At 37.2% G+C, this 72,089-nt stretch overlaps 1 protein-coding gene across 2 annotated transcripts; it reads left to right on the forward strand.

Annotated features, from left to right (window-relative positions):
• The first annotated feature begins 29,024 nt into the window (after positions 1-29,024).
• INSIG2 (insulin induced gene 2) lies at positions 29,025-57,563 on the forward strand. Of its 2 annotated transcripts, none has more exons than XM_072613300.1 (6): positions 29,025-29,133; positions 35,639-35,976; positions 46,475-46,599; positions 50,526-50,692; positions 50,864-50,963; positions 51,893-57,563. In XM_072613300.1, the coding sequence occupies exons 2-6, from the start codon at positions 35,733-35,735 to the stop codon at positions 51,932-51,934; spliced, it is 678 nt and encodes a 225-aa protein (XP_072469401.1). In that variant the 5' UTR covers positions 29,025-29,133; positions 35,639-35,732; the 3' UTR covers positions 51,935-57,563. The 2 variants fall into 2 exon arrangements, with proteins under 2 accessions (XP_072469401.1, XP_072469402.1); XM_072613301.1 differs by lacking the exon at positions 29,025-29,133 and adding an exon at positions 29,428-29,497.
• Positions 57,564-72,089: the final 14,526 nt, after the last annotated feature.

The following is a 72,089-nucleotide window of genomic DNA, read 5'->3' on the forward strand; positions in this document are numbered from 1 at the left end:
TCCTGGTAGTAGGTGCTAAGAAGAAATCTGGACAAGGTATACCAGGAATTGAAGAATATAGCAGGAGGCAGTAGACACAGGTATAAGTAAGCAATCAACCAACATCAAGGCCTTAGACATAGAAGACGAAGCTCACATCCTAGGTACGAAAGGAGTGACTTGGTTACAATGAGTAAGCAGAGTGGCAAAAGTGTAGTTGTAAATTATGTTGCATGTTAGAAAGCACACTGAATGAGACAAGAACTGGATTTGAGTTCTGGTTTTGCCATCTACCAGCTAAATCTACCTCCTTAAGCCTCAGTTTCCACATATATGAAATTGGATATTGAACTAGATTATCTCTAAGGTCCCTTTAAAGGTTTAACATTTGATCAATCAGCCAAACATTTCTTAAGTGCAGACTATATACCAGACTTTATGTTAGACTCTGGAGATACAGATAGATAAGTAAGACACTCCCTGCCCTGAAGAAGCTCACATTCAACTGGGGCAATGCATGTTACCAGAGAAGTAAATATAGGATATATACAAGAAAGTACAAAGTTATTTCAGGAGCAAAGTACTAATTGGTGGAATTGGGAAGGAATTTGTAAAAAAAGAAAAAAAAAAAAGGTGGTCCTTGAATTAAGCCTCATAGAAAGCCAGGCATTCCAAGAGGGAACCAGAGGCTCTACTATTTACTAGAATGGAATTAGAACAAAATCTGATAGAGTGATTGGCTACTGAATCCCTTGGATATTAAATAGACAGTTCCTAATATCCCTTCAGCCTAAAAGCCTAATGGGATGGACAGCCTTGGATGGGTCAAAGCCTTCTGGTGGAATAAAGTGATCAGAGTTGTCATAGCTGCTGAAACCTCAGGACATCTAACAAATAATAAATCATCCTTTGGGGGAAGTGAGTGGGAGTTTAAACCTAAGAGAAGTTTCAAAACAAGGTTACTTACTAAATCAATCAATAAGCATTCATTAAGTATTTACTATGTGCCAGGCACTGTGTCAAGCACTGAGGATACAAGAAAGGCAAAAACAGAGCATCTTCCCTCAAAGAACTTATATGCTAATAGAGGGGACAACATACAAACAACTATGTTAGTTTGGGTTAGGGTTAAAAAAAAGTACAAATATATACAGTAATGAGGGGAAATCTCAGAGGGAAGACAGGAGGCAGAAGTGAGGAAGGAGAATGTTTCAGGCATAACTGCACAGTTTGTGAAAAGGGAATGAATGAGTTGAGTAATGGAGGGAGGGTCTTGTGGAAAGAACAGCAAGGAGGTCAGTGTTGCTAGATCATGGAGTACACAGAGGGCAGTAAAGTGTAACACTGGAAAGGGCCAGGTTTTGAAGGGCTTTAAAAGCCAAATAGGATTTTACATTTGATCCTTATTTAAAAAAAGCTTTGTGACCTGTATTATTATCACAGCCATCTTTATCCTTTCTGATCCCTATGTCTCTGAGGTACAGACTAGGAGAGAGAGAGAGGGTGACAAAGAGAATTTCAATGGGGTGATTGGGCTGATATTGTAAAGGGTCATAATGGGGCTAAACCTGTGCTTGACCATTTTGACCTTTGGAACCACCAGGATAAAGATAAGAATCACAGAATTTAAGATCTGGAGGAGAACCAAGAAATCCTGTAATCCAATTCTCTTGTTCTCTAAATGAGGAAACTTAAGATCCAGAGAGGTTCGCCCAAGGTCACTCAATTAGTTAGTGACTGAGCCAGCCGGAGTGTTCTTTTCACTTTCACAACCACAGGCCTCCCCACAAAGATATCCCCCCCTCACTAGAATTAAAGTCATTACAGTAATTGGTGAGTAAGTGCTTCACAATGGGTATTTGCTGGTGGTCCTTTAAGCTCAAACCAGGGTGCATCTCATTTTTTACTTCATCAGCACTGAAGGCAAGGACATAGCCCTGACTAATATTTCATGCTTAACTTTGGATTCCCTTGGTTTTATATTTCTGACTCTTCCCTCCGTTTCTTGTACTGCTTTATGATTTAATTTAATTTCAGCTTATAGCTGGCTTTGGTACCCAGAAGAGTGGTAATTTGTCCTTCAAATCATTCACCCAGGGGAGTCGGTGTTCTTAGAAAATGTGAGGGGAGAACCTATAAGCTTCTTCCCAGCAGAGGGATACATGACACACACTGATGCCTCACTCACTTGTTCATATTTCCACAATACCTTATCTCCCATGTTCAGCCCTGGTTACTATAATACCTTGTATTTCTACAGTGCTTTTCACATTAACAAATAAGGCAATTTGCAAAGTATTTACAAACTGACTAGTGAGTGATTATATACCTGCAAACCCCGCAATCATTCTGGACAAGCAACATTCCATTACATTAGGTTCTGTGGAGGAGGGTGTTTTCTAGCTGTTTGCACAGGGAACCTAAGGACTGTTCTTGGCTTTGTCACTCAGTTGCTCAGTGACTGGGGGGAGTTTACATAATCTGAGGTTGTACTTCTGGATGCAGAACTACTGTTTATACAGGACTGGGCGAGATGGTGTAGGTGTTATAGAACAGTTTTGTTCTCAAGGACCTCATTTATTTAGGGAGATAATAGAAACAGATACATTTCATTTAAGGTTGTATACTTAGAGGTTATGGGAGACATTCCTCAAAACAGGAAATTAAAGAATTGTTATTCCTGTATTACAAATAAGATAACTGAGTCCCCTCATGATTAAGTGACTTGTCCAAAGTTACACAATAGTTTCTAAGGTGGGACTTTTGTTTTTGTCAGTCAAAAGTCAACAAGCATTTATTCAGTGGGTGCCATGTACCAGGCACTGCGTTGGAGATTCACAGAAAGGCAAAAATATTCCCTGCTCTCAAGAAGCTCACTCTTACTGGTTGTGTGACCTTGGGAAAATCACTTAACCTCAATTGCCTTGCCTCCCTCCTTCCAAAAAAAAAAAAAAAGCTCACATTAGGAGAAAAAACATACCAATAGCTAGGTACATACAGCACATATACTGAGTAGTAGATGGATGGCAATCTCACAAGGGGAGGCATTAGCAGCTTGGAAAAGACCTCCTTCAAACACTGGCCTTTGAGCTGAGTCTTGAAGAAAGCCAAAGAATCTAGGAGGCAGAGGGGGGAGGGAAAGCATTCCAGGAATGCGGCATGGCCATTTCAAAGGCACAGAGATGGAGTACTGTGTTCAAGGAACAGCAAGTGGGCTGATGTAGCCTAGAGTGTATGGAGATAGGAAAAAAATAGGAAAAATCCAGGTGTTGGGGCCTATATCTATAATCCCTGCTACCTGGGGAGGTTGAGGATTGTGGGCTCAGGAATTCTGCACTGCAGTAGGGCCAAAAAGCTCACTGTGTATCTACACTAAGTCCAGAACAAATACTGTGAACCCTTACAGTGGAAGGCCACCAGGCTGCCTTCAGGAGAGATGGATGGGCCAGAAAACAGAGCAGGGTAAAGCTTCCACACAGATCATCATTGGAACTGGGCCTGTCAATGGCCACTTCAAGACCTGGAAAGACAAGGAAAATCAGTATCATTTTCAAAAAAGGAAAGGCAGGAAGGATTCAGTTAATGAAGAAATTTGAAAATCAAGTCCACTTTTTTTTTTTTATGAAATATCACATGAAATAATAAAAAAATAATCTAAGGCTATACATAACCAGTTGGTAGAGTAAATGTGATAAGCATCTCTAGCTCATCAAGCATGGGTGTTGCTTTAGGCTCTGTCTTGGGCCTATTTCTTTTTCTCAGGTTAGAGATTTCCAAACTAGAAGGAAGCACCAAGAAGTGTGTGTTTGTGCATGCCTCTGTGTGTGTGTGTGTGCGTGCGTGCGTGCGTGCGTGTGTGTGTGTGTGAATGTGTAGGTGCAGGTCAAGTCCATAAAGCAGTACCAAAAAGTACTGGATAACTAGATATCAATCACAGATGATATTTTTTACAATATAGCAATTAAATTTAAATCTAATTGTTTTAATTTTCTCTTTGTCTCTAGCTTTTTTTTTCAAGTGCAATAATACTGTATCTTGGTGATGAATAAATACATAGCCAGTTTGAAGACAAGATTCACTGGAATTGAAACTAGTACAAGAAAAGACCACAGAGAGAGCCTAAGTAGCAGAAAAATAGTAACACAAAGTATGAATCTCAAACCTAGAAATAAGATGCCCTCTATCACTGGGATTCATATATATACTAATAATGAAGAGGTAAGACCTCTTCTCTTTCCTGTGTTTGCTCTGTGTGACTGCTTTACCATGAAGCCTAATAAATTGGAAAAGAAAAAAATGAAATACTTTAATAAGACAAACAAATTTCAAATACATGTCTGTGACACAAAAAGTTTTGCTTGTGTCATATGTTTATTTATAGAACTACTTCAGTATAAAACATTGCCCAAGAGGAGAAACATTTATGCTAGGGGAAGCTATTATATGGTTGAAATAATCATAACAGCTGGCATTTATACAGAGCTTTAAGATTTGCAAGCACTTCTCATTCTAACCTCATGACCCTATGAAGTGGATGTAATTAGGATGCCCATTTTAAAGAGGAAGTGGAGGTACAGAGGGGTTAAATGACTTGCCCAGTATCACACAGCTAGTAAGTATCTGAGGTCAAATTTGAACTCATATCTTTCTGACTCTAGCCAGCACTTCATCTACTGTGCCACCTAGTACTCTGCAAACATTGAAGTGCTATATAAATGTTAGCTATTATTATGTGTAAGATATTTTGTTGACACTAATGTCAGGGAAAATTTTTTACTTTATAAGCCTATTGGTTGCAATGCCATGTCAAAGAAGTTTGTAATGTAATCAACAGACTTTTTTTAAAAAATGAAACAATGTGGGAGAAGTGTGTGGGATTATGCACTGCTGGAGCTCTGTGGATGCTTTGTTCTCAATTCTAGGAGGCAGATGCTATTATTATGCCTGTTTTACAGATGAGGAAACTGAAGCTGCAGGAAGTTAAGCGACCTGCCCAGGGTCACACAGCTTGTAAGTGTTGCAGGCTAGATTTGAACTCAGGGCTTTCTAACCCCAAGTCCAATGCTTTATCCATTGTGACGCCTAGTTACTTCACTACATCTTTAGCTTCATCCATTAGCAATTCAAAATAGGAATGAACTATAGTCTACAAACATTAGTTAAAATGAAGCCTATTGTGCAATTTTGACAAACTTCATGTTTTCCCAACAATCACTTTGTAAAAACAAGTATGAGTGAGAAACAACTTACAGTTTTCTAAGTTGTCACAAGTGCAACCAACTTATGAAAAATAATCCATTAAAGGGAAAGCTCTTTGCAAAATGGTGCAATGACAGAGGGATGGAACATAGAGTCTTTTCTCAGTCCTCATTCTCCTTAACCTTGCTGCAGCCTTTAACAATGTTGGTCATGCTCTTCTCCTTGACACCTTTTCTCTAGGCTTTTGGGATGCGACCCTCCTAGTTCTCCTCCTACCTATCTGACAACTCCTCAGTCTCTTCTGTGGGATTCTTATCTATTTCCATTCATATTCTCCAGAGGTCTATCATATCTAACTTATCTAAAGTTCTCACCTCCTTAACTTCTTTCTTATTTATTGTATGGTTAGACTGATCTAGTAAACTGAGGTCCCTACTAAAATAGTTTTGCTCTCTATTTCCTCCTATAGTCGACTCATTCCTGCACAAATTTGGATGCTCTGCAATTTGGTGCATATGTATTCAGTATTTGTATTAATTCATTATGGTCCCTTTTAGCATAATGTAGTTTTTGTAGTTTCTTGATTGTTACCCTGCCTTTTTATTTTTTTTACATCCTGAGCCATCGCCAGTCATCTTGACCTTTATCTTGCCACTGGATTTTGGTGATTTTGGAAGAGAAAGTGAGGTTAATGACTTTATGCAGCTCTGCCTCACTCATGTCCAATTCACTCGCAAGTCATGACATCATCCTCACGACGTCATCGGTCCTCTTCAAGAAGAAAGAATGAACAACAACTTCAGCTGAAAAATAACAGATTCTGCTCCAACCCTTTATTTTAACTCTATGTGAGTATTTCTATTTCAAGTGTGTCCTTGTAAACAACATATTCTTGGATTTTGGTTTCTAATTCATTCTGCTCTTTGCTTCTGTCTTACAAGTGAGTTCATCCCATTCAGATTCTCAGTTACGATTACTAACTGTGTATTTCTTTCTAGCCTAGTCTCTTCTATTTCTCTTTCTCTTTTTTTTTTTGCCTTGTCTCCTTCTCAAAGGTTTATTTTGCTTTAGACCACTGCTTCTCTTAATCTATACTCCCTGTTATCCTCTTCTTTCTCTTAGCTCCTTTCCCTCCCACTTCCCTGTTGGATAAGATGAATTTCTACACCCAACTGTGTGTATGTATAGATAGACATTTATACATACATATAGATATGCATTTATTTGAAGTACATATACATATATTATGTATGTACACACATACAAACACACACATACACACACATACACACACATATCCCTCTTTGAACCAGGTCAGATGAGTGAGCTTCAAGCACTGTCTGCCCCCTCCCTTTCTCCCCCCATTGTAAACATTCTTTACATATCTTTTTTATGTGAAATAATTTTCCTAATCTTCCTCTGCCTTCCCCTTCTCCCAGTACATTCCTTTTTCTCACCTTCCATTTTTCTTTTGAAATCATTTCAACATAATAGATTCATACCCACTTTCTCTGCCTAAGAAAATTTGTAACTGCTGTAATTATGAAAATGATCCTTAGGGTTACATGTATCATCTTCTCATATGGGAATATAAACAGTGTATCTTTGTTAAATCACATGATTATTCTTTCATGTTTATGTTTTTATGCTTCTCCTGAGATTTATATTTGAATGTCAGCTTTTCTATTCAGCTCTGCTCTTTTTAACAGAAATTCTTAAAAAATCCTCTATTTTATTAACTTTTTTTTCTCCTGTAGGATTATACTAAGTTTTAAGGGGTAGATTCTTCTTGATTTTAATCTTAGTCCCTTTACCTTCTGGAATATCACATTCCTTTACTCCTTTAAAGTGGTAGGTACTAAATCTTGTATGATTCTAACTTTGGTTCTACAGTGTTTGAATTATTTCTTTCTGGCTGCTTTCAGTATTTTCTCCTTGACCTGAGAGCTCTAGATTTTGGCTACAATATTCCTGGGAGTTTATATTTTGGGATTTCTTTTAGGAGGTAACTGGTGGATTCTTTCCATTTCTGCTTTGCCTTCTAGTTCTAAGATATCTGGACAGTTTTCCTTTGTAATATCTTGAAAGAGGATGTCTGAGTTTTTTTTTTTTATTGTGGCTTCAGTTAGTCTAGTAATTCTTAAATTATCTCTTCTCAATCTATTTTCCAAGTCAGTGTTTTTCCTATGAGATATTTTACATTTTCTTCTATTTTTTCTGTCTTTTTACTTTGTTTTATTGTTTCTTCATGTTTCATGGAGTCACTAGCTTCTACTTGAATGATTCTAATTTTTAAGGAGTTATTTTATTCTGCAAAGTGTTTCATTTCTTTTTATAATTTAGTCAATTCTGATTTTTAAGGAGTCATTTCCTTCAGTATTTTTTGTTCTTCTTTTACCAAGCTGTTAATTCTCTTCATAATTTTCTTGTATAACTCCCACTTATTTTCCCAATTTTCCTCTACTGCTCTTATTTAATTTTTAAATTTTTTTGCTTTTTTTTTTAAAGACATTTGTTAGTACTTCTAGGAATTCTTGTTGGGCTTGTGTCCAATCCGCATTTTTCTTTGAGCATTTGCTTATAGATGTTTTCAAGTCTTTATCTTCTTCTGAGTTTGTGTCTTGAACTTCCTTATCATCACAAAATATTTTTTTATGGTTAATTTCTTATCTGAGTATATTTTCCCCAAACTCTCTATTACTGTAGAACGCAACAACATCCTCCTGGGCTCCTAGGTTCATGACCTAAGAGTAATGTTGGATTCCTCACTATCTCTCACCTCCTATATCTAATACGTTGCAAGTCTATTTCACATTTATAATATTTCTCAAATAAAGCTCTGTTCTATACACCACCACCCTGATGTAGACTCTCACCTCTTCATGGCTGGTCTATCTGCCCCCTACTCAGTAAACTCTAATAACATCTTAGCACCTTCAGGATTGAATGTAAAATTTTCTGTTTGACATTCAAAGCTATTCTTTACCTGCTTCCCCACCTTTCCAGTCTTCTTATAACTTATTACCTCTCCTTCCTGTTCCCTTCCTCTTCCCCATGTACTTTTTAGTCCAGGGAAACTGACCTTCTCACTGTTCCTTGAACAAGATACTCCATCGTCTGAATCTGGGCATTTTCATCAACCTTCCTCCATACCAGGACTGTTCTCCCTCTTCATCTCTACCTCCAAGTTTTCCTGGTTTCCTTTGAGTCTCAGTTAAAATTTCACCTTCTAGAGAAAAACTTTCCCAATTTTTCATAATTCTAGTGCCTTCCTTCTGTTGTTTATTCCCAATCGAAGCTATATATAGCTTGTTTGTATGTGGTGATTTGCATATCTTTTGCCCTTCTTTGTATCTCTAGCACTTTGCACAGTGCCTAGAACATAGTAAATGGCTAATAAATACTTAATGACATACTAACTAACATCTATAGTCCCTTACCTCTGCAAAGAAGGTGGAGAGGTGAAGATATCACCATTTTAATATGAGTCATGCTTGACTCTTGCCTCTCCTCTTACATCCAAGGTGTTGCTAAGTTACATAGTTTCTACCTCTAGAGTGTCTCTCATATCTGTCCCTCTTTCTCCACTCTCCTGGCCATGACCCTAGTTTAAATGTCATACTTTGGATATTTCAATACTGCCAGGTCTACTGCAAGGTCTCAGTGCCTCCAATCTTTTCTTCTCTAATCCATCATTCACGTATGCTATGGTGACGGCATAGCTTACCGAGAGGAACAAGTCTTATGCCTGACCTGCAGGCTGCTCGTCCTCCTGTGGATCTCGCGAGTAAAAGAATGAGGCGGGAGAGCAGGTCATGAAGCAACTCTGATTTATTCAAGCAAGCACTCTGATTATATAGTCTCTGCCAGCTAGCCCAGTGAACCAAGGTAACACACACAAACAAACCCTAAGCTATAGTAATGAACACAAGCTGGAACTATAGTGCCAAAAACAAACCAGTGGTGGGGCCATCCCTTCCAGCGCCATCTTGTTCACCCTTCCCTGCACTGGACTCAGTTTACCTGATGCCCGTCAGTGTGGCGTCCCAGATGGTGCGGTGGTCAGCGCCCCTTACACACGTAACTGCCAAATTAATGTTCCTCAAACACATTTGACCATGTCATCCATCCCTGTCCAAAACCTTTCAGGTGCTTCTCATTGCCCCTAGGATAAAACATAAACTCTTCAGATTGGCATTTAAAACTCCTCATTGTCTGCTACCTACTTACCTTTACAGACTCATTTCATGTTACTGCTATTGGTCAAGAACAAGCCAAAATCTGAAAAAAAATTTTAGAAATAAGTTGTCATCCAGCAGAAGAGAAAGCCAAAATAGACAGCCCACTCCCCCTGAGTCTCTGTAAATTTAACATGATAGAGAATTCAAACAAAAAACAAGGAAACAATGACTGATTGGCCAGCACATAAGCGGTTTCCAAATAAGACAAGTTACTTGAGAAGTATAAGGAGGAAACTCCTTATGTTCTTTGCAGCAATCTCTAGCTCCTTGGAAGGTTTCTACATAAACATGGTCTGAACATCCTAGATTAAGCAATAAATCTGGTGTCTAAGCAACAAACAAGTCTGGTCTCTAAGCCACACGGGGCTAGGTTTGAACAATGCATGAACGCCTTGACATACTCTGTTTTCTAGGGAAACTGGCCTACTAACTAATTCCCTTAATTCAACATTCTTGGTTTTCTTAGTTATTAGTATGAGGCAGTTTACTCACTCCCCAAATCACTTTGTATTTATTTTGTATAATCCTCTATTTATCTGTGAAGTTCTTGTATCTTCAAAGTAAAAGATAAAATTTCTTGAAGATAAGAATTAGCTTACTTTTATATTTGTATTTCTAGAGTGTAGCAGTCACTACTGCATACTCAGCTTTTAATAAATGCTCTTTAAATGGACTGATTGATAGTAGAAATGTTTGCTCATTTTGAGAATGAATGGACTCCCTTCTTACCTCCACCTCTTAAAGTCTCCACTTTACTTCAATGCTTATTAACTCAGGTACCATCTCCTAGGAAAACTCTTTTTTCTGAACTCTGAGGTACTATATTACACCTATCAGATTGGCTAACATGACAAAACAGGAAAATGATAAATGCTGGAGAAGATGTGGGAAAACTGGAACACTAATATATTGTTGGTGGAGTTGTGAACTGATTCAACTATTCTGGAGAGAGCAATTTGGAACTATGTCCAAAGAGCTACAAAAATGTGCATGCCCTTTGCCCCAGCAATATCACTTCTAGGGCTATATCCCAAAGAGATCATAAAAATGGGAAAGGGTCCCATATGTACAAAAATATTTATAGCAGCACTCTTTGTGGTGGCCAACAACTGGAAATAGAGGGGATGCTTATCAATTGGGGAGTGGCCGAACAAATTGTGGTAATGTAATGAATAGTATTATGCTATAAGAAATGATGAACAGGAAGACTTCAGAGAGTCCTGGAAGGACTCATATGAACTGACGCTGAGTGAAAGGAGCAGAACCAGAAGAACTTTGTACACAGTAACAACCACAGTGCACGAGGAATTCTTCTGGTGGACTTAGTCCTTCACAGCAATGCAAGGACCTAAAAAATTCCCAGTGGACTCTTGAGACAAAATCTCTTCCACATCCAGAGAAAGAACTATGGAATTGAATCACAGAATGAAGCAGACTATTTTCTCTTGTGTTAAGTTTTGTTTTGTTTTCATGGTTTCTTGCATTCATTTTAATTCTTCTATGCAACATGACTAAGGTGAAAATGTATTTAGTAAGAATGTATGTATAGAGCCTGTATAAGATTGCACACCATCTCAGGGAGGGAGAGGGAGAAAATCTAAGATATATGGAAGTGATTATAGAAAACTGAAAACAAATAAATTAACAAAAAAAAAAAGATGGACAGTCCAATTGTTTACTGATAGTTATGTGATAGCCATTAAGAATCTCAAAGAATGGCCTCTAGTGTGTTGGGTAAATCTGAGAGAATTTATATAAGGCTACAAATAAATAGTCCAGAGAGGAGAAATAAAAAAAAATTGTGCATACCTTTGACCCAACAATACCACTTCGAGGGCTGTATCCCAAAGAAACCATAAAAATGGGAAAAGGACCCACATGTAAAATAATATATTTGTAGCAGCTCTTTTTTGGGGTAGGAAAGAATTGAAAATTGAGGGAATTCCCATCAGTTGAGGAATGGCTGAATAAGTTGTGGTATATAAATGTAATAGAATACTATTGTGCTATAAGAAATGATGAGCAGGCAGACCAGAAAAACTTGAAAAGACTTATATGAACTGATGCTGAGTGAAGTGAGCAGAACCACGAGAACATTGTATACAGTAACAGCCACATTGTGCAATGACTTTCACAGACTTATCTCTTCTTAATAATGCAAGGATCTAAGGCAGCTCCAAAAGACTCATAACAGAAAATGCTGTCCACATCCTGAAAAAGAATTATGGAGTCTCAATGCAGAATTGAAACATTATTTGTTCTCTCTTTTTTTATTTCTTCTTTTGCATTGATTCTAATTTTTCTTCACAATATGGCTAATATGAAAATAGATTTAATATGAATGTATATTTAGAGTCTATATAAAATTACACACTGTCATGGGGTGGGGGGAGGGAAGAAGTGGGGAGAAAATTTGTATCTCAAAATCTTATGGAAGTGAATGCTGAAAAATAAAAATAAATTTTTATATATGTATATATACACATATATATGTATGTATATATGTATGTGATATATGTATGATGTATGTATGTGTGTATGATGAGATATATAAAAACATGTATTCTTTTTCTGATCCTCTGAGTAGTTAATGTTCTCTTCCCTTCCAATGACAATACATTTACTTATTTGTATATGTGTTGTTTTATGAGTTGCCATGGTCAAAGAATTCATCATTAAATGGTCGACCTGTTGGTGATGAGCCTTTATGTACTTGGCAGAGCTGGTCCTCAAAAAAAATCTGTCATCTGCATCATATTCAGATTTTTTTTCTAGCATGGTAAAACTTGCTAGTGCTAAGGCTCACTTGACAGCTTTTGAGAATCCAGTGTCATCTCCACACCATGACGAAGAACCAGAGTAGGACTGTGTGGAGGGAAGATAAGAGTAAAGGATGTTGCCAGTGAAATGTATGATCACAAAACAAACAAACAAAAAAAAAAAAATCATGATCTGGTCATGTGACAAGGGCTACAGGTAAGGTGATGGACATCCTTAGTACTAGAAATAATTTTTGAAAACTGAAGAAAGCTCCCAGTGTACTGGATATTCCTGACATTGTTTGCTTATCTCCTCCTCTATACCCTGTGAACTTGGACATGAAAAAGAGTCACACTGAGTGGGCAAGCATGAATGACTTGCCTTTTAGAGGAAACGTTCAAATCAATGTGACCACATCCATTTGAGTATTTGAGAACTTATATTCTCTTCGTATAATGTAAGCTCTTGCAGGGAAGGAGCTTCTATCTTCTTGTCTTTGTGTCCCCAGTTTTTACTGCCATAATGCTTTACAAATAGATGATTCATGTTTAAATAAGCACTTGCTGAATTGAACAAGATGAAAACTTCTAATGATCTTTTTTTAAAAAATGGAAAATAATATGGTGTTTTTGAGACAGTGGCTTCAGTTCTAAAATGTTACTATCCCCATACCAAAAAACTTAGATTTGATTACCTATTTACTGAACAGTATATCATAGATATGATTCAAAATCTTTAGAGGAGAAGAAAAAGAGTTTATTAAAACCAAGGTGCTTAATTATCTCCTCTGAGTTTATCAAACATCTATAAGTGCGCCAGAGAAAACATTAAAGTACAAATGATTCTTCTCAGTTCTAGATTTTTTTTGAAAGTTGTTACTTTTAATTTCCAAATAAAATTTTCTAAAACTAGAACCTATTTCTGAAAAATCTAGTCTTTTATTTCTTTCTACCTTTATCTATACAAGTAATTACTGGTTTTGCTTTCATCAGTGTTATAGTCAAAGCTTCCTTATTTTCTATGAAATTATATTTATAAACTGTCCATGTGATTTGGGCTAGGCTTGACTTAGGCCAGTCCCTTGGAAATTTATGTTTGATATTTGAATGAAAGCTGATACTTGTAGATCATTCAACAGTTAGCAAAAGGAAATTTGCCTAGTGATAACCTAGGAAGGATATTCAACCAGCATATGCATTGAGGACACTGCAAGTTGATTCATCTGAGAGAACCTCCCTGCCTTTTAGTTGCCTACAGTGTTTTGAAGCACCAGAGAGCACCTGGGGCTTCTAGTAGCTGTTTCGTGCTCAGGCAACCAGGAAGTGCTGTCAGTACCCTGAGTCTTTAGATCCCTGAGCCAATCTAGTCTGAAGAATAGTTTCAGTACCTTTCAAGGAAAAGGTGGGGAAAAATATGGAGGTGAGAGATTAGGACAATGTTCTCACCACCTCATGTGGTTTGTAATTGCTACTGAAAACTTATTTGATATGTCCCTTTTTAGCAAGTCACTAACCTTAAATACATCTCATTTTCCAAAGCAGACATTTAAATTATCTCTTGGCTCCTGGAATACCATGTACCTGTTGGGCACTTAATAATTATTGGATGATGATGCTGGTGATGATGATGATGATGATGATAATGATGATGGTAACTATGTCATCAAGGACGACTGACACTCAGTTTGTATACAAGCACACTATTGCTGATTTTACTGGAGGAAATTGTCCTCAATTTATTATCAGGCCAAATACATTACCTCTCTATCCATCTGTATAGATATGTTGTTAACAAATAAAAGATTTCTCTAGTACTACAATCAATCTTTTCAAAGGAATAATATACATTCACTGAGAGAACTGGAATTCTAAAAGAAACAGCAATAGATGTTAGAATGGTAAATTACTTTAAAAAGGGCCAGAAGGACTACAAAAGTCACTTTTATCCACACATTCATCTCAAAGAGAGGTAAAAAAACATTCATATGTTTAAAGTACAAACAATAGTCTGGAGAAGGGATGCTAAAGAAACTACCTTAAGGAATTGTTACCTTTTTTGACCTCAACTTACATGTCCTTGTAACAATTAATACGTCTTAACCTCTATGTATATTTTTTTTTATCATTGCCCCTCTGACAAACAGTTTGTAATCATTTCCTCACCTGGTTTTATACTTTACTGACTTTTCTTCCAGTTGTATTTTGCATTTGCTTATTCAAAATGACTTTGTTTTTACTTTTTTAGTTGTTGCTGGTTGTCACCAAACTTTTCAGGAACTGTTTATTTGAAGTCATACCCTTTCCTTTTATATCCTCTTTTCTCTTCCTCTGCTTAATCGAAAACACATCCAACGATCAGATCACTGGGGATTAAATCAAGGTCTTCACTATGAGAGGTAGAATTCCATCCTTCTCTTTTTCTTCTAGAGTGGCAGAATCTGTGGCTCGTAGAAGCGCAGTTTTTGGTCTTTGTTCTTTAGTTATGTGGCCAAAAAGTGGTAGTAAAAGCCAGGTGAGTTTCTACTGAGACTGAGTCATGAAGGATGAATTGAGAGAGAGAGGATATGTTAAGTATATGGAACTTATACTTCTTAAATTTGTAGACATTAAGCTTGTAACATTAATGTTCTTTTAAAGATAGGTTTATTTTTTTTCAAATAGTTTTGCTAAGTGGCTAAGGAGGGATACTGTAAATCAATAAACAAACATTTATCAAGTGCTTACTGTGTGCCCGGTTCTGAGTTAGTTGCTGGGTTACAAAGAAAGGCAAAAATAGGGTCCCTCCCCTCAAAGAGCTTCCATTGTAATAAAAATGTATCTTGAATTACTGGACAGTCCTACTTCAGTTTCACAAACTATCTGGCTGACTCACATTTGGGATCCTTTTTTTCATGCTAATGAAGTATTATAAGGCAAGTCCATGATTCTTTGAAGCACTCACAATAAAAATAGGATCAGAGTCATAATTCCAGTGCAAATTCTTTGGTGGGGGGCAGGAGTGTTGGGAGGAGGAATACAAAACAGCCCCCTGAAGGGAAGGGAGGGAGAGAACAAGTGTTTATTAAGTCCTTACTACGTGCCAGGCACTGTGCTAACCACTTTACAAACATAATCACACTTGATCCTCACAGCAATCTTGTGAGATTGGTACTACTATGATCCTTATTTTGGAGTTGAAGAAACTGATGCAGCCAGAAGTTGCCTGGGGTCACATAGTTAATCAGTGTCTGAAGCCAGGTTTGAACTCAGGTCTTACTGACTCCACATCCAGCTCTCTATATCCCATATCACCTAGCAGCCTTGGGGGCAAAGTGTCAACCAATCACTCTAGTTAAGGCTCTTGATAGAGTTCTAGAAGGTAGAGTCTTTTTCTGTGGCAGTAAACTGCCATGTTTCTTGTTTACATACATTGGCTCAACCAATATTTACTGAATACCTAGCACTGGGCAAGGTTTTGTGCTAGGTACTTTGGAGAAAGTACATATGAAGACTATATAGTCATTGGTTTTGAAAAATTCATTTAGAATGGAAGAAAGTACATGCTTATATATTATGAAAAGCAGTATGTGACGTCATAAGAGAAGTATCAAGTGTTACGTGAGTTCAAAGGAAGGACCCTCTACCACTAGCACCTGTTCAAGGGGATCATAGAGATGTTTGCAAGGTAAGCTTAGGGTCAGAAATGTGCAAGATATATGGTGTCTGATATTTGTATTCCATGTATTTAAGGAAAGGAGCCTTGAATGCCTCCAAGAAAATGTGGGATTTTACCCAGTCTCTCAGTTCTAAATGTTCGTTGAGTTAAATTTTTTTTACTGTTGGTTAGCAACAATAGAGGCCCATCATGGGTAGACATAGGATGCAACATATTGTATTAATTAGCCCTAAATGGTAAAAGGCAATCTCAGTAAATGAACTAAGCTGAATTTGTACTCAGTGACATTTCCTTTCTAACAATTATCTTAATAGTATTCTTTGAGATGAAATTATACAGCAGTCAATCAACAAGCATTTATTAACTCTCTGCTCTGTGCTAGGCATTGTGCTCAATGTTCATAATGCAAAGACATAAGTAAGATAGTTTCTGCACTCAAGGAGTTTACATTATGTTGGGGTGATAGGTTTATTAAGTGCTTAAGTGTTCAGAGGACAAGATGTTCCCAGATATGTAAATACAGGAGATATATAAAATAAGTACACAGTGATTTAGATAAGGAATACTAACAACTGGAGGAAACAAGAAATGTCTTTTGAAGGAGGAGTGCCATAAGCTGAACTGCAAAAGGAGTTAGAGGCTCCAAAAAACAGAGGCAAGGAGAGCATTCCAGGTATTATGGTGTGCAAAGCCATGGAGGCAAGAGATAATAAGTCACATACAGCTAACAGCAAGTAGGTCAGTTGGGCTAGGATAGAGTATAGTTTGTGAGAGGCAATAATGTATAATCAACCTGGAAACTTACACAAGAGCCAGATTGTGAAGTGTTTTTAAGTCAAAAAAAGAACTTTAGTTTGTCCTAAAAGCAATAGGGAGCCATTGAAGCATGTTGAATAGGACAGTGATGAGGTCAGACGTGTTTTAGGAATATCATTTTGACAGCTTTTCTGGAGAATGGATTAGAGAGGGGTAAAGAATAGATGTAGGGAGACCATGTAGGAGGTATCTTGAGTGATAAAGACCTGGACTAGAGTGATTGTGGTGTGTATAGACAGAAAGAGATGACTTTTGAAGATGTCAAGGAGATAGTATTGACAAGACTTGACAACTGAATGGTTATAGGTGGTGAGAGTAAAGAATTGAGGATGCTTCAAAGGATATGAACAGGCAATTTTCGGAAGAAGAAATTAAAGATATCTATAATCATATGAAAAAATGCTCTAAATCACTTATTGATTAGAGAGATGCAAATCAAAACAACTCTGAGGTACCACATCACACCTATAAGATTGGCAAACATGACAGAACAAGAAAATGATAAATGCTGGAGAGGATGTGGGAGAGTTGGAACACTAATTCATTGTTGGTGGAGCTGCGAGCGCATCCAACCATTCTGGAGAGGAATTTGGAACTATGCCCAAAGGGCTACAAAAATGTGCATACCCTTTGACCCAGCAATATCGCTACTAGGACTGTATCCCCAAGAGATCATAAAAATGGGAAAGGGTCCCACATGTACAAAAATATTTATAGCAGCACTCTATGTAGTTGCCAAAAACTGGAAGTCAAGAGGATGTCCATCAATTGGGGAATGGCAGAATAAATTATGGTATATGAATGTAATGGAGTACTATTGTGCCATAAGAGATGAGGAACAAGAAGACTTCAGGGAGGCTTGGAAGGACTTATATGACCTGATGCTGAGTGAAAGAAGCAGAACCAGGAGAACTTTGTGCACAGCAACGACCACAGTGTGTGAGAGTTTTTTCTGGTAGACTTGGAATTTCGTAATAACGCAAGAACTTCTTAAAAAAAAAAATCCCAATGGTGGTTCTCAAGGCAAAATGCCTTCCACACTCAGAGAAAGAAATATGGAAGTCATTCGCAAAATGTAGCAGATCATGTTTGTGTATGTGTATGTTTTTGTGTATCATGTTTTGATTTGTTACATGATTTCTTTCATTTATTTTAGTCTGACTACATAGCATGACTATAGTGAAAATATACTCAGTAGGAAAGTATATGTAGAACCCATACAGAATTGTATGCAGTCGTGGGGAGGGAGGGGGGTAGTGGGGGGTAGGTGTGGGGGGGATAAAATTTCAATTGTATGGCAGTGATTGTTAAACATTAAAAAAAAAAAAAAAAAGAAAAAAGAATTGAGGATGGTCTGAGGTTATCTGGGTGGCCAGAAGAGTGGTGGATACTTGCTAAAAGTAGGGAAGTTGGGCAATGGAGTGGGTTTAGGGCAGGCGTGGGGAACCTGTGGCCTTGAGGCCACATGTGGCCTTCTAGGTCCTCAAGTGCAGTCCTTTGAGTAAATCCAAACTTCACAGGATTTGTTCTGTGTTCAGTCAAAGGGCTATATTTGAGGACCTAGAGGGCCACATGTGACCTTGAGGCCGAAGGTTCCCCAACCCTGGTTTAGGGGAAACACGGGGGAGTTAGGTTGCACAGTGGATACAGCACTGGGCCTGAAGTCAGTAAGACTCATCTTCCTGAGTTCAAATCTAGCCTCAGATACTTATTAGCTGTATGACCTTGGGTAAGTCCACTTAACCATGTTTGCCCAATTGCCTCATCTGTAAAATGAGCTGGAGAAGGAAATGAAATAGGAAATATCTTTGCCAAGAAAACCCCAAATGGGGTCATGAAGAGTCAGACACAAATAAAACTGCTGAACAAAGGCTACAATCACAATAACAAAATGGGGAAGATGAGTATGTTTTAAACATGCTCATTTTGAGGTACCTCTGAGTCATCCTAATGAAGACAATGCATATAGAAACAGAATTTGAACTTTCTGAGAGAGATGAGGGCTGAATGTACAGATTCAGGAATCATTTGCATAGAGATGATAATTGTATCTATGGAAACTGATGAGATTATTGAGAGAGGGAGTACAGAGAGAAAAAAAGAGAGGGTCGAGGTTAGAGGGAATGGGGCATAAAGATCTTCCAAGGAGACCAAGATATATGGAAAAGAACTGCAACTGAGTTATGTTACAAAAATCCAGGAAGAAGAGTGACTTGACATAATTTGTACTGTTCTATAGGTGCTTCTCTATTAGATTTCCTCTTTTCAACCCTTTTACTCTGTCATGAAACTTTAGACTTGACTGTGGCTTAACTAATGCAGGTTTAAAATAAAATCAGGCCAAAGTCAGCAGCTGCACAAAATATCTGAACACCTTACTGACTGTGTGGTATCTTATGGGAAATGAGTTGATAGGTTCATTTCAGTTCCAAAATAGCAACTATTTTACAAAACCATGTGTATTTGGAATTACTTTGGAAGTTTTGGCAAATGGGACTGAATGAAGATCCCAAGCAGAATACTCTGGGCACTTATAGTAACCAAATATATGAAGGCTATGCTGATTGTATAAATGCACAAAAAAAATTTAACTGAAGTATCTGTTAAACTTACATCATAGAAGTTTCCTTTCAAAGTTCTAAAAGATTTAAATGCTATTCCTTTGATCTATGCAGATTTTATAGTCTTGTTTCTTATCTGAATCTAGAATCTCATCAATGTTAGCACTTCCTCCAGTGGTCCAGATTTCAATCTATTCATGCTCTCTTAATTTGTCTGACTCTTTCCACATGCTACTGTAAGTCTTCCACAAAGCAGCTCTCCAGTATGCTCAGTACCTTAGGATCTCAACATTGACAGAGCAACAGAGAACATAGGTTGTCTGTTGGTTATCTCTTGGAAGATCTTACTTCTTTAAACCATTTCTCCTGTAAATCTTTGTTGACGATATATGGCAGCCTGCTCTGATCAAAGTAAACCTCTAATGCTGCTAGCCAAAATTTAACAAATTTGGTCCCATTCATCAAGCACTGAGATATACAGATAAGTCCATGTCTCTACACCTGCAGGAGCCTTGTGACTTAGCAGAGGGGATAATATGTATATAAAATCATAACATAAACTAGAATAATGTAAGTACATCGCACAAAGCTTATGCCCTCATAGGGGAGATAAACCAGGAATAGGAAATGCTACTTCATTCAATGAATATTCCAAGTTCATGAATCCTAGTCTAATACCCCCTCATTGTATAAATAAGGATTGGAAGCCTTGAGAAGTAAAGCTACACACACAGAAGCAAAAAAGCAGAGATGGAATTTAAAGCAGATCCTTTGACTTCATATTTAGGATTCCTACCTCGAAATCAATCTGCTGTTCTCTGTACCTGCCTCATTTGGACATATGATGGCATTTCATCCTTTCCCATTGTACTCAGTCTTTGAGAATCAAGGCCCAAATTTCCAAAAGAAAAGTAAAATGTTCCATTGGGAAACTATTAGTGGAATGTCTAGTATGTACAGGCTTCTGTGAAACACAGCTAACTACAAGATATACTTTGCCTCCAAAAAGCCTATAATCTAGTAAACGCACACACACACACACACACACACACACACACACACACACACACACACACACACACACACACACACCCCCAATATAAAAACAATAGCACCATAAACGTGGTTGATTCCTTTTTAGGTGAGAAAAATCTTAATAGACATTCTCAGCACTTGCCTTGATTTAACTCCAGAGAGAGAAAGGAAACTGTTCATTCCCTTTCCCCACTACTCTGCTCAGATTTTGGCATTAGAACCATGGCCAGGTAGCCAAAAGGAAGTGATACTTACCTATGACCTTACAAAACAGGGATAGTCCCAATTAAAAGAACTGCTCTTTTTGTGAACTATCCTCAGCTGTATACTCTCTGCTACCCATAAATCTTTTGACATGAAACTTGAACTGAATTTTGAAACTTGGGGTAAGTGCTATAATAATGTGCACAGAATGTGTCAAATGACAAGGGCATCATTTCCCAATAATAAAACTAAAGTCAAGAGACCTCCTGATATTACTGGATTTTCTGTCCAGTGCTGCAAAAGGATTTACTAATTTGATATTTAAGAACTTATGTGCAGCCATGGTTTAATGCTCCTACTTTTTTTAAAACCTTCTATTATAATTCATATTTACATAGTTCTTTAAGATTATTAAGGTGCTTTTTTCCTTACAATGTTATAAGGTAATGTTCAAGCATTATTATTCCCACTTTACAATAAAGAAACAAAGCCTCTATAAGGTTAAAGTGACTTAGCTAATGTTACATAGTATCAAAGTTGAGACTTAAAGCAAAGATTCCCAACTTTAAGTTGAGTGCTAATTTGCCAGTGTTTTTAGAAAATGAATTTATTTGAAGTCTAGTGTGGGGTGAATGCCCTTGAAGTCAGTGCAAGTGCTTGGTAAGGCATATATAAAAGCACCTTTCTGACCCTGGTCTGTGATCCACTTACTTTCTTCTCTGCATATATATTGTTGTTCTGCCTCTTAAAAATCATAAAGTCACAGTCAGGTACCATTATTGTAATAATTAAAGAAACCAGATGAAAGTATTTTTGATTCTCATTTTTTATGATGAATGGTGTTAAGGGATGGCTTCCTGCGGGAGCACAACTTCATTCCTTTTTCTTCATTTGCATCTACAAATATTTGCATGTTTTATATGTATATGTATGTGCATATATATATATTCATCTTTTAATCATCTATATTAATGAAAAGACGTAGGGACACAAGTACTTCAGTGATTTTTTATTTCATTTTAGATATCCCTTCAAGGATAGAGATCACTGCTACTCTAAAACTTAGCAGAAGGCCTTTGAAAGTTGTTGTGGCAAGACAACTGGATGATGAACCACTCCAAATGTAGTGAGACTTGTTTTTGGATATTACCAGGCACATATGCAAAGCCTTACCAATCTGATAGGACCTGTTAGAGTCTGTAATAACCTAAATTAGTGGATAATTCAAGTAATTTGCATTAGGTTTGGGGATGTATTTTATAGTTCTCTTGATCAGATTTCCTTTATACCAACATTTAAATTACTTAAGCTCATGTTTCATTCATTCAAAGATTTAGCTATCTATATATTACGTCTCACTCTTGCTACATGATTATATCACCTCTTTTTCTGGTCATTTAAGTCCTAGAGGGTTCCTTTGTGTGACTTCTTACCTGTAATTCACTACTAGTAATATGCTATAGCCTGTTGATACCTACCAATACATCTTTCCACTGCCTTTGGATAAGTCACCATTTTGATTCTTTAGAGAGCATGGTATTCTATGACTCATATCATTATAGCATCACTGGGATAACAGGTCTGAAAATATGGATTCTACGTAAGGAAACTGCTTGGGATCATTGATAACACTAGAACAAATTTCCAAATGCCACCTAACACATTCTCTTCCCAGCCAGTCTCAGCCCAACTCTTTCTCCCTTTGTAAGGCTTACTCAAGACATATATGGATGGATGGATGAACTCAATGGGATGCACATCAAACTATGTCATAATGTAGGCAATATGTACTCTTTATTACTTTTTTTCTCTGTGTGGATAGTTAGGTTGAATGATCACAGATTTCACTGATGAAGTCTTTATGATGAGATGAACATTATCTTTTAACACGAATCTCTAAAGATTTAGAGGAAGATTTCTGTTATGTTGGCTAGACCTTTTATGAAGGATTTAAAGAATGATATGGAAAAGAATTGCATAGGATACAAAGATAGGAATGGATGGTTATCTGTACATCCCTAAAGGTATTTAAATAATAAATACTTCATTCAAACAATTTATTAAGTGCCTATTGCATGCAAAGCACTGTGGTGGGCACTGGAGAAGATAAAAAGATTACAAGACAAGGATGGCCACACATCATCTGAGGGATGGTTCAGCAACATGCCAAATAGCTGGAAAAGTTCCACCCATATTAAAACCCAAATGTAGATAATTATAAGTTAAGCATACCTAAGAAAACATGTTCACAGGCATATTATTCTGTTAAACACTTCAAATTTTAGTGTTCTCTTTTACCCTAGTGCTACGTCAGAAAGTTTGCTTTTCTGCAGTTCAACGTGTGTGCGTGTGTGGTTTGTCCTTCGTTCTTGAAGAAAACCATGACATCAGGAAGATGATGCCATGACATGCAAGTGAATTGAATTTAAGTGAGGGAGGGCTGTGCAAAGTCGCCAGCCTCACTTTCTCCCCCTGCGCCATCTGGGTCTAGTGGTCAGATTGGGACAACTAGAGATGGCCCCACAATTCAGTGTACATTGTGAAGAACAATAGTAATTTCTCTATCATTCTACTGGTTTAAGGAAGGGAAATTTCCTGACCTTTTGAGGATATCCTACTGTTTCCTGTGCTATCTGATTTACAAGATGTTCCACTTAACAATGATGCTTTTCTAGGGAATTAGCAATAAAACAGGTGAAGTTCTAATTTAGAACCTTGGCTGTATGTTCAGAACAAAGAGTGTTTTAACTTTCAATAGCATTTCATTAGGTTAGGTTCTTCAGTTCAAGGTTTTAGGAAGCTAATTATCAAGCTATCATTAATTCATCTAACAATGTCTCACCTGTGTAGGGCAAGTGAACTACAGTCAATATTTACATTAAGTAAGTTATTTTGATTCATTTATTAGTTCCTTCTGTTGGGGGTGACCATCAAAATATAATGAAGATAAGAAAGCAAACACTTCATTGTCTTTTCCACCTCTGGTAGGCAGTCATTGAACCACAAGCATTTTTAGAGATGGAAAACACATAAATCAACAAGTATTTATTAATCATATTTAGCACAAAACTATGTGCCAGGCACTGTGATATGTGCTAGGGATACAAAGAAAGGCAAAAATTCAGTATGTGCCCTTAAAGAGCACACATTTTTTTAAAAAAAGTTTTTATAAATGAGATTGTCAGATGAAAAAATTAGGAGAAAAATAAGAGCTATGGAAGAAAGAATTGGAAAGGGAATTAACAGCTTGTCACAAAAGGTACAAAATTCTGTCCAAGCACTGCATTCCCTGAAAACTAGAATGGACCAAATCAAAGCCAATGATTCCATGAGACAACAAGAAATATTAAAACAAAGTCAAAAGGATGAAAAAATAGAAGATTTATAAAGTATATCATAGCAAAAACAACTGACCTTGACAACAGAGGAGGAAAAAATTAAGAATTGAAGCATCTGAATAATATGACTTTTAAAAAAGAGCCTAAAATCATATTTCAAAAAAAATCACAAAAGAAAATTACCCAGATTCCTTAGAACCAGAGGGCAAAGTAGAAACAGAAAAAATCTACCAGTCACTTTCTGAAAGACACCCTCAGATGAATCTCCAAGGAACGTTATAAGCAATATCCAGAGCTTCATGACCAAAGAAAACAAATACTACAAGCAGCCAGAATTCAAATACCAATGAGCCTCAGACAGGATCATATATGACTTAGCCTTCACTATAAAGTATTCGAAAACTAGGAATATTATGTTCTAGAAAGCCAAAGATGTAGGCTTACAGCCAAAAATAACTTATCCAGAAAAATTAAGTATAATACCACAGGAAGGACTTCCAATCATTCCTGATAAAAAGACCAGCAAAGCTGTGTATAAACTTTGAAGCTCAAACACAGTAGTTATAGGCAAATATGAATGATGACTGATTAAACAAGGATAAACTGCTTACATTCTAATACAGGGAGATGATGCATGTGTTCCCTCTGAGTCTTCTCATCAGGGATCATTAAGGCAGTCTAAATAGACATGTCCCAGGAGTGGTTCTGTTTTGTCCTGCTCTTAAGAGAAGAATGTAAAGAGGGAGGAATAGGGATATCCTTGGGGGACAGGAAGGGAAAGGAAGGTTAGGAGAAATGCTCTCACATAATTAGAGTGCACAAATAGACATCTATCAAGTCAAAAGGAGGTAGGGGGAAGCAAATGACACTTTAACCTTACTCTGAACTGGCTAAAGGAAGACTACACATCGATGTATACAGTTGGGTACAGAAATACATTTCATTCAATAAGGAATAGGAGGGAAAGGGGAGAAGCAGGGAGAGGAATAAGAAGGGTACATTAAGGAATGAATGGAGTTCTAAGCAAAATATTAACTTGAAGGATGTATAAAAATATTTATAGATCTTTCAAGGTGTCAATTTGAAGGGGGTGGACCCACAAATTAAGGAATAGATGAACAAGTTATAGTATATAACTTGATGGAATACTATTGTAACAGATGATAATGGGGATGACTTCAGAGAAAGTTGGGAAGACTTGTATGATCTGATACCAAATGAAGCAAATAGAACTATTTATATGACAGCAATACGGTAAAGGCAAATAACATTGAAAGAATTAGGAACTCTTATTATCATAGGGATCAACAATGATTCCTGAGGATGATGATGATGAAGGACTCAGAGTGTAGAATGAGACAATTTTATTTTATTTTGGACATGGCTAATATGGAAGTTTGTTTTGATTAACTGTACATATTTGTAATGGGAATTTTTAATTCCCAAGTTGCAGGGTGGGTAGAGTAGGAAGTTAAGAAAGCAGGTTTTTGCTGATTGAAAAAAAATCTAATATAATTAAAAAAATAAAATCAAAGATGTAAGGCAATTTGAGAGGGGAAGGCATTAGGGCTTGGGAGGGTTTGGGAGCTGTGGAAAGGCCTCCTTGAGCAGGTGGGATTTAAGCTGAATCTTGATTAAGAGGCAAAGGGCAGGGGCAAAGCATTCCAGGTATGGAAGATACCAAGTACAAAGGCAAGGAGAAGAGAGATGTAGTGTTTTTTCTAGCAGCAATTGCAAGGTCATTGTTGCTGAAATGTAGTGTGTATAGAGAAGTACATGAAGACTGAAAGGTAGAAAGGGGACAAATTATGAAGACCTTTAAATGCCAAAATAAGGAGTTTGATTTTGGAGGTAATAGGATGACACTGGAGTTCATGGCTGGGGGACAGGGAGGATGGAGGAGTTGACAGGGTCAAGTCTTCAATTTAGGAAAATCACCTTGGTGACTGAGTGGATGATGGACTGGAAAGGGAGAGAAGATGCAGGGCACTGGGTTAGAAGACTATTACATTAGTGCAGGTCAGAGGTGATAAGGACCTGGACAAGAGTTGCAGTTAGTTCCGTGAGTGAAGAGGAAGTCTTTAAGAGATGCTGTTAAAGTAGAAATGGCAATATTTGGCAACAGACTGTGTATTTGGGGAGACTGAGAATGAAGAGGTGACTGGGAGGATGGTGGTATCCTTGTCAATTACCAGGATGCTGGGAAGAGAGGGTTTGAGGGGAAAAATAAGTTCTGTTTTGGACCTGCTAAATTGTAGAGAAATATAATGATAGTTTAATGCAATTCCTTCATTTTATATAGATGGAGAAAACTGAGGTCCAAAGAAGTTAAATGATTTTTCTCGGGGTCATACAGTTGATCAGTGACAGAGCCAGGATTAAACTCTAGTCTTCCTAACACATAATCCAGGACTTGCCCTACTAAAATATGCCATAGATTACTTAGAATAGTCCTATTTTCCAAACAGTTAATTTGGTTTTGGAAATTAACTCAGTTGGGACTTTCTCATTTCCATGCCCCATCACCACAGAATGCAACAAATGAAATACAGGGTATAGGGAACATGGAGAAGTTATACTATCTACTGGTTTTCATTAAGATTTCCTGAAGGCCCTATTAAGATGTATGAAAGCCTTGACTAATGCAATGGGGGTAGAGAAGAAGAGGAAGGAATAACTGTCTTTATATGCACATTATATATTCTTAATGAGACTATTATTGAACATTTTATCATTTTCTTAGGATTACCACATCTGGCCTAATATATTCACACAGTTACTACTCATTAGGAGCTTATGATATAAAGGAGATAGTTACATAAGACTGTGTGTGTGTGTTCATCCTTCATTGCTGAAAAAGACCATGCCATCAGAGAAATAATGACATGACTTGCACTTGACTTTGAGGGAGGGCTGTGCAGGTCACCAGCCTCACTTCTCCTCCAGAGCCATCTGAATCCAGTGACCAGATATCCATCAGGATGACTAGAGATGACCCAGGATGATGTAATTGGGGTTAAGTGACTTGCCCAAGGTCACACAGCTAGTGAGTGTGAAATGTCTGAGGTGAGATTTGAACTCAGGTCCTCCTGACTCCTGCACTGATGCTCTATCCACTGTACCACCTACCTGCCTCTTACGTAAGACTACAAGAATGGAGAAAACAAGGGCCAACATAAGCATCCGTTAAGCCAGTTTGTTGGGTACTAACTTCTGACTTAGTCTTCCCCTTATCTTTCAGGAAAGATCGTCCTGATTAAACCTAACAATATGAAAATCCCTCCATGTCCCCCCTCTTTCTCCCTACTCCTCCTAATCAACTGATCAGAAATTGCACAGATTTCTAGCAAAAACGCAACTCTTCTGTGTCCAGCACAGATTACATCCTTCAAGTACATTCTAAAGGTAGTCACAATAAAAAGATAATGTGCTAAATTGCTAGGTAATTTATAAACCCCATAAAAGGAGCTTCTCTTGTATTTTTTGGGTGGTAGGAGTCAAGAGTTCCTCAGGATACTCTTTAGTCACTCTGTGACATCACAAAACTCACTTCAGACACACCAGGAGCTTGAACTTCTGAATAACTTAAGCACTGTTATGATAAAATAAATTTTAAAAATTAGATTCTGTGAAGCCTGGAGCTCTGCACTACGGATCAGGTAACAGTCATAGCACAGATTTAGAGCTGGAAGGTCTTTCAGATATCTAGTTTAACTGCTTCATTTTTACAGATGACTAAAGAGACACCCAAGATTTGCTCTTGAGGTAATAATAGTAAAGTCAGAATTCCAAACCAGAGTTCCAATCCAGCTTCAGTCACTTATTTGCTATGTGATCTTGGGCAAGTCACTTAATCTTTAACCCAGGTCAGCTTAATACAAATCCAACATTCTCTCTACTATACCATTCTGCACTGTCTTGTGCACTGTGGGGAATAATGAAAGATGTACAATATAATCCCTGCCCTTGAGGAGGTGATAGTAAAATTTACGAAAACAAAACAGGAAGGTTTGGAGAATACTTTCAAACATACTGCTAAAGGCAAAATAAAGGGAGGGAACATGGAAAGAAGGCTGGGAATCAGGAAACCAGGTTTCTCAAGTCTGTGTCACTAACAGGTTGTACGACCTTTGTCAAATCACTTAATCACTCAATATCCCCACGGGTAAATGAGGTGTGATGGAAATTGACCTCAAGGACAGCTTCAAGCTCTAATATTTTGTATCAAGATCTTCTCTTTGGTTTCTTCCCGGTAATTTTTATGGTCCGAGGGTGGTAGGAAATGAACAATGCGCTCAATTTCCCAACTTTCAAAAGGCAGCTTCTTAAAAAAACACACACAAAAAAATTAAAAAAAACTAGCCTGTGCGTAATAGAGGTTCAAGGTTTGCAAAGCAATTTGCACGTTATCTCATTTAATACCTTTTTTTGTCCTAGCAAGGGGCTCTCAGCAGAAGCTCATGTTCCAAGATCTCAGAGCCTATTCAGAATGGGTCAGTCCAGCTCTTGGGTCCCACTTTATTTGCATCCAGAATGCTTTGCAAACGTTGGGGTGGTTCAAGTCCAAGGGGTTTTCCTGGCAAAAGCACTGGAATGGTTGGCCATCTCCTTCTTTCCTTCTCCAGTGTTGTCCCCATTTTTACACATAAGGGGCTGAGGAAGTGGTCACACTACACCACCTAGTTGCCCCACTAGCAAACAGAAGGTGTCTAACAATTGTTTACTTGATTGAAAGAGGGCAGAACTTGGGCGTCACAAGCACATTGGTCAAAAATCAGGTCAGGCTACCCGCGTGACCTCGGGCAAGTCATTCCCTTCTCCGAGCCCACGTTCCGCATCTATGAAGGGAGGGGATAGGGTGCCAGGACTTGCCACTGCGGACCTAGGAGCTCCTGATCTCTGCGGCCCGGCCCTGAGTACGCGGCCAACTGTGCCCGGGACCGTCACCCCCGCGTCGGACCTCGGAGTGGGTCACGCTCCTGGCAGCCCCGCGAGCGTGTGCGTGTGTGTGCGCACGTCTCCCTCGCCCCCGCCCACGGAGAGCGGACCGTTTTCTCATACCATAGCCTGCCCAGTCACAGGAGTCCCAGCGCAGCCAACCCAGAGAGCTCGGCCAGCGACACCTCGGCGGAGACCGGAAGTCGTAGTGCCAGGACTCGCGGGCCTCCAGCTCTGAAGTCAGAACGCAAGCCCGCCGGAAGCCACCCTTCCCGAAACCTCCGCGGCTGCGCAGGCGCACGAGAGAGAAGGGGGAGGAGCTGAGGGGTACCCGGCGGGGGGGAGTGGCGGCCAGTGGTGGTGATGGTGGGGGGGGGGGCCCGTCCGGGAAAGATGGCGGAAGTTGGGGTGAGTTATGGGGGCGGGGAGGGGCGAGGGGGAGGCCCTGGCGGCGGCCCTGGGCGATGAAGGGACCAGCCTGAGGCTCTTGCCGCGGGACCCCCCTGGCGATGCGCCGGCTCGTAGGAGGCCCCGGCGGTTCCTGGGGCTTGACATTGGCGGGGAGCCCCGCGCCGTGGCGGCGGGGGATGTGGGCCGGCTCGCAGGGGCCTGGAGAGGAGTGGGGGAGGCGGGGATGAGGCTCAGGGTCCTGGCCGGGAGGAGGAAGGTGGGGGCCCGCGTCTGCCGGGGGGCGGGGGGAGTGGGGGGGGGGTCGCCTAGAGACGCGGCTGCAGGCAGGGGAAGGTCAGGCTGCTGTCACCGATGCGCACAGGTAGCCTCTGCCCGGGACGGGCCCGGGCATACTGCAGGCTGGAGAAGCCTCTGGGAGGTGGCGGCAGGACCTGCGGACGAATGCCTGGGGCGGGGGGGGGGCTGCAATGCGGGGCGCACAGACACCCAGGGCGACTCCCGCTGCGTCCTCTGAGTGGAATGGTGGTAACCGGGAGGGGGTTTGCGAGCCCTGGAAATTGACGCGCTTTGCTGGATACTGTGTTGGTTGCAACTGTCCAGGAAGTGTTGAAACTTAGTGCTGGGAAACAGTGTTTCCAGACAAGCCTTAGGAAACCGTAAAACGGTCTAGGTGGTTACTTTTTTTAAAGAACTATTTCTGAGATGTATTTCTTCTACGATGCTCCAAAAGGGAGGGGTGGTGTAGGAATTCCTGTAGATTCCCGAACCACTAAAGTTTGTTGAGGAAAAAGATTGATTCAGAATTTCAAAGGAAAATGTACTCTTTTTTTGTTTCTTTTTGAGCGATATAGGGCACGGAGTGATTAGATCATTTCATTCTTTTCGGTTTGGCTGATAAACCATTGGGCAAAAAAGCGTAGGAGAAGAAAGTGGTAGGAATCAGAGAAGGGAAAAATCAGATATTAACTCATTTCCTCTCCCTTCATTTTTTCCTTCATATGTTCTTTTCTTGTACATTTTTTTTCGGTAGCATTTTCTGTCAAAGTTGTTTACAGAGCAGTTCTAGAGTAAAGTGACTGGATCATGACTCATGTCTATTTGGAAAGGGGGAGATTTCCAAAATATGATAGTTGTAGCTTTTGTAGATATATTTTCATTGAACATAAAGGGTAAAATGTTTTCATTTGAAGAGAAATGCTTAAGTGCCATCTGAAAGCAAATTCCAAATGTTGACTGCATTTGTCATGGAAAAAGTCATGGAATGAGAGTGTTTTAGTTACTGGTTTCTAACTGTATCTTATTGTGTAGGTTTACATCTGAGAGGCTGTTACTAGATTTTAATGTGAAGTGGACAATAGTAAGGTTTTTTTCCCCCCTAGTTTTATGGTGCATATCTTTTTCCTTAGTGTGTTTAGGTTGAAATATTTAACCCTGCTTAGGTACCTTCTGAATTGAATTTGTTTTAATTTAGGAAGAGTTAACTTGCTTGGTTTAACAAATCTTGCTGAATTAGTCTAATGATAATGTTACTATTTTAGGAATACAGTTCTAATTAAGAAAACATTGCGGTGATTAACCCTATGAAAGAGAAGTGATGTAGTAATTTGACTTCGTTATTTTTATAGCTTCTCTGTCAGAAGGCCCTGTGTACACATAGTATAGGGTTTTCGGTAATCATTTGAACATGGAGAGTACTGTAGTTTGATAATTTGTGATCTGTATTACGGTCATTACGATACATCTGATTCTTAAAAAGTTATCTTAAAAGTTACCTGTTCTGCGACTTTGCAGTACCTATTTTCATGAGAAGGCTTCAGAACCTTCCTATTCCTGTGATGTAGATTACATCATAAATTATAGTGGTTGATTACTTTAAGAAGTTCTTAGAAATAATACAAGTGTCCCACGCTCTTAATAGAGTTGTCAGTTACTGCAAAACAATCATACATTAGCACTGAAAAGAACTAGTCCCCTCATTTGTATAACTCAAGAAATTTAGGCCCACAGAGGTTTTGACTTGACCAAGCTAATACATCTCCTGACTTCTAGTTCAGTTGGGTTTTTTTCCCTCCAAGGAGTATGTCATTACCACTGTTTAAGAAAAATTACTTTGAAAGGAAAGATGGTTAAAAAGCAAAACTTAAATTTGAAGTTACAACATTATGAATGCAGATTTCTCTATCATATCATATCTATTCTATATCTATTTCTTTTATACCCTAAGAAGCCTATCTTCTGTTGTAGAGTAGAAGAAAGAGACTTTACTTTTCATCTGGTTTAAGTGAGTTGCTAAGGACCCCCAGGAGGCAGTGGAAAGAATACTAAATCTGGAGTCAGAGGATCTGGGTTCAAATTCTTATGTTTACCTAGATGTCCTTGGGAATGTCATTTCATTTCCCTGCTCCACAGTTTTCTCACTTGTGGGGAAAAATCCTATGGATTCCAAAATTAACTACAATTCATAGTGGCTGCTTTGGAAGTAGAATCCAGATTCTAGGACATGAACAGTTACTACCTGTTTGATTTTTGGCAGATTGCTTAACCTGCAAACCTTAATTTCCTCATATATAAAATTAGAAGTTAGACAAAAAGGATACTGGAAGCCCTTCAAACTCAATTTCTGAGATTCTGTAGGCCACGTTTCATTATTCCATATATATCATACGTTTGTATACACCAATCATACTCTTAATCCACACTCAGTAACTAGACAGTGCACTTTGAATTCTTTTTTGTTGTTGTTTTTGTAAAAATAGTGTTGATGGGTCAGCATTGATACACCTAAACTCTTTTACCCAGTTCCCTTAGTGATCAATAGAGTTTGTTTTTGAGGCTGCTGGTCAGGCTTGATAGTGCATTCTTTGGCTGTCTAGCAGACTTTTTGTTTTGTTTTCTTTTTGCAGAGTTTGACCTGTGGTCTTCAGTTTCCTTATCTCTGAAGTGAGAGGTTTGGGTCCCTAAAATTTCCCTTCAAAATTATTCTGACCTTATTAATTATGGAACCTTTATTTTGCTACTCATAGAGGTGGTCTCATATAGTTTCCCTGACCTTTTTCAAGCTATTTTATGAAACAAATAGATTCTGTCAGTTATACAGATTATATAAATCAACTGGAGTTATAGAAATGTGGCAGGTAAGGCTTATGTAAACAGTAGCAATAGAATAGCATAAGTAAACAATTTTAGAAAGTTGCTAAGAGATTTAAAGGCTCCAAAGGAGTTCTTAATATGAGATTCATGATCTTGTGATAACTATATTTCAATATAATTGGCTTTACTTTATCCATTTAAATGCATTATTCTGAGAAGGGGTCCAAAAGTTTCACCAGTTTACCAAAGGGGTACCATGATGCAAAAAAAATTTAAGAACACCTAACTGGTGACTGCACGATTATAGATTAGAGCTGAAAGGGACCTTAGAGATTGTATAGTCCAACTCCTCTATTTAACAGATGAGGAAATTGAGGCAGAGTTAGGTTAAGTGAGTTGCCCAGGGTCACACTGATGAAGCTAGAATGCAACCCATGCCCTCTGACCACAATACTTTGTTGCTATCAAGCCTGCAATTACCTTAAAAATTTATCATTTATGCTGTTGTTTTCTTGAGAATTTATTAACATAGAACATTTTAGAGATATGCACACGGAAAATCAATGAAGTGTTAGATCACTTTGAGTTTCTCAGATAGTGTTCTCTTAGCTGGTTAGAGCAAAGGGCAAAAAACTTTGTGGTAGCAAAAAAAAAAAAGCTAGAGGATGCTGACAGTAACCCAAATATAAAGTATGCCTTAAATGTTTTTTTCAAGCTTTAGAATGTCAGTTTACCCTAAAAGGTAGAACACACACACACACACACACACACACACACACACACACACACACGCACGCGCACATATACATATATACCTGTCAACTACATTAGTTTAAACATAGATCATACTTCCCTCTTCAAATCTGGAGAGGATAAAACCTGAATGTAGTTTATAATTGGTGTCATTTTTCAGTATACATATGTATTTTTACCTTTCCAAGAGATTTCATTTTAGGAATACAGTATTTATCCAATACAGACTGTATTCAAATTAGTATAGTATTTTGAGGTCCATGCTATGACATATATATGTAGCTGAGATTGTTATATTCTAGTGCTTTTGGTAACTAACTCATTTGGAGCCACTATAAGATAAAACTTTTAAAATAAATTCTGATCCATAGAGATAATCCCCACCTTAATGACTATTTTACATATCATAAGCAAATATGTTTTAGCACTTGTTCAGTCAGCTCTAGAGTTCCATCTATGGAAACTCCCTTTGGATCCTCTTCCAGAGAGTGGTTCCAGCTCCTGCCCCATCTTAGTGCTGCAGCAGCTGAGGATTCATTCTTGGCATCCCTAGTTAGAGAGAAGCAAATTTCTCCATGAAATCAGTCTTCTAAATGATGACAACATTTATATAGTGTTACGAGGTTCACAAAATGCTTTTTATGCCACATTCTCATTTCCCATTTTATGATGAGAAAGATAGGCTCTGAGAAATGAAGTCACTTGCCCTGGTCACCTTGCTTGCTGATAAGTGTCAGAACAGGATTAGAATACAGTTCTGCCTCTTAAATTCATCATTCTTTACCCTCTAATAAACTACCTGTCATGATCTAGTTTATGTCTACTTTGAGCTATAAAACAGTATGGATTAACTAGCTGGTATTGCCATATAACCTCATATTTGTGAGTTTATATATGTGTCATACATATATATACACATATGTGTGTATGTATAACTATATACATTCAATATAGCATATACACATGATATAATATATAACATTTCTATGGGGAAGTATAATCAGACTTCCAAACTGCTAACTAAAAAATGAATTTTTAGAACAATCCTATTCATAAATTGGGACTGGGTATTGTCTTGCATGCATGCCTACACTCCTTGTAAAACTCAAGTACTGTATTTTTTCCAAAAGCAAGAAAGGCAGTATTATAACTTGAAAGTGCTGCATGTAGCCACATCGATACTGGTCTTTGAAAGGTAATTACGTCGTTCTCCTTTAGGAAAATGCTATGTGAGTTCTACAGAAGCTTCTCAGACAGCTTTTTGCACTGTATTTGAAAGTTAGTCCATTAGGTTCCTTCCAGATAACTGGTGAGAAAAACAAACAAACATCTTGCCCCCTCATACTGTTGAAAAGGCCTTTATTATAGTTCAATTTATAATGTGCCAATTTTGTTTCTTCTGTTGACACTACTCTAAAATGTGTTGCATATGCTTCATCTGTCCCACAAAATCACCTCTAGTGGTTGATAAACTTGAATAAAAAGAATTAGGGAAAACACTTTATGGTTTAATTTAGACAGTTCCTTTTTAAGATATTTAGGCTTAAACTTTCATTTTTGTTTGAATTTGTATTTTGTGGTAGGAATTGAAATCTGGCCAATCTCCGGATTTCTTCAGTTAAGGCCTGAAGAGGATAAAATTAAGCATTATTAGTTTGACATAACCCCAGATATCATTTGCTTGTGTATCTTAGTTATTTAAACATTGACTCATGCAAGAGAAGATGATTGAGTGAAAAGGTTTTATTCTTTTATAAATGGAAAAACTAACATCCTAGGATCTTATTCTAACGACCTTCTTGTATGTTCTTGGAATTCATGCTGACGAGGTGTATGTATCAGTAACTAAGATCAGCCTGCACTTCATAGAATTTATTTATGTTCTCTAAATCATATTAACTACTACAGAAAATCAAACAGTGCAATTTGAAGATAGACCTTTTTCTTTTATAGAAAAAAATTTTTTCTATGTCTTGACAAGTTGTTATATACTTGAGCAGATCAACTTGTATTATTACAAAAAGGAAATAAATAGCAGTCTCATTCTTAGAATGTACTAACTTCCTCACAACCAGCTATCTCCATAAGTTAAGGGGAAACAAAAGAATTAGAAATGATGAACTCTGGCCCAAAGGAATATATATTCTAGTAGAAGTTCAGCATATTCATTTCTCTCCATTGTTCATTCTAACCCTTTATCAAATTCTCCAGTGTTAAAATTTTCTCACTTGTTTTTTCCCAGTAAATAAGCTGTAACAATTTTTTTTAAAGTTAAATTTCATTTCAGGCAGCTGGGTGGTGCAGTGGATGGAGTGCTAGGGCTGGAGGCAGGAAGGCTCATCTTTCTGAGTTCAAATTTGGCCTCAGACAGTTAACTAGCTGTGTGATCCTGGGCCTCAGTTTCTCGTCTGTAAAATGAACTAATCCCAAATGGGATCATGAAGAGTCAGACACCACTGAAACAACTGAACAGTAATTTTTCATTATCATTTACATTGTGTCTTTTAAAATTAACTTTCTTCAGTAGATAACTATTATTTGTGTGAGTTGGCATCATTACTTTATGATTTAATCTCTAAAATAAGTAATTTAGAATTCAGCAAAAAGTTGAACAATTATTCATGCTGATTTTTCACCTTTATCTTTTTTTTTTTTGCAGGATTTTTGGTAGATTCTAATTTAGGACAAGATGAATACTAATGAAAAGTCTCTTAGCCACTGTGATTGTTAAAAGTTATTGAACTTATGAAGCTATGGCAGAGAGAGAGACAGCATCATCTGTTGCCCCAAAGTGTGGACCATATATTTCTTCTGTCACTAGTCGGAGTATGAACTTAATGATTCGTGGAGTAGTTCTGTTTTTGATTGGAGTGTTTCTTGCATTAGTATTAAATCTACTTCAGATTCAGAGAAATGTCACACTCTTTCCACCTGATGTGATTGCAAGCATCTTTTCTTCAGCATGGTGGATACCACCATGCTGTGGCACAGCTTCAGGTAAGGGTAGAAGTTATCTTTAATGCTTAGCATGGAATTAAAATAAATGAGAATGATGTGCTCTGACCAAATAGTATTTTCCCTTTGATTCTAGATTTGATGTCAGTTCTCCTAGTGTCCTAAGTAACTTAAGCTTTCAGTTTCACTTTTCCTTTAAAATGGATATTGTGGCTTATGAGTGTTAAGTTTATTTTGAAGATGCATGTCATTGTATAATTTTTTAATTTGCTTTTTGCATATGCTAATCTGGTCTTGCTGTTGCTTTTGAAGCAAAGCACGGTATTGAGATTTTAAAAATAAATTGAAAAGTTTTGTTCACATTTGAAGCCTTATTATATTATATTTAAAGTTTGTGCACAAAAGTGTCCCCCCCAAGCATATTGTTTCTAATAATTTTGGAATTAGTATAACTTGAAAGTAATAAATACTTGAATAAGTAAGGAAAGTAGATCCTGTCTTTCTTTTTATTAGGTAACTGCCTTTACTAACTGGCTTCTTTAACATGAGCTTATTTAATGTTGAGTTCTTATTTAGAATGGGTTTTGGGCTTTTAATTTAATCTTTTTGAGTTATTGCAGATTCTTATTGAATTGTACCTTCGGTAACTCTAGTAGAAGAGAATTTAGGAGAACATTGTCAGACTGTTTAAAAATGTCTGTTTAAATTCTCCTGGTACATTTAAAATAAACTGAAATCTTTCAACGCAATATGGAGACTAATATTTCATTCAAGGGAACCCAGTTATTAAAAGTGGCAGAAATATCTTATTATAAGATGGAATCAACTGTGTCGCAGACTTGTTACATAGATCCCAGGAACAATGTTCTGTTAAGATTCTAGTGCGTTACAAAATTTACTCTAAAGTGGAGCTCTCTTGAATGCTATTCCAAAGGATATAGTTGCTGAAGAACTAAGGCAGTGTTCAAGCAAGTCTCTGATGTATTTATAAGCCTCTATTATCTCTAAGCTTCCAGTCTAATATCTTTTTCCCTCCTCTTTAGGCTCAGTAGCTGTTAATGCTGTGTTACTGTCTATGTAGTCCCTACTTATATCTCCTTGTGTCTGATCATTACTTAGACATTTCTTAAATTTAGAGTTCTAAATTTTTGACCCTAATTCACTAAGGGAACAGATTGAATTCCAACCTGTTTTGTTTCTGTTTTCTAGTAGTGACTAGAAAGAACAAAGAATGTTGCTCAGGCCCAGAGAAGCAATTGCTGGCAGCTGTGGTTGCTTTGTTCTTTTCAGGATAAATCAAGGTTTAAGTTAAAGGAGTAGCCAGCTGCTTGCTTCTGCCTGTGGTTTGGAAGGGGAAGAGTGAATAAGTAGTCACTGCTTCTGTCCTACGGAGATCCGGGGCCAAGTTGGACCAGTAGTGGACTGTGGTTAGTGCCTCTGCAGTAAGCATAGGAGCATGTGTCCAGTGGAACTTTAAAAAAATGTATTTTGGTGCTTTTTTTTCTTATTTACACATGTCATTTCCTAATACCTCCTCCCATCCCCAAATGGAACCTTTCCTTCTAACAGAGATAAATAGCCAAGCCAAACAAACTGACTCATCAACCATGTCTGATAAGGTATGCAACATTCAGTTTCCAATGTACCCTATGGGGAAATGTTGGACCAGTAAGCTGAGGTAGTACTGACTTTCTAGTCCTTTTTCCCTTTAGCAAAGGTACGTAAGTCCTAAACCTAAAAAAAATGAGAAATTTATTTTAAAAAGAAATTTAAAAATTTTAAAAATCCCCTTTATTTCCAAATCTGTCTCTTCTTTATTTCTATTTAGGAGAGATATATCTAATTCCTTATCATAAGGAGTAAGAAAAAATAGTACAGCAAAGGAACCAGGATATCCAGTGTGTCACAGTCTATGCAGTATTCCACATGTATACTCCCCTACCTTTGCAGAAAAGGGAGGGGGATGTACTTTTTCATGTCTTCTGTGAAACTAAGTTTGATCATTTTAATTACACAACTTTCAGCAATTTTTAAAAAAGTTCCTTGAATTCACATTGTTGTTGTAAACATTGTTTTCTAGATTCTGCTTACTTGAGGGGTATTGTGGTATAATGGCAAGAGTGCTGGATTTGGAGTTAGAAAGCACTGTCTCTGACACAAGCTGTGTGACCCTGAGCAGGTCCCATAACTTTTCTAAACCTCAGTATCCCTGTGTATAAAATTAAGACTGTAATAGCATCTATATCACAAGATTGTTATGATAGTCAAATGAGGTAATGTATATAAAGAGCTTTGTAACCTTAAAATGCTGTATAAATGTTAGCTAGTATTAGTAATAGCTATTACTTCACTCTTATGTCCATTCATATAAATTCTGAAAATAAAATATTAAATGTGAACATTACCTTTCATTTGTTTTGCAATTTTTCCGCCCATTCCTTTGTCTACCCTTTTACAAACCAGTTGATATACGTAGCCTGTGATAGCTTCACCCTGGGGAAGGTTTTGCATTTCCAGGAAGTATCTGGGACAAAGAAGGGAACTAGAGTTAGGAAATCTAGATTCCAGTTAACTTTTTTCTTAAAAAAAAAAAAATATATATATATATATATTATACACACCCATATATTAATATATGTGTGTGCATATGTTTTATCTTTATGTGTATATGTGTGTATGTGTATGTATATATGTATATCTATTTCTCCCTGCGATCAGTAAAAGTTTGCCTTCTCTCTTACCTGCTTCTTCCTTCCCCACCTCGTTGAGAACAAAAGAAAAACAGCCCCTGTTATAAACAAGTATACTCAAGCAAAACAGATTTCTGAATTGGCAGTGTGTAAACAGAACGTGTCTCCTTCTGCATTCTGAGTCCTTCACCTGTCTCTGAGGAGGCGAATAGCAAGTTTCATCATTACTCTTCTGGAATCATGATTCGTCCTGATGCTTCTTAGAATTCCTAAAGTCTTTCAGAATTGATGGTCATGTCTTTGTATTAGTTCTTCTGATTCTGTACACTTCACTCTGCATTAGTTCACACAAGTCTTTCTGAGTTTCTCTGAAACCATCCTCTTTATCATTTTTAGTAATGCACTACTGTTCTAATACATTTGTATACCATAACTTGTCCATCCATTTTCCAATTTATGAATACTTCCTCAGGTTCTCCTTTGTGATCTTAGAAAAGAGGCATAAATATTTTTGTATGCCCTTAAGAGTTTTATTTTGCTTAGTATTAATCCTTTTTTTTAACCTACCCTCCCCTTATTTCCTCCCCTTCTTCCATTTCTCTCCCATTTCCCTGTTGAGTGAAATGTATTTCTATATCCAAACTATGTGAGTGAATATATTCTTCCCTCTGACCAGTTCAGATAAGAGTCAGATTGAAGTGTCCCTGCCGCCTCATTCCCCTTGCTTTTGCATGCTCTGATTATGTGAGCAAATTTTCTCTAACCTTCCTTTGCCTTTCCATCTTAGTCTATTCCTTTTCCCCTCTCTTTACATTCTCTTAAAAATATAGCAGAATTATTCTTAGGCCTTATTTAATTGAACTCCCTCTGTGACTCCTGATGATGAAAGATTTCAGAGGAACATAACTTCCCTTATATCAGTGTAATCAGTTTATTCATGTTTAGTCTCTTAAAGTTGTTCTGTTATATTTACATGTTATGTTTCTCTAAACTTCTTTGTTTGAATTTCAGTTTCTTTACAGGTCTTTCTTTATAGTCTTTTAATCAGAAATGCTTGGAAGTCCTCTGTTTCACTAAAGATCCATTTTTTTTCCCCTGTAAGATTATGCCCAGTTTAGTTGGGTAAATTATTCTTGGCTGAAAGATAGTATTCTTTGCCTTCTGGAATATAATTTTCCACGCTCTTTGCTCATTGATGGTGAAAACTGTTTAATTGTGTGTGATCCTGACTGTGTCTCTTCAGTACTTGAATTCTTACTTTCTGGCTGCTTGCAGTATTTTTTCTTTGACCTGAAAGCTCTGAATTTGGGCTATATAAAGTTACTGGGAGTTTTTATTTTGGGTTTCTTTCAGGAGGTGACTGGTGGATCTAAGACATCTGGGTAGTTTTCTTTTAGAATTTCTTTAAACATGATGTCTAGCCTCTCTCTCTTTTAATCTTGGAATAAAAGTAGTCTGTTGAATTAATTTCTTTCCTTAATCTGTCATCCAGGTTAGCTGTTCTTTCTTATGAGATACCTTAGATTTTCTTCTATTTTTTTTCAGTCTTTTGACTTTGTTTTAATATTTTTTGTTGTCTCCTGGAGTCATTGACTTTGAAATGGTCCATTCTGATTTTCAGGGAGCATCCTATTTGGCCAAGCTTTAGTACCTTTTATGCTAAGCTGTTCATTCCCTTTCTAATTCTTTCTTCTATAGCTCTCATCTCCCTTCACATTTTTTCCTTTAGCTATCTCATTTCATTGATTAATATTCTTCCAGGAATTCTATTTGAATTTTTGTGCAAGATGTGTTTTTCCCTGAGGCTTTGCTTGTAAATGTTTTGGAGTTACTCTTTTTGTCTAGGTTTGTATCTTGAGCATCCCTGTAATAGTTTTTGTTTGTTTGCTTCTTTTTCCAGCTTACTCCCTGACTTTAAACTTGATGTTAAGACCAGGTTCTATATGTTTCTGGAGGGAATGTCTGGGCTCTTGTTGCTGCTGCTGCTTTCTTGCGGTATTGAGTGTTGTGTTATTGCAGGCACTTAGGAACAAGTCAGGCTGGAAAACCTGCAAGCTTTCAGTGCTCCCCTAGTGGTCTGATTGCTGACTCACTGGATCTGAGCCATGGTGGACTGCTGTTGGGCTCAGCTCCTCCTACCAGCAGGATGGTAAGCTTTGCTAGTCATTGACAAAACTGCAGAGTTTGATCTGGGATCAGCTTGACTGTGTCGTCTCCTGGGGTCGGAGCCTCTGTTGCTGCTTGCTTTGGAACTTGTTCCTTCTTGGGATGCTGCCCAATGCCTCCTTTGTTCCACTCTCTTCCCTGGAATACCGCGTTTGGACCCTAGTCCCTTCCTTATTCCACCATAGATCTGTGATTTGAAACTGAGTCGTAAGCAACAAAATTACCAGAGGGCATCTCTTTCTGTCATGGTACCTAACTTTGGGTGTGGGACCTTCTCTTGCCCTGGTGCCCCTACCTGGGGACTACTGTGGTCCAGTACTCCTACCCGAACCCAGTTCCCATGTCTGTATTGTCTCCCTGGGAAAATGGCCCATTTTTTTTTTTAATTTCCCTATCAGGATTATATCTATTGTCTTTTCTAGGCTTCTTTGGTGGAGTTTAGGTGGGGAGAGCTTGGCTGTACTGTTTTCCACTACTCTGCTATCTTGGCTCTACCTCTGCTAGTTAACTGTTACACATTATTTTGGGTTAGTCCTTCCTCAAGAAATAAAGATGAAAATTTCAGAGATGAAAAATGTGTCAGTTATAGTATGAGACTGTTTTGGCTTTTCCCTTTTCCTTTTTTTCTGCTTTTTAGTGTCAGTCATTCCAAATTTGTCAGTTTGAATATGATGGCATAAGGTTTCAGGAAGAAAGGCCTAGTACAAGGGTGGTCTTTATATTTTAGACTGATCTGACCATGTCCCACCCCTGTTTAAAAACTTCATTGGCTCCCCACTGTCCTCAACAGGGTTTCTAAATATCTTTGATTATACATTCCTATCAGCAGAACATTTGAGCTACCCCACCTCCATGTATATCTGTTTTTATTTGTAAGTTATGTGAATTTGCTACTGTATTTATTTTACAAAACCAGAAGTTAAAGAAGAATGAGAGATAAAGGTGAAATAATATTTATGCCTAGAGTTATCAGTAGGGAGCCACTGGAGGGTATTGAGTGAGGAGAGGGACATAGCTGGACTAGTATTTCTTTATTGACAGTATATTCTAGCCAGTCTAGAGATGAGTAGTTTGTTGAACTTGACATGATATCACCTATATTTGCAAAAGCTTTCCTGCGTGCCTGGAATTCCTTCCTTCCTTATTTTTGTCTCATAAAAACCTTATCTTCATTCAAGGCCTAATTTGGTGCCACGTTCTCTGTAACACCTGCCCTCTTTTCCCAAGTTCTTGACATTTTCTTCCTCTTTGATTTTACTCATCTGTATATTTATCTTTCAGTAGAACCTGAGCTACTTGGGACTACCAGCTATTTCCTTTGTGTCTTTGAAACCCTAGGTTTTAGTACAGTAAGCACATAGTAGGTCTTTAATAAAGTTTTGCTGAATTAAATTGACTTTCATTTGCTGCATGTCATTACTCAAGGCAGTCAGTGGTAGAAGAAAAGATAAGGAAAACAAGATGACAAAAATATTTTTTTAAAAGAAATTTTTATTGATATCTTTGGTTTTAAAGGGAAAAAAAAAGAAAGGAAGAGAAAAAAAATCAGCACAATGGAACAGTCCATGCAAAAAATCTGGAAATATATGCGGTGCTCCGTATCCACGGAACTTCCCCCTCTTCAAAAGGATGGGGGGAGGTATCTTCTCATATCTCATCTTTAGGGTCATAATTATTCTCTAATTTTGTAGCATTCACTGGATTATTTTAATTCAATTCATTATTTGGTGATGGTTCTTTCCATTAACATTGTTGTAGTCATGGTTTATATTGTTTTTTTGGCCCTGCCTACTTTATTTTGTCTCTTCAAGATGTTCTTTCTTGGCTTTTCTGTATTTATCACATTCACCATTTCTTACAGCATAGTAACGTTGTTTTATATTCACATATCATAATTTGCTTAGCCATTCCTTAATCAGTGAACATCTACTTTGTTTACAATTCTTTGCTTCTATGGAAGGGAGGAAGGAAGAAAATGAACATTTATTAAGTACCTGGTGTGTACTAGGCACTGTGCTTAGAATTTGCAGATTTTATCTCATTTAATCCTCCTAACAACCCTGAGAGGTAGGTTCTGTTAGTAAACTAAGGCTGGCAGAAGTTAAGTGATTTGGCCAAGGTAACTCAAGCTAGGAGGTGTCTGAGGCTGGATTTGAACTCAGGGCTTCCTGATTCCAGGCTCAGTATTCTATTCACTGTGCCACCTAGCTGCTTCCAAAGTGCTGCTATAAATATTTGTGAGCTTTCTTCTTATCAATGAATGACTCCCTTGGGGATATATGCCTAGTAGTGGAATCTCTGAGTTAAAGGGTATGGATTAGTTACTTTATTTACATAATTTCAAATTGCTTTCCAAAATGATTGTACTCATTCATAGCTCTACCAACAATGCACTAGTGTGCCCTTCTTCTCATAGCCCTTTCAACAATCACTATTCCCATGCTTTGTCATTTTTGCCAGTCTACTGGGTTTGTGGTGAAACCTTAGACTTAATTTGATTTGCATTTCTTATTTTTAGTGATTTAGAGTTTTCTTATGGTTATTTTGATATGATTATCTTCTTTTGAGAATTGTTTGTTCATATACTTTGACCCCTTACCTGTAAGGGGGTGGTGAGGAAAATCTTCAGGGGGTGATAGTACTGTAAGAAAAATAGCCATAGTTTCTACAGTTTGCAAGTTTCCTACCCCAGTGAGAGGGATATCACTCTCAGCTTGCTTTTCTGTACCTAGTAAGTTGAATTTCTTGAGCCAGTGTCTTTTTCTTTCCAAGGACAACTTAAATTTAAAGAACACTTTAAGGTTTACTAAGTTCTTTCTTAAGAGAACCTTGGGAGATGGTAGAAGGACTCTTCCCATTCTACAATTGAGAAAACTGAGGCTTAAATGGGCTAAATGATTTGCCCTTGATTACATAATCAGTCATAATTTGAAGTCAGATTTCCCAACATTTTAATCCTGAGCTTTTTCTACAGGGCCCTATTTCCCATGAATTGCTTTGGTTTTTCAACCTTGATTTTGAACGCAGAAATGTATTTGAATTGGCTGTTTTCTTTCATTAAAGAACTGTAGACTCTCATGGTTCAGATACCTGGTTTTGGAGAAGTGAAGGTTTAATAATGTTATAAACTTCTGGTTTAATGAATTGGCAGAATACAGATGACTAGTAATGAATCCCATACAGATGGAGTGAGAATTTTTTTCCAGATAGGAGAAATATCTGCTAGAGCAACAACTAGCCTGACTTTAATTATGTGGTGATGAACAAAACATACTTCCATACTTCTTATTAAGTTATGAATTAAAGTGGCATGAGAGCAAGGGAAGCATAGACACTTCCACTGAGTTCTCAAACAGTTTAATAGTGGCAGCTCACAGTTTTGTAAATATCTGCTATCCAACTCTGCCATGCCTTTATTTAAAAGAAAGAAGACATGTAATGAGAAGTGACAAGTTACCTAGAATTCTCCTTCTCTCAGTGAACAACTGAGAGCCTTGCATACTCAATGGATTTGATTTTTATTGGCAAATCCCAAGGTTGGCAGAATGGCAGTCTAAATTCCTTTTTGTGTTTTTCCCCGCAGTTGTCTCTCACTTGGGAGTCTTTGTACCATGTGCATAAAAATATAGTCATTTTTACTTATTTGTACCTTTGCACAGACATGTCAGGACTTTCCATGCAATAATTCTTTACCTATGGCATCAGCTGCTGAGGAAAATTGACTTGGAATGCCTGATCTTAGTCAATTTCACTCAGGAACAAGAAGAAACCAAAAATAAGACAGGCAAAATAGTTTACTTAATAAATTCCTGAGAAAAGAATCAGCGTCCTATCAGTTGTGGTTGAATTACTGGGTAGGGTGGATCAATCCATCCTTTGTTGTCAAATTTATTGTATAGAACTTCTGAAATATTCATTCTCTGAGGATCTTTAATTTACTTTCAATAACATAATCTTTAACTTTAAAATTTACTATCAGATATTGAAATTCTTCTGCTGTTGAAGTTTAGGTGTGAAGCTCTATATATCACTTATATATACAATAGACACCCAGGTCAAGTTACAGCCCTCATTTCTCTGTGTTTAAAAAAAACTGAAAACCAACCAAACAAAAACCTTACCTTATTGCAGCTTCTTATCTCCAGATGGGAGGGTGGTCACACCATCTTGTTTCCAATGCTGCTTCAGTGGTCAACTAGCAGGTGATTTTGGTTATTAATGGATCCATTTTTTTCCCCTTTAAGATTGGATGCGTTATCTGTGAAACATATCTAACCAGGCAAGAGAGGAGCTTCTGAACCTCTGACTTTTAGACTTTGATGCAGTGTTTTAATGACAGATCATGGGTTGTATTGAAATTGTAACCATGTTTCTCCACTGACAGTTGTGTCTTTTATTACTAGAAAGGAAATATAATGACACTTTTTAGGAAGATCAGTAAATTGAAAATGTTTTTTCTATTTCCAGTTGAATTTGGTACATGGAAATACATTTGCTTCTTAGAACTTGCTGAAAAATTTTTAGTTTATTAGAGATTTTTCTTCAGATACTTGACAGACTCTACCATTTGGTTTAATATGTTGATGTTTGACTATGTTGATGTTTTGTATTGAGATTAGGGCAAATAAGTTCCAGATCTCAAGCAATATTTTCCATTTTTAAGTGCAACAGCACTTTAAAGCTTACAAAGGCTTTTGTACAATGGCCCTGTGAGGAAGGGAATTATAAATATTATCTATTCCCACTTTGTAGCCAGAGAAGCTGGCACAGAGGGGCTAAGAGACTTGCCTGAAAGTTCAGTGGGCTAGTTAGCAGCACAACCAAGTTTCTCATTCCAGATTTAGTGCTCTTTCTGCTACATTAAATTGCCTTATGGTTGGTTTGTTTGCTTGTTTGTAATGTTTACTGTGTCATTGCCTGCTTAGCATTGCTAGTTGTCTTTTCTAGACTAAGAAATGTTACTATGATTATGTATTTTGTCTTTTTATAGTCACTTTAATCAATCAGTAAATATTAATTATCCACTAGATACAAAGTGCTTTAAAATTTGAGCCATAAATTGAATTCTTAAGCCATGGTTTGTTTGCTTTTTAGTTTTTGTGTGTAATGAATTTTATATGCATATTTTTGAGACTTTATTGATGAAATGGAAGTACTGCCAGACCAGGTTGGTTGGGATGGTGCCTAAAAAGCTAGACTATAGATATTCTTCAGAGTCAAGAAATAAGTCATCAGCACATCATGTAAATATGATGGGTACCATCTCTTTTTACTTCACATAGGTAGTATTTGCTGCTATAGGTTCATTGCTAAGAGGGATCATTGTACAAACTGGTTGATTATCTTTTTAAAACTATTTTGGTGTCATACTAATTAGTAATAGAAAACTCAAATGAGTTTAGTTCAATTTTCTAAACTGAATTATAGCTTGAAAACTTGTTTATATTCTGCCAGTTATAATTTATTATTCTATACTAGTTAATAATGTTCACTTCAGTAGTATTGTCCTCATTTTTATTTTAGTCTTATAGTCAATTTAAAATTTTAGTGTTTGATGTTAATTTGATGAAAAGCCTTTAAAAAGCAGCTTTTAAAAGCTTGTGTTCGTTATAGTAACTCTTTTAGCTTAGGTATCTCCCAATGCTACATTGAAGATGGCTTAATTTTCTCTCCTTTTTCCACAGCTGTGATTGGGTTATTATACCCTTGCATTGACAGGCATCTGGGAGAGCCACATAAATTTAAAAGAGAGTGGTCCAGTGTAATGCGATGTGTAGCAGTCTTTGTTGGTATAAATCATGCCAGTGCTGTATCCTTTTCACTGTAATGAAATGCATAATAACAAAGCAGCTTCCTATGAACCAAAGGTTAAACAGCCCCTTTCAGTGTAACTGTTGTCAAAATTTGATATTCCCACTTATTCATAAAGAGAATTTGAAATGTATTGTTAAAACATCACACGAGTGGTTATGTAGTTATGTAGGTGAAGTGTTACCTTAAAATATGTAATTTTCAGATGTATCTTTTAAAATTGTTTTAGTATTTAGTTCTTTGGATTGAGTTTATTCCATCTAGTTTGTTAACTTCAGAAGTGAAATGGTATTCTTAAGAATTTCTTTTCTTTTTAAAATAATGATGTTTCTTTTATGTTTTATCCTTAAGAAATTCACAAAATTTGGGTACTTACCTTTTAAATTCTGTTTTTTTCTGCCTTGTCAAAATTTTAAAAAGCTTAAAGTATTTGAAAGGTAGACTGTTGTTTGTCTTAGTAAATGACACAGAGCACCAAAGAATAATCCTCCCACCCCCGAACAAGATAAGTAGATAGGTAGATAGGTAAGATCCTTAAACATGCATGCAGTCTTTGGGATCAGTAGTCTAGTTATTTTCAGTAATTTTGGGTATCATCTCAATACAAACTCTCTAAGAAGTTCGGGGTTTTAAAATGATTTCTTTTAATCACAGTTTTTGTTCTTGGCCTTTGAGTACCTTTCTTTCTGTGGAGTGGAAAATGAAGAGGGATGTGGAGGCATAATGAACAAAGGCTACTGTACTCTTAAATGCCTCTTTCCTTTTCATATTAACTGCTAATAGGTTATGTCAGGCCTGTCACCCATGCTTTGAGCTACTAGTTGACTTCCATCCCAGAAGTGGAGGCAGTATATTTTCATCAATTATTGTAATGTAGAGGGGGATTGGGGTAATCTTGACCTATCTACTCCCCCTCCCTTCTTATGCTTTTATCATGGGTCTCTTTTCAGTTTTTTTTTTTATTGTTTGACTCTCCTCACCTTTTTTATATAACTCTTCTCCCCATTCCTCCTCTCCTCCCCTGATTTACCTTGTGACTCATCCTTCTCCTTACCTAAACCATTGTTGGCACCCTGGCACATACTTGAGGGAGTTCAGGAGCTAAAGGAATCATTTTGTCCTGGACGGTGGACTCACAGGACCTGAGTTCAGATATTTCCTCTCTCCCTTTTCTCTCTCACCCGGGTGACCCTTGTGCAAGTTACAAGTCACATCCTCTTTACTCTTGTTTTCCTCATTGTTAAAATGAGGGGATTGGACAAATTAGCCTCTGAGGTCTCTTCCAACTGTAATTCTCTGAGCCTGTGTTTTCCTGGCTCTCAGTTTCCGACCCCAGAGACAAACAAACTAAACAACCTCATAAAAACTCTCTCCCTTTCATAGGATTCAACCTAGATGTGTTCTTGATTCCACTCTAGTAGAGGTATTAAGAGATGCCCTTTATTTTCTGTTTTAGATGTTATAAGCTGTAGTGTTTGAGGGTAGCAACCACAAGAACCTTGGAGTGGGAACACTGGAAAAGGCATTATGTTGTGACTTACAGCTTTAACAAGAGGTCAGCTGTGAAAGAGTAACTAGAGGCAGGGTAGGAAATAGTCTTTTTCGGTCCTTCCAACTTTAAAGAAATTAGAGTGCTTATGTTAAGGTGACATGTTATTTTGGGCGTCTTATAGATATCTAGACTATACAAATATATCCTTGTCCTAGGATATGAATGAATGAAAATCTTTGAGACAACATTGTGGGCCGTTATTATTCTGATTCCACACTGATAATTCTTTGAATTATATAGGCCTAAGAGGGACTTAAAAAGTAGAAGACCTTTGTTTGTTTGTTGTTCAGTCATTTCAGTTGTGTCCAACTTTTTATGACCCCATGTGGGGTTTTCTTGGCAAAAACACTGGAATGATTTGACATTTTCTTCTCCAACTCATTTTACAGATGAGGAAACTGAGGTAAACAGGGTCAAGTGACATGCCCAGGGTCACACAGCTAGTAAGTGTCTGAGATCCTATTTGAACTCATGTCTTCAGGATCCTCAGCCTGGTGCCCTGTCCACTTCACCTCCTAGCTGCCCTGCCAACCTTAGAGTTAGCATTTAATAAGTAGTCATTGTATGCAAAGCACTCTATTGATGATATAAAGAGAAAAAAGGAAATAATCTCTGCCTTAAAGGAACTCATGTTATACCGATGTCATTTAGGTCCAATTTCCTCATTTTTACTAATGAAAAAAGATCTACTTCGAATCTGAATGATCCTGCTTTATTTTAAACTAATTCTTCACTTCCCATCTTTAGCAGGAAAATTGCCAGAGGCTTCCTCCTTTCTGATCCTTTTATTTTTAAGTTTCTTTTCTTTTTTTCCTTATTGCCTTTATCCTGAAGCCTATAGCCATTGTTTGTGATGCGTGAGAGTGTGGTATTTAATCACTTGGACTTTCTAAAGGCATATTGCATTTCGAGACATACTGGGACATACTCCTCTGTTTCATGTTTGTTGTGATACTCACCAATAATGATATCCCAACCAAACTCCTTGAATGAGATCTGAAATAGATTCATCCTGTGCCAGATTTCATACTCTAGCAGTATGTTTACTGCTTACTAGAAATCAGAGAACACTATGAGCTTTATTTTGGACTGTTAAGTTTATTGCCAACTGAAGGATAAGAAAAGCTTTTCCAACAAGTACAGCTATAAACCAGGTTATAGTACAATCTAAACCTAGACAATGAATGACCACACTTAGTAACCTTGGAGAATTGTACCAGACTAATCCTTTGTTACTGAACTCTTCAGGCGAAGTGAGGTAGAAGAAGTGCAGGTTGCTGGGAGGAGAAGAGAAGCAATAGGATATGTTGAAAGGAAAAAGAGAGCTCCTTGTGGGATATTTTTAATACTGTCTACTGTGCCTGTCTTTCTGTGCAGTGAAGGCAGAACTAGATGGTCTCGAGAGAAACACTGGACATACCGCCCCCCCTACCCCCAGTCCCGGAGAGCTTCATATGTCTGAAGAGCCATAGTGTGGCCTTGTGGGACATAGATAATGCCCTTTTAATGACATCTGAAATTAATACCTTTAGTATAATCCTTTAGCAAAGAAATGAGAAAATTGAATTTGCAAAGCTCTATTTTGTAAAAAGAGATTTGGGGAAGAAAAGAGCCACACATTTGTGAATAGATGCTTAAGTAGGTGCTTGAAATAAAATATCACTTGAGCAAACTGTCCTATACCAAAAAGTCTCAGACACCAAAATAACGTGACAGGTTGCAAGATAATGCCCATTTCAAGGCTTTATCCACAACAAATTAAAACTAGAACAGTTGACATAATAGAAAGGCATACTGTGTCCTTGGTACTCTTGTTTCTGAACTGCATTATTATAAAATGTGTCTGTCAGTAAATCACATAGAAAATGTGGTACCCTGTTAAATAGCTGTCAACTCTTCTATTTTCAAATTCCCATATGATTCTCAAGTAATTCTAAACCAGTTTTCGGAAATAATCTCATGAGGACTTTTTTTAAGCCAAAAAAATAAAAAGACCAACCCTAAAGCCATATATTAATATTTAGTGCTGTGTTGAGAAGTTTTCAGATATATTTTTTAATAGAGGAAATCATGTATCATAGAATTAGACCTGATCTTGTAATTGAAGAAAGGATACACTATTTTAAAGATACCATGTTCTGTTTATTAAATTGTCCATGCTTCCTCAGTAAATATTAGTGATGGTAATGTTATTAACTGTTCTCACACACTACAGTGTTCTCTGTTGAACTGAAAAACAGTATGTTTGAAAATGAAGTTAATATTCCTTTCTCACCAGTAGCACCCAGTCTATTTTTTCTGTTGATTTAGAAAAATGACACTGTTTTGCTTTGGTTGGAAATTTTAAAATGAATCCTTAACAGTTACCCCAGAAAGTAGATTTTGACAACAACATACAGTTGTCTCTCACACTAGCTGCACTATCCATTGGTCTGTGGTGGACTTTTGATAGATCACGAAGTGGTTTTGGCCTTGGAGTAGGAATTGCTTTCTTGGCAACCTTGGTCACTCAACTGCTAGTCTATAATGGGGTTTATCAGTAAGTATTTGTCTTTTTGGTGGAATTTTATGATGAATGGAAAGAAAATAGATTTTAAATTTAAACATATTTAGAAATTGTTCATGATAGTTTTCTTGCTAAGTCAAATTTGTTCTGGTTGCAGTTTTCCTCTTTCTGTGTGCCACTAAAAAAGTATTTCTTTCATTCTAGATATACATCTCCAGATTTTCTTTATGTTCGTTCTTGGTTACCGTGTATATTTTTTGCTGGTGGCATAACGATGGGAAACATTGGTCGACAGCTGGCTATGGTAAGTCGAAGCTTATTTGTATAGTGGTTTTGTTAGTGGTGTGCTTTATTTCATGGTTACTTATCACATTAAAGAAATCTAGTTTGTGAAGAAAAAATTCTTAAAGATCTGTCTACTTTGGGAATACATTGAAATCAATTTGGAGCAGCTATGAGGTCGAAATGATATAAAAAAGACAAATGTCATTAAATGAGAAACTCAGAAGGATTTATGCTACCATCACATTACTTTCATTTTGAGTATAAAGTGTACCGTCTTCCAGGTACTGGCGCACTCAGAATGGTACTGTGTTAAAAACTTATTGGTAAATTTTGCCACATTTTTCTGTCATTTTCTTGGATTTAGGATATTAGTAATTTTTACAAAGCTGCTCCATTGAAACCATCTTTATTTGCTTTTGATCAGGTTAGATTAATTCCCTTGTCTTTAGTAATCATGACATCTAATTATCATGTCTAGTACTTTTTCTTATTGTCAATCAATTGTGCCGAACATATGCTTAAATTTTTAAGGGTATTTTCTTTACATAATAGTGTTTGATTTACAAAATAATTCTGAACGTGCTAGTACCCGGTGATTATTATCTTCAGACTACAAACTGTCTGTGTACTCAAGATAAGTAAGCACTCTAGTTCTTAAATTCATTTGCCCTTATTTGCATTCTTTCCTTTATGATCATACAAAAAGACCAAAAAACTTTTTGTTTCATACTGGTAATTCTGATCTTAAGTCATACATATTTATGCAGACAGATTGTACTTTCCTCCTTCCTTTTAAGTCTTTAACTAAGCTGTTCAATTATCTGTAGGTATTTGTCCATGTTCTTTTGCCATTTTCTAATAATTCTGCAAAGCAGTTTAGCTTCATAGTTATTTGGAAACCATTTTGTAAAAGAAAACTTCATTTGTTAACTTTTTAATTTTTTGCAGTATGAATGTAAAGTCACTGCAGAAAAATCTCATCAAGAATGAAGAAAGCAAAAATGTTTTGTACAGAAAAAAACCCAAGATTTAAAGAAGCCTGTAAATGATAAAGATACCAAGAAAACATTGGACTATAAAATTGCTAAGATGCAGTTTTTCCCTTCCGTGGTATATATTTCTGCAATCTGTGATTGCTACTTCTGTAAATCAATTACAAACCTTTGTGTATTTGATTTAAGTAACTGTAAAAAATGATGATGCACCACAAACAAGAATATTGGTTAATAGATGTTTTAAATTTTTTTTAACTTCTATTGTATCACAATGTTAACGTGCCAAAACATGCTATTATTGTCATACAGAAGATGAATATGTTATGAACATTTTAAAAATTACTGAAATGGCATAATATAAAGAGGAAAGCCAAGAACTCAATTGAACAGCTGTTATTTTCTCTTTTATTTTTTATTTTCTTGCTTATTATTTTTCTATGAACAGCAGTGTGAGTTATGGGTACCCTACTTTGTGGTTGGGATTCTATCTTAATGTGTAAACAAAAGCCTAGAGTATTTGAAATTTTTGTCTTTTCTGATAAAAATGAACTTTTCATGAAATGTTTTTAAATACATATCTACCTGCAATACTGGAGAGGATCCAAAGAATAAACACCTGTTTAGACAAATATTACTAGTATTGTATGTGAAGCCCGTGAGAGATTGTCAGCATTACTATTTTTCAGTCTGAGTTTAGGAGAGGATGGAGTAGGTAAAAATAACAGTCATGGAAGAGCAAAACTAGAATGAATGTGAATTTTGAAAAACAAAAATGGCTTTCTGCATCTACGCAACGTTTAAAGTGGCTTTTTAATGGTCACAAGGAATTTAGCACCTCTTAATTCTTTTGCACATTTAACAACCCCCAAATCTGTAGAAATGAAGGTTGTAATGTTATTTTGGGGGGTTCTGGTAATGTTAACAAACCTCCGTGGCTTGATTGACTTTTCATTGGAACCCTTGGATTTACAACCTTATTATATGCAATTGGGGGCATGTAATTTTTTTATGTATTAACATACCTAATAGTGAAGAGTTCCAGTCTATTGGTTAAATATGTATTGAGAGTTTTATGTATATTAAAGGTCTTGTTTAAAAGTTCTTTGCATTTTTACCTGCTTTTTAAGATTATAGTCACTTAAGAATAGTTTTAAGCATATTATTAATTTATTTCCAAATTTCATATTTGAAATTGATAATAATTTTTTGCTACATGGGGGAAATTATTTCAAAATAGTGTATGTATGTGTGTGTATATATGTGTATAGGTACACGTATACCCACATTCTCCTATGATATTAAGTAGATTTTTAAAAATAAAGTTTAGCTTAAAGAACTTGTTACCTGACTAAGATCTTTTATGCCAAATTTTAATCTGCTTTCACATTTTAAGACTGGTCATTATGAAATCCTAAAAATAGAATTCATACTGAACAAGTGGACCCAGCCTTTGTTACAGTAGCATGTGTAGGCTACTATAGATGATTATTCTGTCTTCAAGAAGCTGTTATTAATTTAGAATAAATAAATACATATTTTAGATACAATTTTGTAAGCACTATAAAATCTTTACTGGTAAGTTATAAGATCTCTGATGTACTTTAAAACTTGCTTTTAAAAGCAAAAAATGAATATTAAATATATAATTATTGTTTTTGTCTTTCTTTGTCTTAGTAAATAGTAATTGATTATACTGTGGATTAGCCTGATGGGCCAAGTAACCTATACAGTTTTGACTTGTAAAAAGAAATAATGAAGGGGAACTCAGTCTATTAATAGAAATTGATTATTATGATATGCATAGATATCAGGCTTTTAAAAATGTTTTGCAGATTATCTTAAAAACTAAAATGTAATGAAAATTTGGCATTAAGATCTTGTATAGGCACAGTTTATAATTAGTCCTGGAAGATTACATTGAGCATTTATTAAGTACCTGCCATATACAATATATAACCTGTTTTTTTTGGAAAAATAAGCCTATAGGTCCTGTTGAGAAATTGGCATCAAAAATTAAATCTCTTAACGCGCTTTGTTTATACAGGTGGCTTGACTTTTAGGTTGGGTAGTTTTCCGAACCATCATTTCAAGTTGGCAGAGATTCCCAACAACCTTTAAATATTTCATATCATAGTACTTTAGTGATATATTTTATCATTTTCTAATTCCAGAGCCTTTTGCATTTTTATAATCTTCAATTCCTTGTAGATGATTACTTTGTCAGTGTCAATTCTCTCAGTTAAATGCCAACATTAGTTCTTTCTCATTTCTCATAAATTAGTCTCTTGAGCATTTTATAATCATTTCCCTGTAACTTTCTTATGGATTTTATTTTTTTACTCAGAATGTGTATGATATTTTCTTGTCAAGAAAGCCAACACTAAGGGTAGTTGCTAGAGTATTGAAAAGACAGTAAACATGGAGATGGAAGATAACACAGGTAATTTCATGATGCAGTAAAATCTTATGACAATGCACATTTAAGGATCATATTTAAAATTTTTTTATGTTGAACTAACAGGAAAAAATTGTAAGATGTTAATTCTATCTAAGAAATAATTGGTTTCAATAATAGACACATTTTTGTTATCTTTTATATTTTTTTTAGTATCCTTAATTTTTAAGGAAATACAAATTAAGTTATAAGAAATGTTTCTCATGTTTTATTGTATTGGAATAAAGGGACAGGAACTTTGTGTTCTTCATCTTTGCATCTACCCTAACACCTTGCCATGTGCTTTGAGCCTAGTAGACATTTAGATGATGGATGGATAGAGGGATGGATGAATGAATGAATGGATTTTATTGTCATTTGGTTCTCTTCTCTATCTATGCTGTCATTCCTGAGTGTTTTTGCCTTACAGCGCTTGGTTTCAGCAAGCAGTACTAGATAAAACTCAGAGTTGGGAAGAGCTCACAGCCATCCTCTTGACTCCCAGCAGACTGCAGTGGAGGAGAGTGCACCCATGTCTACTATGACTGTGCTGAGAGACTTCTGCTGATAAGTGTTTACTTTAGTAAGAGAACAAAAATGGTCTTTTCTTCCTCTCTCTCTCCTACCCTACCTCAAACGCAAGATTGTTTGAATCTGATAAATTTTGACAGTTTTCTTCTAATTTCCACTTCACACATCTAGAGTCTCTTCATCTTTCAAGGAGGTCCTAAGTCTGTGATCTTGATAGGCAGGCATTTGAGATAACACTTCAGTTAGAATCCCTTTGAAAGGAGATAGCATTACAAGAATGGTTTTCTGTAAGGAAATTTTCCATGGTGCATCTTTGTTTTGTTGATCTAGTTACAAACAGTTCTCTGCAATGCATAATTCAGTTCTCCTTCCTTTACATAGTAATCATTTTCACTTTCAATAACTAGAACATCTTTGAGGGAGTATTCTAGGCTATTCCAAAGTCTTAGTTTTAATCCTTAATAGCTGAATGTGCTGAAATTTTTGAGACACCCTGTGTTTGCACTACATAATGGAAAAGGGAAGTTGTGGTTTTTTTCTTTGTTCAAGAAATTATTACTGGAGGATTATCTCTTTATGCTTCTTTTTGCAACCATTTTCTTTTTCCCCAATAGTCTTAGCAGAATACTAGGTGCCTAATAGAATTCCATAAATTGTTTTAACTGATAACTGTAGTTGTCCCAAGATCATAGAATTGAACTGGAAGATTTGGAGCTGGAAGGAACTTCAAAAGCCATCTAATCCAACCCCCTCATTTTGCAGATGAGAAAACAGGCCCAGAGAAAGTTGACTTATCCAAAGTCATGTAGGTGCTAAGAGCCAGAGCTCGTATTCCAATTCAGATCCTCTGACTCCAAATCCACACCCCTTTCTACTGAGATACATTCGTAGCACTTTTGAGCGCTCCATTACAAAATAGCCAGCCTTCAGCATTTCTGACTTAGAGTATGATGCCAAGTAACTCAGCACTTTACTACAGCAAGAATTTGGTTATCCTATTGAGTTCAGTACTGCAGCTGCCTTACCTTGGGGGGATTGTAACCTATCTGAGCTTCAGTTTTCATCTGTAAAAGAGAGATAATCTTTGAATTACTTATGTCTCACAGGGTGCTTGTAGGAATCAAATTTGTTATTTTGTATGTAGTGTGGTGGTACATTGGATAGAGTACTGAGTCTGGAGTCAGGAAGACCTGAGTTCAAATCCAGTCTCAGACACTAGCTTTATGACCCTGGGCAAGTCACTTAACTGCTCCCTGCCTCAGATTCCTCCACTGTAACATGGGAATAATAATAGCACCTACCTTCCAGAGTTGTGAGGATCGAATGAGATAATATTTGTAAAGCACTTATTAATATAGTGCCTGGCATGGAGTAGGCCTTTAATAGATTCTTGTTTCCTTCCTGTAGAGTACTATGTAAATGTGAGAGATTGTCATAAACCTTTTCATTGTGTGCAAATGGCATATTTGCTTCTGCAGCACATTCAAGAGAAAATACACTTTTCTGCCTCTCTTTCTGTCAGCTCTTAGGAAATCTGTGGAACCTGTCATCTTTCTTTGTGATTTACAAGATAGACTTTTCTGGGGTATGTCAACAGTTGTGAAGACAGTGTTGTCAAGCATCAGGTATGGCAGATCAGATTGATAATGATGTGGCTGTAAAAGACTTAGCTATTGATGGGCCTTTTGTCAAAACTGATTGCTACATGTGCACAATTTTTTGCCTTCAGTGTTTTTCACTGGTTGAGCATTTAGTGAAGAGTTTGTGGTGAAGGGTTTGTTTTCATTCTAAGCAGGAAGTCTAAACTTAGACCAATTAGGATCTCTTTGTTTCTGACTTTCCCTTCCTAGAGATTATTTTCAGTGCTTCGTGTCCTTCCCAAAGGTTTGGAGGCTTTGCAGTCAGTGCTTGTACAATAAGTGGTGTTGCTGTTTTAAAACAATTTCTCTTTTTATCTCAAAGTAGTAGATTCACATTGTGCGACTGTTCTCCTGTGAAGCTGATTTGCTCCCAAGACTCATCTTTCCCTTTAGGTATTTTTCCATGCAACTTATGCAGAAAAAATGGAATCATAGACTGAGTCATCATTATATGCAGTTGGGTAGACAGAGGGAAAAGAACAGTGTGGGCAGCAAAACTATTTATTTTAGGGGGAAAGCTTTAAAAACTATTCTTTAGAATTTGGTACTACAGAATGAAGCTCATTTTAATTGCTTTTATAGTGTTCACGTGGCGCCTTAAGAGCTTGTCTAAATGACTGTCCCACTGCAGTAGAACAATATACTCTTTTGAAACAAACCTTTTTGCTTCATACAAACCTAGAGATCAACAAAAGAGAATTTTTAAAGAGATAATAAGTGACACACTTATCACCTTGGCCTTGCTATGGATGTAACTGGAAGTATATTTGTGAACTTAAAAAACTCGGGTTTAAAATATAATTCAAAAATGTTTGTAAAAAGAACTACTAGTGGAGTTATCAGTATGTCCCTATCCTGAATGATGTCAGCAGTGTTCTTCCAACAGCGAAACTGAGATAAAATATGTTGACATAAATCTTCCTGGAATATATATGTTATTGATTATAACCAAATTTATTTTTTTTTGCTTCAGAGAAATCAATTTTTAGACTCAAATAAAGCACTTTGTTCAAAATGCAGATGATTGCATACTGTCATAAATGTTTTTTGTCAGTTAATTAAGCATCCTAGTATGTAATATTCTTTATTTCATTGTTTTCCATTTCATGATAAAAAATCCACCAAATAATAGAAAAATTAAGTATAATGTAATATATAATATAATATATGTATATTGTCATAATGTAAGGATGCTGAATTTGGGAAACATGACCTGGGATTGAGTCCCAGGATCTGTTATTTACCGCCTGGGTGACTGAGCAAGTCATTTAATGTCTGAGTCTTATTTTCTTCATTTATAAAGTATTGCTTTCAGTAGCTGTTGTATGCAAGGTATCATGTGTACTCTGGGCCTTCAAAGAAACAAATTGGAAACAGTTCTCTTGATCTTACCTTTTCTAGGAAGATACAAGAGATGTACAGATATATAAATAGGTCATTTGAGGAAGGAGAGACCATTGAGAAGTAGTGAGAGTACGGGTAGGGTTCAGGGAAGGCATTGAAGATTGTGAAAGGATGAGATGAGGAGGAAGGATGTTCCAGGCATGAGAAAAGCTTGAGACGGAATGCAGCCTTTGGAGAACCACGAGTTCAGTTTGGCTGGAAGGTAGAGTATGCAAAGAGTGTTTTAAGATGTCTATATTAAATACTATAAATATGAGAAGTCCACAGAGGTCAAATGTAAATGATTTATTCCTTACTTCACAGGATTGTTATGGGCAAAGGGCTTTGTAAATGGTACGATGCTATAAAAATGAGCTATTGTTTTAGTTTTCAGTCATTTGAGCACTTAGTAGTATGAGCACGTCTTTTAGTTCCGGGATTACAAAAACAGTCTTTGCCATTAAAGAATATTTTCATGTGGGAAGCATGTAAATGTTTTGGTGTCTTCTCTGGCCTCTTCAGGGTTCTGGGCATGCCTTTGAAGGTATGGGATCTCTTAATTCTATCAACTTGAGCTTCCATTCTAGGTGTGTTCCACCTACTATTAGCCACATTTAACTGGTTAACATCAGTTTGCTTTTACAGAGATAATTTATTTCCAAGAGATAACAAGAAATAAAGTATAAATGTTCCCTCCTCCCAGCACTCTCTTATGTATTCCCCTGCTTGGGGACAGTGGGCTCAGACTTGCTGTTTTTTCTACGTAGCATTAGTATCATCCGATTCCTAACTAAATGTGGCATAGCTGCTGAATGAATCCTTGTCTCCAAGGCTGTGGTACTGGAAATCACTCTTTGGGGCCTCAGAACTTGACTGACTAGTGGCAAAACTTTGGCATAGACTTGCCTTTGGGAACTTTTGAAAGTTGCAAGGTTGTAACCTTCACTCTCCTTTGCTTAAAATGGAGAACAAACTCAAGCAAAGAACCAAGGCCTTGTAATGTTAATTAGAGTTAAAGATCTTCCCCTGTTCATTAATAGGCCTGCCCTGGAGCCCATTAATGAGAGCTTGATTTGGGGAGGTTTGTTGAAGAAGATTCATGAGACTCTGGGTAGCCGTGGCCCTCACCCATCCCCCTTTGAAAACTCAGATGTTGATATTTCTCTCTCTGGTAACTACGTATGTATGTAATGGTCAGACAGTTGGGTCTGTCTATTGATCTGTGATGTATGTATTGTTTATGGTGAGACAGTTAGAAACTCTGCCCGTTGGTCTTTATTTCTCTGCTTCTATTTTCTCTGTTGGTGAATGTAATTAAAGAAGATTGTTGACCCCTCAAAAGTTGCTTTCCTTTTAGAAAAGCAGATCTAAGAACCTGTGCTAGAAGGCCATTCTGGATGTATCAGGATGCTTGCTACTACAGGCTGCCTAACACAGGAAGAACCCAAGGCCTCTCCCCTTATAGCATTGTCTTTCCAGGCTGGCAGAAGTCAAACCAGAGATAAGGCTAGCAACTTTTGAATGCCACTCTAGTTCCAATTATGCTGGCATAGCCAATCAAAGAGCTTACTGTTCACTTGCATTACACAACATCCCCACTCTCCCAGAAGCAGGCTTCCCAGCCTCTTTAATGTACAGAATTGTCTTAGCAGCACCCTGTGCATACTCATAAGGATTGAGCTTAAGGATAGACCCCCATTACAGAAACAGACACCTACAAGATATATACAGAGTAGATGGAAAGTAACCTCAAGGGGAGAGTCTCTGACAAAAGGTGATCCTTGGACTGAGTATTGAAGGAAGCTAGACATATTCTAAGATGTAGAACTGTGGAGAGCTTTCCAGGTATGGGAAGTAGCTGGAGTAAAAGTTAAGAGATGGCAGATGGTGTGTTGTGTACAAAGAATAGCAAATGATGCAGTAGAACTGGATGATAAGTTTCATAGAGGGGGTAAACTATAAGAAGATTGGTAGTATATGGGGTGCTCCTTACACATAGGTCCCCCAAAAGCTGCATCAGATTGGAAGCATGTTATGAGTCGCATCTGCTCAAAACCATGGCCCATGGTTTCTTTTGTTAGGTCACCCAGACACATGATTTCAAAGCAAAAAACAGCAAAATAAAGGGTTCCCTTTTATACTTGGGTTGCACTCAGAATTTATGGCACCACCAGTGGGAGAAGGATACATGGTACCAGGAGAACTCATTTCTGGGTGGCTTCCCAGCCAGATTGCCCCTTTACCTCCAACACTGTCATTTGCTTCCTCAGAGAACCACCTGTGCCCTCTGGTAACATCATTGGCCCAAGGGTTCTTTTCGCTCTTGAGCTGGAATCTTTGTTGGACTTCCTTCTGTTGGCCTCTATTGCTGTCTACTAGAATCACCTCTGAGCTACTCACTACTGCTCTTTGCTGGGCTTTCTAAGGTGTAACTGGTAATCTTTGTTGTACACCCCTTACCAGTACTCTAAATTGCTGTACAATCACAATTGTAAAATGCAATGTGATACTTTAACCACACATCCATTCTTCATGAAAAAGGGGCTGGCTTTTATTGAAAAATAGTCTGAAAGTATTCAAACTGTGACATTTTTATAGTACATGCAATGATTTTTCAGAATTAACACCCAACCATGACTTTCACTTTTTAAAGGAGCTACTAGCATGGATATTTTTTCTCAGGCTTGCATTATTATTTTTAATAAGTAAGATTAGGGGAACATCAAGATTTTTGTAAGTTATCTTAGTGTTTGTGTTATTCCACTCTCTTCTCTATTTTTGTAAGACTATCTTAATATAAGAATTTCTGGAAGGTACCTCTAGTAAAGGCCTATCTTGATGCCTTATCATGTCATGGAGGTGACCATGGGTTTTTGAAGAGCAAGTCAACTGAAGGCAAGTCCTGCCAAGCTCTGCTAGGTTCTACTAAACTGGAAAGAAATTTTCATCAAAAATCAGTGGTCGAAACTTTAGTTAATTTTTTTTGATAGACCCGACCCAGTGACAGATTACACACTTGTTGCCTAAGGACCAGCCTCACTATATTCAGAGAGTTTCACCACAGGATAATGCATTTTTAGACCATTCTTCAAGATCATTCTTCAAGTAATAGAGAAGTTAAGGGGGTGGGACTAGGTCACCTCTAAAAATAACACCAAACTCAAGTTCTAATCTCCATGGTGAAAAGGGTTGCAACAGGTGCACATGATAGGTGAGGTGGGAGCTATAGCACTGATGACTACTATAGAACATGCTGGGGTAGTCATAGGAACATAAGAAATAGGATTCTTTGAAAACCAATGCAGCCAAGCTCGGACAGAAACCCAAAAACTGGGGGAAAACATTTTACATTAAATTTCTCTGATAAAGGCATCATTTCTCAAATATACAGAAAACTGGGTCAAATTTATAAGAATATGAATCACTCTCCAGTTGATAAATGATCTAAGGATGTGAACGGTTTTCAGATGAAGGAATCAAAGCTATGTATATTTGTATGAAAAATGCTCTAAATATTGATTAGAGAAGTGTAAATTAAACCAACTCTTGAGTACCATCTCACACCTATTAGACTGGCTAATATGATAGGAAAGGACAATGATAAATGTTGGAGGAGATATGTGGAATTGGGACACTAAAGCACTCTTGGTGGATAAGTGAACTATTCCAACCATTCAGGAGAACAATTTGGAATTATGTCCAAAGGGCTATAACTGTGCATACCCTTTGACCCAGTAGTATCACTGCTACCAGGTCTTTGTCCCACAGAACTCCCCCCCCCCAAAAAAAAGGAAATGGATCTATGTGTGCAAAAATATGGCAGCTCTTTTTGTGGTGGCAAAGAATTGGAAATTGAGGGGATACCCGTCAATTGGGTAATGGCTTAACAAGTTGTGGTATGTGATTGTGCTGAAATACTATTGTGCTATAAGAAATGACAAGCTGGATGACTTCAGAAAAACTGGAAAGACATGAACTGACATAGAGTGAAATAGGCAGAACCAGGAGATCATTGTACATAGTAACAGCAACATTGCACAATGATCAACACAGTCATTCAAGATAATTCTGAAAAAGTTATGATCAAAAATGCTATCCAACTCCAGAGGAAGAACTGATGGAGTTTGAATGAAGATTGAAGCACTTTTTAAAAAAATTTATTTTTCTTGATTTTTTGGGGGGGAATCTAGGTTTGCTTTTTTTTTAAAACAACATGAATAAAATATGGAAATGTTTAACATGACTGTACGTGTATAATATATCAAATTGTTGACTTCTCAACGAGGGAGAATTTGGACCTCAAATTTAAAAAATTAATGTAAAAAGTTGATTTTACATGTAATTGGAAAAAATAAACATTAAGAAAGAAATGTGATTGTTTGAATAACCAGTGATACTGAGTTAATTCAGATTTCCATTTTTAGGTGTCAAGGGATAATGCGTGGGGGAAAAAAAGAGAGATGCCATTAGGTGCCCTTCCTCTCAAACTACCTTGCATTTAACTCTCTCTCTCTCTCTCTCTCTCTCTCTCTCTCTCTCTCTCTCTCTCTCTCTCTCTCTCTCTATATATATATATATATATATATATATATAATATAGACAGACAGATAGATAGATATACATATATTATCCTCTATATGCTTACAGATATTCTTGTTGTCCTTTAGAATGTAAGCTCTTTTAAAGTTAAGATTGCTTCATTTATTGTATTTATGTCCTCAGTACCTAACATAGTGCTTGTCCTATAGTAAGCACTTAATAAATTCTTGTTGATTAATTAATTGAGCAAATGAATGGTGGTTTGGTTTTGTTTTTTAAATTCGACCTCTGCATTAGGAAAAAACCAAACATTGACAATCATGTATATAATTTACTAGAAGCAAGGAGGTTCATGTAATAGTACAGATTGAATGTAATGAGAATAAAGGAGTAGAAAACAACAAATACTGAGGTATGAGCAAGAACAACTGATTTGATATGGGAGGGTGAGGGAGATGAATAATCAACAGATAATTCAAGATTTTGGTAACTGCATCAATCAAGGTGCCTTTAACAAAAACTTTGAGGAAGGGTCACGTTGGGGAAAAGATGAAGCATTTGGTTTAGGATATATCTCGTTTGAGATGAGCCCAATGGAGATGTCTAGTAGGCTGTTGAAATTATTTGATCTGAAATTCAGAAAAAAAGATTAGGGCAGGTGACATAGATTTGGATATGCTATAAAGGTATTTGTTAAATTAGTAGGAGTAGATTTTCATGAAAGAATATAGACAGAAGAGGGAGGGCCAAAGACAGAGCTGTGGGCTATGCCTTTATATTTGAGGGCAGAACAAAGAGAAGCCAAAGAAAAAGAGTAGTTCGTACAAATTAGAAGAGAACCAAGAGGAAGCCAAGAGAGAAGATGAGTTGGTCAATAGTGGCAAAGGCTGCACAGAGGACAAGGACAAATAAGACAAAATATAAAGAAATCTTGAGTGGTCCTTCTTTAAAATGGTGTCCTTTTCCAAAACCAGAAGAATTTAGCACTTGAACAACCAAGTTTGGAAGGTTGCTAGAAAAATACTAAAGAGCTTTTCAAAAAAATTTTTTTAATACTCTGTTTATTGAACTAAGGAATTTTGGGGATTGAATTTAGTAATTGAAGCTGTTTGGTCTGTTGGAAAAAAAATTAATACTTTGCGTTTTAGAAACAAATTGACCAGAAGCAATTTTTTTGTCAATTTAACATTCTAAATCCAAACATCTCTATCTTGGAAAAAGAAATGTCCAAATTGACACATTTCTCACATGGCTTCAGATATCTCCCTAACCCAAGACAATTTAAAGTGATATATGTATGTACATAATATAGGGGAGTACTTAGATGTGGTGCCTGCCTTGGCAGAGGTTATCATCTAGAAAGGGGCCTGCCACATATCCCTGTTCCTGGTAGGTACTGAACAAATATTTATTGAGCTAAATTGACATATACTATATCTGTAAAAAGATCACAGTATAAGGCAATTTATAAATTCCAAATTAACTACATAGACAATAAGTGCTATAAGAGTTTGAAAGAAGAGAGAATCCAAAAGGTTGGCATTTTGTGGAAGACTGAACAGGTGTGGAGGGGCTCTTGAACAAGACTGAGGAAACTAAAGGATTCAGATGAAGGAGTTACCTGGCAAAGGGAACAACTTGAACAAATGAACAGACTTGAGCCATAGACTTGGGTCAATGAATACTCCTCTGGCTGCAGCAGACAACACACAGGGCAACAGGGGGAGTTAAAGAAGAGAAAGTTATGTGGGGGATTTATTCATCTCTGGGAGTAAATGTTTCCCACAAAACCTACATAGTATCAGAGAATTAGGGTTGGAAGGGGCCTTAGAGACCATCTAGTCTAATTTTACAGATGAGGAAAATGAGGCACAAAGAATTCAAGTGATTTTGCCTAGAGTCGTTGTTTGTTCTCAAAGAGGACCATGACATCAGGGAGATAACGCTATGACTTGCAAGTGAACTGGAATTAACTGAGGGAGGGATAGGCAAAGTCACCAGCCTCACTTATTCTTCTGGAGCCACAGTTAATGAGTATCTGAGTCAGGATCTGAACTGAGGTTTTTCTGGCTTCAAGTCCAATATTCCACCCAGATCCGTCCTGATAACCCCACAGGTGGGCAGAATAGATAGTCAACTAAGGGGGCACTGAAGGTCTCATGTGACCTAAATGTTCCTTCCCTATCCCCCATTGACTTGCTATAGTCACAGAGATTTATGGCCATTCATTATAAATATCATTAACCAACATTAATTGGAATTAGCATTCTACTCTAAAGTGTGTGGGCAAAGCATGCCTATTAGTCATGCTTTCAGTTTAAGAGATATCCAGAAAACTCTTGCTAAAATGTAATTTTTTTTTAAGATTGAATTGTGAGTCCAGTGCTAGGCTTGGCATCAGAAAAATCTGGGCTCAAATCCTGCCTCAAAAACTTACTAGCTGTGTGACCCTAGGCAAGTCATTTAACCTTCTGCCTATTTGAGTTTCCTCATCTATAAAATGGGGGAGAGTACAACTGTTTTAGCTCTAAACTTGAAGAAAAGACAATTTCCCTGAGATGGGAAGCACATGACTCAACTAGTATTCGTTGAACATGATAACACAGGTTTATTTATTAGTTGTTCCTTATCTAGCAGAGAGCAGGACCTGCTGGCAACAGGGTACAGAACAGGTAAGTTTTGATTTGGGGAGGAGTCAGAGGTTGGTGAAAATAACAATGTAATTTCTTTTGTCCTCCATCTAACTTCACAGACCTCCCGAATTCTAATCCATGACACCTTGGTGGGGGCGGTCTATGGACCCCAGATTGAGAACCCTTGAATTCTAACCTCTCATTTTATAGACCAGGAAACATCAGAGGGCTACACGGATTAAGTGATTTATTTAAGCAGCTAGTTATTGTCACCAACTTGTGAACATTATTTCTCAAAGAAAAAATACATTGTTCTGAATTATCCTGTGGAAGAGGAACTCAGGGTTCCATTTGGCTTCAGAGGGCAGAACTTGGAGTAATAAACGGAAATTGCAAGAAGTAAATTGAGCTTCAGTGTCAGGAAAAACTAACAATTAAAAGTTCTCCCAAGGTACAATGGGCTACCCAGAGAAGCTCTGATTTTCCTCCCTGGTAATCTACAACTGGAGATAACCATTTGTCAGCCTTGCTGGGATTCCTTTTGTATATAGGTCAGATTAGATTGCCACAAAGATCCCTTCCAATGCTAAAATCCTCGATTTAAAAAATTAACCTTTAAATTTGTGAGACAAATTCTTGGTACCATTCTGTACAAATCCCAGACTTTTCTACCTCCATGTTTTCTCTCATGCTCTTCACTGCCTGTGGCTGGGCTGCTTGCTTCTTCACTCCTATCTCTCTGACACCCATCTTCAGCAGTCTGAATCCTACTCATCTTTTAAGATTCAACTTAACTATGTTACCTTCTTCATGGAGATTCCCTGATTTCTCCAGTAGGAAAATGTCTTCCCTTCCTTGAACATCATAGTGCACTTTGTCCTCATGCATTTATCATATTCATCTTCAGTCTTTCCATCTCTTAAAATTCTTTTTTTGTCTAAAAATGTTTTTGTCTACTCAATCCTAAAAAATGCCTCCCTGTAGCTCTTACATCATGCAGCTACTCTCTTAGCCCTTTTCTCCCTTTTCTTGTCAAATTTGTGGAAAAAGTCGTTTCCTCCTAGCACCCTTCATATTCTCAACTCCTTGTACTTTGGTTTCTGATAGCCATTTTTTCAGTCATCCTCTTCATTCTGTATTCACTTGTCATATTTTACGTCCTCCTCTTTGGTATGTATTATGCATATATCATTATGTTTATATTCTCTTTTCCCTTAGTTTCAGAGATACTATATTCTACCTCTGTTGCCTCCACCACTAGTTTTTCATCCTCTTCTTGTCCTCTTAAGGTCTTTATTTTCTGAGGTTCTTATCTGGTTTTACTTATTGACCTTACATAGATGGTTTCCAGCCCTACATATCTAGCCCTAGTCTCTCTCTGGAGCTCCAACTGTGGATCACTAACTACCTCTGGGTATCTTAAGCTGGGTGTTTTGTAGACACCTCAAAGTTAATGTCAAAAAAAACCCCTCCTTTTCCCCCCAAATCCACCCTTCTTCTGGACTTCCCTATTTCTCTGTAGGGGTATCTCTATCCTTCTACCAACTCATGTTTGCAACCTCAGTGTCTTCTTCGACTCCTTACTGTCCCTCCCTGTATATAATGATAATTGGTATCAGTAACAATAATAGCTAGAATGCATATAAGATTTTAGGTTTATCAGCTTGGGTGTGCTGGCACTAATTTGAACTAGCTTATGAGAGCTGATTGTTAAATTTTCAGTGTGATCATTTTACCCTGCTTTTTTTGTACTTTAGAAACTGATAAATGCCGCAAATTAGGGCTTGGTTTATTGTTTTGTTGGTTGTCTAGACTTGAGTGTGTAGAAAAATAATAATGGAAATTAAACTTAAAAGTGTGTACGTACATTTTTTTCAGTAAACTAGTAGTTATTTACTAGCATACCCTTGTTTACAAAACACTGGAATGGAGCATATGGTGGTTGGAGCTGGATTGGAAGGTCCTTAAATGGCGTCATCAGGAGTTTATACTCTATTTGGCAAGCAATCGTCACCAAATTATTTATTTATTTATTTTGTGATCATAACCATGCATCAGGGGGTTACTTAAATGTCTGGAGGATGGATTGGATGACAGACTGGAGCAAAAGGGCTATTACAATAGTCAAGGTAATAGACTTGGTAAGGGTTGGGACTAGGGAAGTTTAGGTCAAAGATGAGAGGATGGACGAGATTTGGAGGTTAAAACAATTGCAGTTAGCATGTGTTTTTATGTTGTGAAGTGAGAAAGAAGAAAGTGTTAAAGATAACTCCAAAGTTACAAGTCTTATAGATGAAGAAGTGGGTGTACCCATTAGTGGAAATACAGACTGTTTGAGGAGGGAGAAATTTAGAGAAGAACGTGATGAGTTCTACGTTAAGCATGTTGAGTCTGAGACACTGAAGGACATCCAGATAGAGATATCTAGCAGGCAATGGGAAATATGGGGATAGGGAGAGGTTGGTCCTGAGTGAAATCGTAGCACTGGATACATATCTGGGAATCTTTTGCATAATAACAGCAGTAACATTTATATATTGTTTTTTGGTTCAAAAAACATTTTCTGCATCCCAGCTTCCTATTCTGTTTTCTGCAGGAGGCCTTCCCAGTTTTTCCCACGGCTAGTGCCTCCCCCTGAGATTACCTTCCAGTTTCCCCGTATGTATTTTCTATGTACATAGTCACTTGCCTGTTATCTCTTCCGTTACAACATGAGATCCTTGAGGGCAAGAAGACCATTTTTTTAAACCTTTCTTTCATCAGCATTTAGTACAGTGCAGGGAACATAGTAAACACTTAACAAATGCCTATTGACGGACTGACCGACTTTCCCCAGAGAATCACTGTGAGGTAGACAAATGTAGATCTGAATGATTATCTCCATTGTTTTGGATGAAGAAACTGAAGTTCAGAATGGTCACTTGACTTTACCAAGTTTACATTGCTAAGTATGAGAGCCAGGATTTGAAACCAGGTCTCTAAGAACTCCAAATCCAGTTCTCTTTTGAAACAACAATCTGCTCAAGATTATATCCGAAGATAAAAAGAGATGAAATAACAAAGGGAGCAAGGGTAGAGAAGGGATAAGAGCACTGAGGCCCAGGTATTGTATGTCTCCTCTGCTCCCATGACTCAGGTAATGCATAATATGAAATGAATAAAATCAAGTCATGTTCTACTTTACGGCATAGTAAAGTATAAAAGTGCTTTTCTTCCCCCATTAGATTGGAAACATCATGAAGACTGGTCCAAGTCTTATTCATCTTTGTCCCTCCCCCAGTGCCTGGGACTGTGTTCTTCCAAAACACAGTGGGCACTTAATACAAACTAGATGAAATAAATCGCTCATGCCCTCCAGCAGTTTGTGTGTTAGACGGTTTTTCGTTTTTTTTTTAAAACACTACCTTGTGGTCTGGGAAGCCTATTACGAGACCTCAGGGATATTAATTGTATAGTTCTCTCTCACAGTTACACAAGTGCTGAAAAAGTGGTTCTCTTTCGAGAGTCTCTTGTCAAAATGCCAGGCACAGTTTGTTTTTGACGTTTGAAACTACTGTTAAATAATAGTCTTGCTTCTGTCATAGCTAATGTTGACTTGAAGGCATTTGGAGTGCATTTCTCAACTCCAGCCTTAACAGGGAGACCTGGGTCTTGACAGATATTTCTTCTTGCTTGCCCAAGGCAAGTGAACATAAAGATTTCAATTGTTTGTCTCCAGGATCATGGCTTTTTGCTCTGTAGATGACATGCGGAGCTACTACAATCCAAACCTTCAAACCAGCTCCTTGAAGTTGGAGTCCTATCTGCTTGTACCAGCCCCATAAATGACATTTGAATCCATTAAATGTCTTTGCATTTTAGGACCCTGCAGATCCTGGCTGTTCTGCCTTGGTAAGCCTCTATCAGTCCGGATGTCATACTTAATTACTGGGCTCTTTAAAATCAATAAGCATTTTTATTGTTTCAGTATTTGAGAGGAAACAAGCCCCTGAGCATTAGCCCACCAGCAGCATGCACTGTGTGCCATCTGTCAGAGAGAATTTGGGCCCTTTACGCACGGTGCTTCTCATGTTGCCGTGTCCATTAGACATTTAATTGACGTTCTTCGTTTTCTTCCGTGCTGAGAAATTTTTTTTATTACATTTTTTCCCTTCTCTCTGCCTTATCGGATCCACACCAAGTACATATTCCCTGCATGTTGCTGTTTCTAACAGAGTATCATTTTTTAAAAAATGTTCAACATTTTCAAGGTAATTGGGGAAAGGGGAAGGCAAGAAAAAAATTCTGCTCCAAAAGGGTGGGAGGGAACTGTATTGCAAGAATTCTGCAGAATTCCATAGAAGCTGGCATGCCTCTTGCCATGCTGAGACCAATAAATAAACATGCAGTTTGCTTCAAAATAAATATCAAGGGCATGGTTAATTAGACAGATCTGTTTGATAGTTTAAAAAATGGTCTATAAGGGAACTGCACTTCTGTTCTAGTCATTAGCTCAGAATATTAAATAACCAAGGCTACACAATTTTGAAGCATTGTAACTAGTGGTGGAGATTGTGACTGTTTGGACTAATCCGTTCTTTCATGCCTTCTCAGCACATCTTTCTTTGGGGATGAGTTTGCTCCATAGCAGTATGTTTTCTGACTCCAAATTAGAAGAGTAATTTTCTGCAGGCTTTTCAAAACATAAAATCAGAGTAAGCGAATGACCCACCCATCGCTAGAAACTTTGTTTCTAATGTCCCTCCTCTGGATACAAATAAAAGCAAATAAGACAGTCCCTGCCCTCATATTCTTATATTCTAAAGACTGAAAACAATATGCAAAGGAGAGCTGGGGACAGAAAACAGGAGAGGGAAGATGTCATGGAAATTTGGTGGAATGCCGGAAGTCTGGAACAGAGCAGAGCCCAGGATCTCTCCCCTGGAAAGTCCATTCTCAGGTGGGGAGGCAGTGGGTTTGAGGTCTAATTGCACAGTTGGAGCTTTCCAGGAAATGTGAAATTTTGAAGGGTGATAATTGTTCAAAAGGATTATTTTCTGAGAGGATGGTTGATTATTTTTTCCCTTTTGATCCATATCAATTTCTATTTACCCAAGAAGACATATTTATCCTGTAGTGGTGGCTTCCCTCTCCTCTTCTGGGATGGCTTTACAATTTAATTACTTACCTGAATGCAAAATTGCCCTTATGTTATATCAAATGGGCATCATGAATTCAACTGTAAAAAACATAGGTTTAATTTTTCTGCTACTCCAGATGTATACCTCATATGTCAGGTATACGTCTGTATCAAGAAAGAAGAACAAATACCAGCATTATTTTTTTGTTGTGATGAGCAGTCACTTACTTGCTTTACTTCCATTTGTCAAATCATGAAAATATTGGCCAAACCTGAGTCTTTCCTACAAAATAAAGGCCATAAAATAAATTCATATTAGCATCTACTCATCACCACTAGTGGCTTTAATCTAGGCCAAACAGCTTTAAGGGAAACAAATGATTAATTAAGACATGCTAGGTATAAACAGGAAGGACAATTAACTGGCTAGTTGTTTTGCCTTCTGGCATACAGTAGTCATAGTGACTTGTTATTTAAATTAAAATTTTCTGTAGTTAACTCTTCATTGAGAGGCAGCATGATGAGATGGGTAGAGGGCCGACCTTGGAGTCAAGGTGTCATACCTCCAATGGCTTTAGGCGGTGTGACCCTGGTTACAGGGTCCTAAAATGCCCTAGTCACTTAACCTCTCAATACTCAGTAACTCTCTAGAGTTTTAAATGATAAGAACCCTTTGTGGTCAAGTTACTGAAGTCCATGCAAAATTAGACACTTGTAGTTTAAAAGATATAATTCCTAGTCATTGAAAAGTCCTCATCATGTTAATCATGTAAGCAAGTAATTGCCACTTCAGGCCACTGTGAAGGAGATCTTATGGCTATTTCGAAAAGATGATTGGTTATTTTTTAAGCCTTTGTTGCTAATCACCCTTTCTTGAAATCTTTTCAAGTGTCATGTCATATCAATCAGTAAACATTTATTAAGCTCCTATTACATGTCAGGCACTGGACTAAGTGCCAGGGATACAGAAAGAGGCACGTGATAGTCCCTGCCCTCCAAAAGCTTGCTATGTAATATAATACCATATGTCTAACTATATCATTATCATCAGAGAATATTTTCTGAATTGCCTACTTGTATACATTGTTGTAAAAAGACAACTAATTTTAAAACTACCCTGTCCTGCCCAACTAAACAATTTTGATATTTGGCAGTTCACACCACTCTGTTGGGAAGGGAATATCTTTAGAATTTCAGAATTAAATCCTGCAATCTTGCCAAATGCCTTGCATCCTTTTTCTTAGCAGAGATGATGCAGAGGGTCAGGCTTTAAAAAAAAGTGTAATTAAACCTTTTCTCCTTTTTCTAATTAACAGAATTAGTGTGGAAGGGAGAAAGAAAGCTTCCCATTTGAAGTAGAACATTTCTTGAAGTTTGATGTCTTTTGGCAACACAGAATAACTTTAAGCACCAGACTTGTAGATAAGTATAAGGAGCTTATGATTCCACATACTATGCTATTTTTTAGAATAATGCATCTTCCCATGGGGGATGACCATGACCTCCTTCTTTCTACTTGTCCTCTCTAAGTTTTCTTTCTGGTAAGTGCTTCTTTTCATAGCTGCCATACAATGCCAAAGAAGAACAGAATGAAAGAACAGAATGGGCAGATGATAGATATACCAGGTATGCAAGGCTCCCAATTGCCTTTCTAGTTAGCAAAAAGGACTAGGACTATGCAATTTTATTTTTGTCCATTTCATGATGGAAAATATCAAAATCATATTCCTTAGAGCTGAATTTATTTCTTTAAGCACTAAAAGAAAATGATCTTGACACATTAGAAAGGCATCATGATTTGGGAGATAGGGTGCAGGACATGGAGATGGGAAAGCCTGGCCTCAAATCCAGCCTCTGATGCTTTGTAGCTA

This window comes from Notamacropus eugenii, chromosome 5, assembly GCF_028372415.1.
Source record: "Notamacropus eugenii isolate mMacEug1 chromosome 5, mMacEug1.pri_v2, whole genome shotgun sequence".
Lineage (NCBI taxonomy): Eukaryota > Metazoa > Chordata > Mammalia > Diprotodontia > Macropodidae > Notamacropus > Notamacropus eugenii.

What these genes read in the sequence shown, in the direction of transcription:
- INSIG2 (XM_072613300.1), top strand. Translation starts at nt 35,733, where the DNA reads ATGGCAGAGAGAGAGACAGCATCATCTGTTGCCCCAAAGTGTGGACCA. An exon ending in GTCTATAATGGGGTTTATCA is followed by an intron (nt 50,693 to 50,863) that starts GTAAGTATTTGT and finishes CTTTCATTCTAG; the next exon opens with ATATACATCTCCAGATTTTC. An exon ending in TTGGTCGACAGCTGGCTATG is followed by an intron (nt 50,964 to 51,892) that starts GTAAGTCGAAGC and finishes AATTTTTTGCAG; the next exon opens with TATGAATGTAAAGTCACTGC.